Here is a 71,763-nt window from a genome sequence, read left to right as displayed (position 1 = left end):
TCTAAAGAATCCCGTCGACTACCAAATTTTTTTTCTATAAGGTGAGTTTAACGCTCCTCCGTGGACCTATTTTGAGCCTTCTTCTAGGACTCAAAGCGTGAAACTCACAAGTGTGGATCTAAAACCGACTCGTATTGACGTTCCTCCGGGATAAGAATGGCATCTCTCTGAGAGAGCAGCCCATGTGTCAATCTTGTTACACAGATTTAATGACACATCCATACTCTGATCACAAATTAACCTCTTCCAAGAGATGATCGAATGTCACCAAGTTGCTCCTCGCGGGCACTTACCCAGATCAGTCGGGAAGCACAGTACTAGAATCCATTGAGATTTTGTTCAAACCTTGGTTGTCTGAAAGCACGATGACAAGTACCGAGTATTTCCGTAATCACTCAGGCCAAATTGTGTCTTCCACAAACTCGTTCTGCAAAATCGCAATCGATTCGGGGGCTAATGTTGGGGATACACATAACAGGTAGGCCCACGAAGGGTCGAAATATCGTGAAGCATGGGGTCCACACAATATGTGGGTCTAGGTAAATTTCATAGAACAACAAGTAGCATACTATCCATTCGACCAAGCAGCATACCATCCACTCGGATGATAGTTCACCACTCGACCGTACGACTCACTCGGATATGCGAAGACCAGCAGGCAACAAAGCAGTCGGCATCATTCTCATAGTGGGGGCTTGATAGTGGGCTGGCATTGGCATTCATGCCCCACTTTGTAACATAGGATGTGAGGGGGTGGCGCACTCTATATAAGCCACCCCCACCACTAGACTAGGGGGGTTCTTTTCTTCTACTTCTCTCTCTTTTTCACTATTAGTCACAGGACTACGGGATCCGTTCTTCTCTCAGTATAATCTCTGGATACATACTAAGATAAAACAAAGCCTCTCTGGAGCACGAGATATAGGGTTGTTATCTCCACCGTGAGAGGCCCGAACTCGCTAAAATCACCGTGTCACCCATATGCATCTCGATAGATCATGCTCCTTTATCCAACCCTCTCTTATTGTCGGAATTGTTACCACGACACCAGGCAAAACGCCAGAACTCGGAGCTGCGGTGCCCCAATTCTCCTTCTTCCTCAGACGCTTGATCTCATGAGAAACTAGATCCCCAGTCTCCAGCACCACCTTAGGATATACATGCTCCTAGGCCTTCTCAATGAGCAACATGATAAATGGTCCATAGATAGGGCACTTGCGCTTAGAGATGGCGGAAACCAACTCAGACCACATGACATGAGAGATATCCAAAGAGTCTTCAGTGTTTTCTTCCTTCTCATGTTGACAGAAAAGAAGCATGTCCACAAGAAAAGAGTGTACCATATCCAAGTTGCCAATGCGAGGGAAGAGGGTCTCCCTGAAGATGCAATGGAGAATATCCAGAAATGCTGGCAGCTCATAGGTCTCCTTCTGAGTCACTGGGTTAATCTTTAAGGTACAGTATGGCCAGAGAGATTGCTTGTGAGTGGAAGTTGCATTGCGATGAGGGCGAAAGCCAACTGGGTTCTCAAGACCTTGATCCTCAACTTCAAGAAGCTCCATGAAGGCCTTCCACTTGACAGAAAGCATCCTGTCATTTTTCATCCAAGTCAGAGTCATGTCCTCATCTGTTCCAAGATGGACGGTGGCATAAAACTGAGCCACCAAATCTGCATCAAAGTCCTTGTTGAACTGCATGATCCTGAGGATGTTCAACTGAGAGCACATCTGAAGAGCCTCCCCAAAGTAGTTAGGATCCTTCTCCATAAAGGCAACGTCGATGGAGCGAACATCAACAAAAAGATTCTTCTTGGCTTTGATCACATCAAAGTAGATGGCATACTGAAAACGGTTCCAGAATGGGCGGTTGACCAAGGCGGGTTCTTGAGCGACCTCATAGGGGTTGCGCCGACGCTTCTCCCAGAATTCCTTGGCAGACATCTCTGTCACAGACTTGGTCCTTGGCTTGGTCTTGGACGCACTCATCTTCTTCATTTGAGGCAGAGGCGGGACACTTGATGAGGCCACCATTGTCTCAGAGGTGCGGTAGCGCTTGGAAGTTGCATGCCCGGGGTTGACACGGTGCGCATGCTGCTCAGAAGGACCATCACCTGGAACCAAACACACGGACACACGGAACAACCAGAAAGAACGAGCATAAGCCACCAAACACAGCAAAACAGATCAAAAAATGGCAGGAACAGAATGGAATTGGGCAAATAGTGGTAGTACCACGGTCCATAAGCGGCAGTACCGCCCTAGCGGTAGTACCGATCCACTAGGAGCGGTAGTACCGCTCAAGACGGGGAAACGGCGGTTCCGTACTGCCGTGGTCAAATCCGGCACTACTGGACTGCCAAATTCGAAAATACGCCTACCAATTATCAATCCCAAAAGTCTAGTCGCCTTCTCCAACCCACTCAAGCCTAGATTTAGCCAAAAATCGAGAGATGCAACCACTATTGTCCCTAAGACACTAGATCTGAAATCTAGACAAAAGGAGAGGAGGAACGGGGGCAATACCGGCATGCATGGCAAGAGGACGGGGTGAGGATCGACTCCACCGAAGGAAATGGAGAGGGACGGCCCGGAGACGGTGGCCCACCGGAGCCCTCCCGCGGCGAGTCGACGCTGGAGAGACGAAGAAGAACGAGGGGGGCGATGCGAATGGGTATGGGGGAGACGAAACCTCCCCCTGCCCCGACATAACCCCCTGGTCCCGCCCCTCAACGGTAGTACCGCTCGGGTGGGCGGTAGTACCGCTTATCAACATAAGCGGTAGTATCGCGCACCACCAGCGGTAGTACCGCCCAGCAAGACCCAACGACTAGACACCACATGGCTAGCTCAAAAAGAAGGGAAAAACAAAAGGCAAGAAGAGGGAACCAAAACACAGCAACGAGAACACTAGTGAGAGGACAAGAAACACACACCTCTTCAAGAGAGGGCGGTGGCTGAGGCCACCTATGTATGAGTCAAGAGGTATGGCACCGCGAAGATTTTAACCTTGGGCCCATGACCAAAACTTGTCTTTGAAGCACAAGTACCATCAAAGTGGCTAATGTTAAAGACTTGATCAATTTATGCATAATGGGGGGAGGGAGAGTTCATTGAGAGAACAACACTCCCCCTATGCCCATGCCTACACCTAAACAAGACAACAAGTTGAGTATGGTGGGGTGTGCAAGGGTTCAAGTCACATTGCTCGAATCAATGATATTTAGCTCATGCCTTAACTCGCAAAATCTTGCTTCATCTAAAGGCTTCATGAAAATATCTGCAAGGTTATCATGAGTGTTGACATAGTTGAGCTCGATCTCCCCTCGCCTAATGTGATCCCGGATGAAGGGATACCGAATCTCAATATGCTTCGTCTTGAAATGTTGAACCGGGTTGAGAGAAATCTTGATGGAACTTTCATTGTCACACCAAAGAGGCACTTTGTCACAAATGACACCGTAATCCTTTAAAGTTTGCCTCATCCAAAGAAGTTGTGCACAACAACTACCGGCGGCCACGTACTCCGCCTCGGTGGATGAGAGAGACACACAACTTTGCTTCTTGGAAGACCAACTCACCAAAGAGCAACCAAGAAATTAGCATCCTCCGGAAGTGGACTTCCTATCCACTTTGTCTCCCACCTAATCGGAGTCTGAATAACCTACAAGCTTGAAGTTTGCTCCTCTTGGGTACCATAAGCCAAAGTTTGGGGTATGAGCTAAATATCGAAAGATTCGCTTGACCGTCACAAAGTGGATTTCCTTAGGTGCGGCTTGAAACTATGCACAAATTCCCACACTCAACATGATATCCGGTCTAGATGCACAAAGGTAAAGCAAGGAGCCAATCATGGAGCGATATACCTTTTGATCCACCGCTTTACCATTGGGATCTAAATCAAGTTGGCATTTGACAAGCATTGGAGTGGAAGCCGGCTTGACATCATTGAGCTTGAATCTCTTGAGCATGTCTTGAATGTATTTGGATTGGTTGATGAAGGTTCCTTCTCTCTGTTGTTTGACTTTGAACCCGAGAAAGAACTTCAATTCTCCCATCATGGACATCTTAAACTTGGAGGTCATGAGTGCGGCAAATTCCTCATTGAAAGCTTTGTTAGGGGAACCAAATATAATATCATCAACATATAGTTGGCACACAAACAACTCCCCTTTGACCTTCTTGGTGAAAAGAGTGAGGTTGATTTTCCCAATTTCAAAACCGCGATCTTGCAACAACTCGGTAAGGTGGTCATACCACACACGTGGGGCTTGCTTAAGGCCATAGAGTGCCTTATCGAGTTGATACACATGATCGGGAAAATAGGGATCCTCGAACCCGGGGGGTTGCTTGACATACACCAACTCATTAATGGGACCATTAAGAAAAGCACTCTTCACATCCATTTGTTGCAACTTAAAGTTATGATGAGAAGCATAAGCAATCAACATGCGAATGGATTCAAGGCAAGCAACGGGAGCAAAGGTTTCACCGTAGTCGATACCCTCGACTTGGGAGTAGCCTTGTGCTACCAACCGGGCCTTGTTGCGAATGATAATTCCATGAGCGTCTTGCTTGTTCTTGAATATCCACTTGGTTCCAATGACATTGTGGTTCCCCGTTGGCCTTTGCACCAACCTCCACACCTTGTTTTACTCGAAGTTGTTGAGCTCTTCATGCATGGCATTGAGCCAATCCGGATCTTCGAGCGCCTCATAGACCTTTTGGGGTTCAACACAAGAGACAAACGTGTGATGTTTACAATAGTTTGCCAATTGTCTACGAGTGCTTACCCCCTTTTGAATGCTTCCAAGCACATTTGTCATGAGATGGCCCTTGTTTGAGAGTTTGGAAGCGATCTTGGTGGCATGACGCTCCAATTCCTCCTCAGGGGTGAGTTGAGGAGCGGTGACTTGATCATCTTGGGCACCGTCTTGAGCTTGTTCTTGATCTTGAGCTTGCTCTTGATCTTGAACTTGCTCGGAGGAAAGAACTTGAGCTTGGGCATCACTTGGTGATTCAACACCGTCTTGAGATTGATCTTGCCCTTGGTCTTGTTCATGATGTTTAGGGCCTTCACTTTGTTCTTTGGAAGCATGTGGGCCTTGGGTTGGTGATGGCTCTACTTGAGTGGAGCATTATCCTTCTCCTTCGGCCACAAAGGGTTCCTCAATGGGTAGGATAAAGCCAACTCCCATTCTTCTTATGGCTTGGGGAGGAATTTCATCACCTACATCACAAGTGCCACTTTGCTCCACTTGGGAGCCATTATTCTCATCAAACTCCATGATACACGTCTCCTCGATGAGTCCCATGGACTTATTGAGGACACAGTAAGCATGAGAGTTGGTAGCATAACCAACAAATATGCCCTCATAAGCTCTAGCCTCAAATTTGGACAAACGAGCACCTTTCTTGAGAATGAAACACTTACACCCGAACACCCAGAAGTACTTGAGGTTGGGCTTGTTACCGGTGAGTATCTCATAAGGAGTCTTGTTCAAGCCCTTGCGGAGGTAGAGCCGATTGGATGCATGACAAGCGGTGTTGATGGCTTCGGCCCAAAAGTTGTATGGAGACTTGAACTCCGCCATCATGGTCCTTGCGGCATCCATCAATGTCCGGTTCTTCCTCTCTGCTATGCCATTTTGTTGAGGGGTTTATGGTGCGGAATATTGATGCTTGATCCCCTCATCACTAAGGAACTCATCCAAGGTGTAGTTCTTGAACTCGGTGTCGTTGTTGCTTCTTATTGTCAAGATCTTTGCATTGTGTTGTCGTTGGGCTTCATTTGAAAAGTCAATGACGGTTTGTTGGGTCTCGCTCTTCCTCTTAAAGAAGTATACCCAAGTGTATCTTGAATAATCATCCACAATCACCAAGCAATACTTTCTACCCTCAAGACTATCAAAGGATGGAGGCCCAAAGAGATCCAAGTGAAGGATCTCCAAAGGCCTCTTCGAGTAGATGATAGTCGTGGGAGGGTGAGCCTTTTCATGAAGCTTTCCTTCGATACAAGCACTGCAAGCACGATCTTTAGCAAAACTAACATTTGTTAGTCCACGGACATGGTCCTCCTTGAGAAGACTTTGCAAAGATCTCATATTGACATGGGCTAAACGGCGATGCCAAAGCCATCCCACGTCAACTTTAGCCATTAGGCATGTCGCGGTCTTAGTGGGTCGCTCCAAAAAGTTAATCACATAGAGACCGTTCTCGACATTCCCAACAAAGGCTACTTTAAGAGTCTTGCTCCACAAGAGGGCCACGGTATCAACATCAAAGAAAGTGGCAAAGCCCATGAGTGCAAGTTGATGAACGGAAAGTAAATTGTATGCAAGGGACTCAACAAGCATGACCTTCTCGATCATGAGATCATGAGAAATGACAACCTTGCCAAGCCCCAATACCTTGGAGGACGAGGCATCACCCCACTCGACATTGGTGGGAATAGATGGAATCTTGTGAACATCCACCACCAAATCCTTGCTTTCGGTCATATGATTAGTGGCTCCACTATCGAACAACCATGATCCCCCACCGGAAGCAAACACCTATAAGAGATCAATGCTTGGTTTTAGGTACCCATTTAGTAATGGGTCCTTTGATGTTAGTAACAAGGGTCTTAGGAACCCAAATAGACCATTCAATGTACTCATAAGGAGAGCCAACAAATTTGGCATAAACATGTCCATCACTAGCACGACACAACACATAAGAAGGGTTAAAGTCGCCGGCTTGGTTGGGAAGGGAAGTGTTGCCCTTCTTGGCATCACCACCCTTCACGGTGTTCTTCTTCTTCTCCTTAGTAGCACCCTCTCCCTCCTTCACAAAGGTTTGGTTGAGAGGGGGAGGTCATTTGGCCTTGTCTTTCTTCTTCTTGTTCTTAGACTTGGGTGTGTACCCAATCCCTTCCTTGGCCACAACTCCCCTTTGATTTCTCAAAAGGTCGTTGAGGTTTTTCTCGCCTTGTATGCAAGAAACAAGGCCTTTCTCAAGTCGCTCCTTCAACTTAGCATTCTCCTCAACAAGATGCACATGCTCACAACATGGGTTAGTAGCATTTGCATTATCAATTAACACCATATGAGGAAATGTGGCTTTCTCCTTGGTTAGCTTTACTTGAAGTTGATCATGAGACTCTTGGAGGCTAGCATGAGTACCCTTCAAGACCTTGTGAGCCTTGTCAAGTAGGTCAAACTCCTCTTTGAGTCTAGCAAGATCAACCCCAAGCTTGGCCTTCTCGGAGTTTAGCACAGGAGAAACAACAATAGCATGATCAAGATCTTTCTTTAACTTAGCGTGATCATCATTGTGTGACTCCTCAAGAGCCAAACAAAGACCACGCTCTTTCTCAAGAGCATTGGAAAGATCCAAAATCTCATCGGCATAGTCACGACTATGCCCCTCCATCTTAGTGATGGTATCTTCGTGAGCCTCGATCATGTCATTGGCTTCACCAAGTTGTTCCAAGAGAGCAACTAAGTACTTATTGGATTTACCCTTGAGTTTGCCCATAAAGGACTCAAACTCATTCTCCTCCACACTAGATCCATCATGTTCATCAATGCAATCCGTCAAAGAAGGATTATTAATGATGGTAGTTTTGATGTTGGGGGTTACCTTGTTGGTGGCTTTAGCCATGAGGCACTTGGCGGTGATGCTCTCGTTGGGTGAGTCGAAGAGTGACACTCGTGGAGTTGTCGCAATGGAAATGGAGGCCATGGCAACCAACTCACCATCCTCCTCATCATCATCATCCTCATTGTACTCTTCTTGTACCACCAATGCCTTGGGAGGAGTCTTCTTGGTGAAGTTGCTCTTGTTTGGGAAAGACTTGGCTTTGTCTTCCCTCTTCTCATGCAGGCACTCCGCAAGAAAATGGCTCATATTGCCACAATTATAGCAATTCCTCACATGTTGCTTGCCCTTCGTGCCACTTGAGTTGTTCTTGTTGAAATTGGGCCTTGAGTTTTTCTTGCTCCAAAATTGCCTTGAAGCAAGAGCCATGTGTTCATGATAGGCATACTTTGTATCTTCGGGGTTGCTCTCCTCTTCTTCTTCTTCGTCCTCTTCTTCCACACTAACCTTGGCTTCTAATGCAAGGTTGAGCTTCTTTGCTCTTTGAGAACGTAGCACCGCATTGTCGACGGTCTTGTCAAGATGCTCATGGCCACAAACTCATCCAACACTTCACTTGAGGACAAGGTGTGGAAGTCCGGCCTTTGACGAATGATGAAGGACGTGGCCTTGTGGTAAGGCATCATTGCCTTGAGGAATTTGCGCTTGATCCAATTGTCATCCGTGTCCTTGCTCCCATGATCTCGGAGTGAGACCGTGAGTTTGGTTACTCTCCGATAAAGATCACGAGGTTCTTCATCTTCTTTCATTGCAAACTCATCGACTTCATCTTGCACCACTTCATAGTTGGAGCGTTGAATGCTTGCGCTTCCCTTGAAGAGGGAAACAACTTGATGCCATGCATCTTTGGCCATGGCGAAGGGCCGGAGATGAGGAAGATCTTCGGGTGGAATTGCATCTTGGATGATGAAGAGAGCATTCTCGTTGAATTGATTATCCGAGGCTTCTCTAGGAGTGAAGTTGCTTCGGTCATGCGGATAGAAACCTTCTTCAATGATTCTCCAAAGATTAGTATTCACATGATTTAAATGACTCTTAAAGCGATAGACCCAAGAATCAAAGTCCTCATTTTTCACAATCTTGGGGGAGGACCGACATGATTCAAATGAGTGGAAGGAATCGGTCCACCCTAAACAAGTGGAGGTTCCACATGGGCAAAGATGTCGGTGCCATTTTTACCACTAGAAGAAGGAACTTTATCACTAGTAGCTTCCCCCTTGTCGGAGTTAGCATCCGTCACCTTGTTAGTGGGATCACCCACTCTCAACGGTGCGGTGGATAGTTTAAGCCCTTATATGAATTTGTTAAACATGCTTTCAACCTCGGTCGTCATGGAGGTTTTCAATGTGTCCAAGGCCACATTGAATTCCTCACGAGAGACTGCGGTTTCCCCATCGGTCGGAGACGAGATTGGATTCACACCGGAGTGCTCCTCCGCACCGTCTACGGTGTCAACCATACTCTTTGGATGGCAAAGTCCTTAGTAAAGAGACGAGGCTCTGATACCAATTGAAAGGATCGATATAGTTGACTAGAGGGGGGTGAATAGGCAACTAACAATTTTTAACTTTTCTTTACCAATTTAAACTTTGCATCAAAGTAGGTTGTCTAGATATGCAACGAGGTGAGCAACCTATATGATGCAACAACAAAAAGTACACAAGCGAGCTAAGGATACAACACAAAAAGCTTGCACAAGTAAAGGCACGAGATAACCAAGAGTGGAGCCGGTGAAGACGAGGATGTGTTACCGAAGTTCCTTCCTTTTTGAGGGGAAGTATGCCTCCGTTGGAGCGGTGTGGAGGCACAATGCTCCCCAAGAAGCCACTAGGGCCACCGTATTCTCCTCACGTTCTCACATGATGCGAGATGCCGTGATTCCACTATTGGTGCCCTTGAAGGCGACGACCGGACCTTTACAAACAAGGTTGGGGCTCTCTCCACAACCGAATTGGAGGCTCCCAGCAAAACCATGGAGATTCACCACAATGGAATATGGCTCCGAGGTGACCTCAACCGTCTAGGGTGCTTAAACACCCAAGAGTAACAAGATCCGCAAGGGATGAGTGGGGGGAATCAAATTTCTCTTGGTGGAAGTGTAGATCTGGGCCTTCTCAACCAATCCCTAGAAAATCAACAAGTTTGATTGCGTAGGGAGAGAGATCAGGTGCAAATGAGCTTTGGAGCAACAATGGAGATTGGGAAAAGAGGTATGTCAACTTGGAGAAGAAGACCTCCTTTTATAAGGGGGGAAGACAAACCAACCATTATCCTCGCTCAGCCCCGCACAGGGCGGTACTACCGCAGGGGTGGGCGGTACTACCGCTGTGGCCAGCGGTACTACCGTTCCACCTCGCGGTACTGCCGCGTAGAAGGACGGGAGTGGGAAGCAGAGCACGACCTGGACCCAGGGTGGTACTACCGCGGTGGTAAGAACGGTACTACCGCCTAAGAGCGGTACTACCGCCCCTACTGCCGCAGCTAGTGCCGCAAAACCCGACACAAAAGGAGAAACCTTAAGTCGAGGCGGTAGGAGCATGGAGCCGCAGCGGTACTACGGCTGAGAGCTCCAAGCGGTACTACCGCTGGGGTTCGCGGTACTGCTGCTTGTAGCTCTCGAGCGGTACTACCGCTGGGGTTCGCGGTACTACCGCTGGGACCAGACCACAGGGAGAAGGCAGCAAGGGGGCCTTCAACGAAACGGAAAAGCTCAGAGGGTTCACAAGGGATGTGTACGTGTTGATTCCACCCTAGCCTCACCAATGCGGATCCCCTCTTAATAGTACGCGTTTCCTACGACTCAAAACTACCGAAAAGAAACATAGACAAACGTCGTCTTTAGTAGTCTTCGAGGGGGACAAAAACCGTCTTGTGCCTAGTGATGAAATGTCTGAAATACTCAAGGCACACGATTAGTCCGCAAAAGCATTGTCATCAATCACCAAAACACCTCAGGGATAAATATGCCCTTACAACATGTTTACTAATAAGTTTAAGTTAACCTTTACCTCTAAACATATAATCACTCAAGTGTTCAAGCATATCAACATTGCATTTCAATTGTCTACCGACATAAGCATTGAAGTTTTCTTGCTTAACCATAAAATTACCAAACTCATCTAAGCGTTGGCTAGCAAACTTAGTAAATGGGATTTCACATTTATCAAATCTATAGAGAGAATTTACCTTTACTACCTGTGTTGGGTTATCAAGACCATGTATTTCTTCAATAGGTGGTAAATTCTTAACATCTTCAGCTTTAATACCTTTTTCTTTCATAGATTTCTTTGCCTCTTGCATATCTTCAGGACTAAGAAATAGAATACCCATTTTCTTCAGAGTTAGCTTAGGAGTTTGTTCAGGAAGTGTCCAATTATTTTCATTAGTCAACATATTATCCAGTAGCAATTCAGCTTGATCAACAGTTCTTTCCCTCAAAACACAACCAGCACAACTATCCAGGTAGTCTCTGGAGGCATCGGTTAGTCCATTATAAAAGATATCAAGTATTTCATTTTTCTTGAGAGGATGACCAGGCAAAGCATTAAGTAATTGGAGAAGCCTCCCCCAAGCTTGTGGGAGACTCTCTTCTTCAAATTGCACGAAATTACATATTCCCCTTAAAGCAGCTTGTTTCTTATGAGCGGGGAAATATTTAGTAGAGAAGTAATAAATCATATCCTGGGGACTATGCACACAACTAGGATCAAGAGAATTAAACCATGTTTTAGCATCACCCTTTAATGAGAACGGAAACAACTTAAGGATAAAGTAATAGCGAGTTTTCTCATCATGAGTAAACAGGGTGGCTGTATCATTTAATTTAGTAAGATGTGCCACAACAGTTTCAGATTCATAGCCATAGAAAGGATCAGATTCAACCAAAGTAATTAAATCAGGATCGACAAAGAAATCATAATCCTTATCAGTAATAAAGATAGGTGAAGTAGCAAAAGCAGGGTCATATTTCATTCTAGCATTCAAAGACTTTTCTTTAAGCTTAACTAATAATTTCTTAAGATCAGATCTATCATTGCAAGCTAAGAAGTCTCTAGCAGTTTCTTCATCCATAACATAACCCTCAGGAACAACAGGCAATTCATATTTAGGGGGAGAATCTTCATCATCACTTTCATCAATATTATCAGTTTTAATAATTTCATTCTCTCCAGCCTTAGCAAGTTGTTCATCAAGAAATTCAGCTAGTGGCACAGTACTATCAAGCATAGAAGTAGTTTCATCATAAGTATCATGCAAAGCAGAAGTGGTATCATCAATAACATGCGACATATCAGAATGAATAGCAGGTGTAGGTGTTGCAAGTTTACTCAAAACAGAAGGTGAATCAAGTGCAGAGCTAGATGGCAGTTCCTTACCTCCCATTGTAGTTGAGGGAAAAATCTTGGTTCTTTGATCTTTCAAGTTCTTCATAGTGATAAGCAGATATAAATCCCAAGTGACTCAAAGAATAGAGCTATGCTCCCCGGCAACGGCGCGAGAACATAGTCTTGATAACCCACAAGTGTAGGGGATCGCAACAGTTTTCGAGGGTAGAGTATTCAACCCAAATTTATTGATTCGACACAAGGGGAGCCAAAGAATATTCTCAAGTATTAGCAGCTGAGTTGTCAATTCAACCACACCTAGAAACTTAATATCTGCAGCAAAGTATTTAGTAGCAAAGTAATATGATAGTAGTGGTAACGGTGGCAAAAGTAATATTTTTGGTTTTATAGTGATTGCAACAGTAGCAACGGAAAAGTAAGTAAGCGAAGAACAATATATGAAAAGCTCGTAGGCATTGGATCGATGATGGATAATTATGTCGGATGCGATCAATCATGCAACAGTTATAACATAGGGTGACACAGAACTAGCTCCAGTTCATCAATGTAATGTAGGCATGTATTCCGAATATAGTCATACATGCTTATGGAAAAGAACTTGCATGACATCTTTTGTCCTACCCTCCTGTGGTAGCGGGGTCCTATTGGAAACAAAGGGATATTAAGGCCTCCTTTTAATAGAGTACCGGACCAAAACATGAACACATAGTGAATACATGAACTCCTCAAACTACGGTCATCACTGGTAAGTATCCCGATTATTGTCACTTCGGGGTTAACGGATCATAACACATAATAGGTGACTATAGACTTGCAAGATAGGATCAAGAACTCACATATATTCATGAACACATAATAGGTTCAGATCTGAAATCATGGCACTCGGGCCCTAGTGACAAGCATTAAGCATAGCAAAGTCATAGAAACATCAATCTCAGAACATAGTGGATACTAGGGATCAAACCCTAACAAAACTAACTCGATTACATGATAAATCTCATCCCACCCATCACCGTCCAGCAAGCCTATGATGGAATTACTCATGCACGGCGGTGAACATCATGAAATTGGTGATGGAGGAAGGTTGATGATGACGATGGTGACGGATTCCCCTCTCCGGAGCCCCGAACGGACTCCAGATCAGCCCTCCCAAGAGAGTCTAGGGCTTGGCGGCGGCTCCGTATCGTAAAATGCGATGAATCCTTCTCTCTCATTTTTTTCTCCTCAAACACGATTATATGGAGTCAAGATGGACGTCGGTGGAACATCAGGGGGCCCACGAGGTAGGGGGCACGCCCAAGGGGGTAGGCGCGCCCCCACCCTTGTGGACAGGGTGTGGGCCCCCTAACGTGGATCTTTTCGCCAATATTTTTTATATATTCCAAAAATAATCTCCGTTGATTTTCAGGTCATTCCGAGAACTTTTATTTCTGCACAAAAACAACACTATGGCAATTCTGCTGAAAACAACGTCAATCCGGGTTAGTTCCATTCAAATCATGCAAGTTAGAGTCCAAAACAAGGGCAAAAGTGTTTGGAAAAGTAGATACGACGGAGACGTATCACGCCACGGTAATATTACTATCTACAAAGCTCGACTTGTTGCAAAAGGTTTTTGACAAGTTCAAGGAGTTGACTATGATGAGACCTTCTCACCCGTAGCGATGCTTAAGTCTGTCCGAATCATCTTAGCAATTGCTGCATTTTATGATTATGAAATTTGGCAAATGGATGTCAAAACTGCATTCCTTAATGGATATCTTAAAGAAGAATTGTATATGATGCAACCAGAAGGTTTTGTCGATCCAAAAGGTGCTAACAAAGTGTGCAAGCTCCAGCGATCCATTTATGGACTCGTGCAAGCCTCTCGGAGTTGGAATATATTCTTTGATAGTGTGATCAAAGCATATGATTTTATACATACTTTTTGAGAAGCCTGTATTTACAAGAAAGTGAGTGGGAGCTCTGTAGCATTTCTGATATTATATGTGGATGACATATTGTTGATCGGAAATGATACTAAATTTCTGAATAGCATAAAAGGATACTTGAATAAGAATTTTTCAATGAAAGACCTCGGTGAAGCTGCTTATATATTGGGCATCAAGATCTATAGAGATAGATCAAGACGCTTAACTGGACTTTCACAAAACACATACCTTGATAAAGTTTTGAAGAAGTTCAAAATGGATCAAGCAAAGAAAGGGTTCTTGCCTGTGTTACAAGGTGTGAAGTTGAGTCAGACTCAATGCCCGACCACTACAGAAGATAGAAAGAAAATGAAAGTCATTTCCTATGCTTCAGCCATAGGTTCTATCATGTATGCAATGCTGTATACCAGACCTGATGTGTGCCTTGCTATTAGTTTAGCAGGGAGGTACCAAAGTAATCCAGGAGTGGATCACTGGACAACGGTCAAGAACATCCTGAAATACCTGAAAAGGACTAAGGATATGTTTCTCGTTTATGGAGGTGAAAAAGAGCTCATCGTAAATGGTAACGTTGATGCAAGCTTTGACACTGATTCGTATGACTCTAAGTCACAAACTGGATACGTATTTTTATTAAATGGTGGAGCTGTCAGTTGGCGCAGTTCCAAGCAGAGCGTCGTGGCGGGATCTAGATGTGAAGCGTAGTACATAGCTGCTTCGGAAGCAACAAATGAAGGAGTTCATATCCGATCTAGGTGTCATACCTAGTGCATCGGGTCCAATGAAAATCTTTTGTGACAATACTAGTGCAATTGCCTTGGCAAAGGAATCCAGATTTCATAAGAGAACCAAGCACATCAAGAGACGTTTCAATTCCATCCGCGATCAAGTCAAGGAGGGAGACGTAGAGATTTGCAAGATACATACGGATCTGAATGTTGCAGACCCTTTGACTAAGCCTCTCTCACGAGCAAAACATGATCAACACCAAGACTCCATGGGTGTCAGAATCCTTACAATGTAATCTAGATTATTGGTTCTAGTGCAAGTGGGAGTCTGAAGGAAATATGCCCTAGAGGCAATAATAAAGTTGTTATTTATATTTCCTTATATCATGATAAATGTTTATTATTCATGCTAGAATTGTATTAACCGGAAACTTGGTACATGTGTGAATACATAGACAAACATAGTGTCACTAGTATGCCTCTACTTGACTACCTCGTTGATCAAAGATGGTTAAGTTTCCTAGCCATGGACAAAGAGTTGTCATTTGATAAACGGGATCACATCATTAGAGAATGATGTGATTGACTTGACCCATCCATTATCTTAGCACGATGATCGTTTAGTTTGTTGCTATTGCTTTCTCCATAACTTATACACGTTCCTATGACTATGAGATTATGCAACTCCCGAATACCGGAGGAACACTTAGTGTGCTGTCAAACGTCGCAACATAACTGGTGACTATAAAGATGCTCTACAGGTGTCTCCGATGGTGTTTGTTGAGTTGGCATAGATCGAGATTAGGATTTGTTACTCCGTGTATCGGAGAGGTATCTCTGGGCCCTCTGGGTAATGCACATCACTATAAGCCTTGCAAGCAATGTAACTAATGAGTTAGTTACGGGATGTAGCATTACGAAAACGAGTAAAGAGACTTGCCGGTAACGAGATTGAACTAGGTATTGAGATACCGATGATCGAATCTCGGACTAGTAACATACCGATGACAAAGGGAACAACATATGTTGTTATGCGGTTTGACCAATAAAGATCTTCGTAGAATACGTAGGAACCAATATGAGCATCCAGGTTCCACTGTTGGTTATTGACCGGAGATGAGTCGCGGTCATGTCTACATAGTTCTCGAACCCGTAGGGTCCACACGCTTAACGTTCGATGACGATCGGTATTATGAGTTTATGTGTTTTGATGTACCGAAGGTGGTTCAGAGTCCCGGATATGATCACGGACATGACGAGGAGTCTCGAAATGGTCGAGACATAAAGATTGATATATTGGACGGGTATATTCGGACACCGGAAGTGTTCCAGGTGGTTTCGAATAAAACCGGAGAGCCGGAGGGTTACCGGAAACCCCCCGGGGAACTAATGGGCCTAGATGGGCCTTAGTTGAGAGAGAGAGAAGGGCGGCCAGGGCAGGCTGCGCGCCCCCTCCCCCTTGAGTCCGAATTGGACTAGGAGGGGGGCGCCACCCCCCTTTTCCCTACCCCTCTCCCACTCCTTCCTTCCCCTTCCTAGTAGGACTAGGAAAGGATGAATCCTACTCCTACTAGGAGGAGGATTCCTCCCCTCCTTGGGCGCCCCAAGGGCCGTACAACCTTCCCCCTTGCTCCTTTATATACGGGGGCAGAGGGGCACCCTAGAACACACAAGTTGACATTGTTTAGCCGTGTGTGGTGCCCCCCTTCACCATAATCCACCTCGGTCATATCATTGCAGTGCTTAGGCGAAGCCCTGCGCCGGTAGCTTCATCATCACCGTCATCACTCCGTTGTGCTGACGAAACGCTCCCTCGACACTTAGCTGGATCTAGAGTTCGCGAGACGTCACCGAACTGAACGTGTGCAGATCGCGGAGGTGTCGTATCTTCGGTGCTAGGATCGGTCGGATCGTGAAGACATTCGACTACATCAACAGTGTGGTCATAACGCTTCCGCTTACGGTCTACAAGGGTACGTAGACTATACTCTTCCCTCTCGTTGCTATGCATCACCTAGATAGATCTTGCGTGTGCGTGGGATTTTTTTTTGAAATTACTGCGTTCCCCATCACAACAAATACTAGAAATAATAAAAATTACATCCGGATCCATAAACCATCTAGCGACGGATACAAGCACTAAAGCGAGCCGAAGGCACACCACTGTCATCGCCCCTCCCTCACTGGAGCCAGGCAAATTTTGTTGTTGTAAACAGTCGAGAAGTCGTCGTGCTAAGCTCCATAGAACCAATGCACCAGGATAGCAACCACCGCGGATGAAGAGTGGATACTCCAAGCTTCTTTCTTCGGATCGTGTAAGGCTGATCTATGAACAACTTTCTCTACAATAATCGCAGCAACACAAGCACAACCAGTCTCTTGAATAATAGAAGAGTGAAATGTTATACCTATATAGAGACCGGTAATGCAGGCTCGGAGTTCCACCTCCTCTGCGCTTTTACAACTCCCAATGCAGTCCCATGAGGAGACCATTACTTTCCCATCAGAATCCCTTGCCACCACACCCACACTTGCTGCGTTAATGCTCTTCACAAAGCTAGCGTCGACATTAATCTTTTTTTTTTGAAACAAGGCAAAAGATTTGCCATTTCATTGATTAAGAAGGAAGTCATAGACAAAAGTCGCAAAGCGGCTAAAAGAGAAAAAACAGTAAGAGGTCTACTCTCGCGGCATGACAACACTCATGTGCTTCGCTCCGGCCATCGCCCAAAGAGACACCTCCGCTTTGATCTTACTGATAAGAACCATGGAAGGGATGGCCGTGTTTCTGAAGACTCTGGCATTGCGCTCCGTCCATATCTCCCATGAGATAAGCATCATCAAGGAGGCGAGCGCCTTAGGGGATCCAAGGCGAATCTGAAGGTTGCCATTCCACCATGCTCTCACCGAAGTCATTGTCTGCCAAGCCGCCGTAGTGATGTGATGCATTCCAAGCCACGGGAGAATATTGATCCAAATGCGGGTGGTGTAGCGACATTGGAAAAGGAGGTGGGCGGCCGACTCTTGGCATTGCTGACATAGAGGGCAGAGGCCACAGTTTGGCCAGCCGCGGCGTATCAGCCGATCCGAAGTCCAAATCCTATTTTGAAGGACAAGCCAGGCAAAGAACTTGCACCTTGGGGGTGCCCAAACCTTCCAAACTGTGTGAACAAGATCCGACTTAGTGAGTCCCTCAAACTGAGCCCTGTAGGCAGAGGAAGTAGAGTACACCCCATCCTTGGTGAACTTCCAAATGATGGAATCTTCTATGTCATCAGTCAAAGAGGCCATGAAAACCTTCTCCCAAAGGTCAGCAAACTGTTGGACGTGTGCGAGCGACAGGCCATTGGAGGTGTCAATGAGAGAGATCCAGTTGTTGTTGGTGAGGGCTCGCTGGACGGACAAATTCTTGTTGCGTGAAATGGCAAAGATGCCCGGAGCTAAGTCACGGGGACACAAGCCGTTTAACCATGGCGAGTTCCAGAATCTAGCTGTGCGCCCGTTGCCCACATTAACCGTTGTAGCGGCAGCAAAAAAGATACGATCGTCGCCAGTGCATGGAGATCCCATGCCTATCCAAGGCTTGCTTTTGTCCACCCACTCAAACCATAGCCATCGAAGACGTAGGGCTTTAGCAAATTTGTCCAGATTGAGCACGCCTAGTCCGCCAAACTGTTTAGGCTTGCAAACGAGATCCCAATTAATCTTGCATTTCCCTCCCGAAACTTTGTCTGTTCCAGCCCAAAGGTATGCACGCTGAAGGCTATCAATTGCGTTTAGCACCTCCACGGGGATGTCGAGAGGCGTGAGGTGATAAATCGCGATGGCCGTGAGGACCGCTTTAACGAGAACCACGCGCCCAGCACTGGCAACGTGTCTTCCCTGCCAAGGAGGGAGCTTGCTGGCGACCTTGTCAATGAGGGGTTGAAAGTGAATATTTTTGAGGCGCTTGACTGACAGTGGAAGACCAAGGTATCACATTGGGAAAGTGGAGCGCACCGTCGGGAAGGCTTGCAGGATGTCGTCCAGATTTATGTTTTCACACTGAATGGGAGCCACCATGCTTTTAGCACAGTTAGTAACCAGGCCGGTCACTTCTCCGAAAGCGGTTAAGGAGGAAGCAAGAAATTGGACGTCCTCTCTCATGGGCCTGACAAAGATGGCAGCATCGTTTGCGTATAAAGACGTCCTGATGGTCGGTGCTCTTCCACCAATAGGGTGGAGGTGCCCTCGTGAGGTGGCCTTGTTGAGAAGGTGGTGCAGGGGGTCGATAGCCAGAACGAAGAGGAGCGGGGATAGTGAATCTCCCTGCCGGAGACCACAACCGTGCTTCAACGGGTCGCCCACCACCCCATTGATCAAAACCCTCGAGGTGGCCCTGGAGAGGAGTGCAGAAATCCAATCTCGAAATCTGGTGGGGAACCCGAGGTGTCTCAACAGGTCCATAAGGAAGTCCCATCGCACTGAGTCGAAAGCCTTCTTGATGTCAAGTTTGAATAGCAGGGTCGATGTACGGTTTCTGTGGAGCTTCCTTGCCAAATTTCTGACATACATGAAGTTGTCGTGGATACTTCTTTTCTTTATGAATGCGCTTTGAGCAGTGGATACAAGATTGTTCATATGAGGAGCTAGGCGCGTAGCCAACACCTTGGTGAGGATCTTTGCAATGGCATGAATGAGGCTGATGGGACAAAAGTCTGAGATGCTCTCCGCCCCCTCTTTCTTAGGTATGAGAGCAATGTTGGCTGAGTTGAGCCAATGAAGATTGGACGTGTGCAAGTTTGAAAAGTGGATGATAGCAGCCATGATGTCATCTTTGATGATCTCCCAACATTCCTTGAAGAAGGCACCAGAGAAGCCATCGGGGCCCGGGGCTTTATCACGGGGTAGATCAAAAATCGCCTTCCTGACCTCCTCCTCCGTGAAGGCCACCCCAAGGTCAGAAAGGTCCCTAGCAGGCACCGAAATGCAATCCCAGTTGATGTCCTTGCGTCGTGGCGGGGGACGCTTCGTGGCCTCGACAAAGTGGTTTTGGATGATGGACTTTTTGTGATCATGATCCACTACCCAACCATTATTGTGCTTCAGACGATGGATGAAGTTATTCCTTCTTCTATGATTGACTCTCAAGTGAAAGAAGCGAGTGTTTGCATCACCCTCTTTGAGATTGGTGACTCGCGAATTTTGCCTCTTTCGAGCACGCTCCATGACGGCCAGGGCGACAACCTTTCTCTTGAGCCTTGCACGAATATCACGTTCTTCCATACTAAGAGGCCTGAGCTCAAGTGCCACATCCAGGCGAAGTATGACCTCCAGAGCCATGTGTAGTTGCACCTTGGAGTGTGCAAAAATTGTCTTGCTCCATTTTCTCAGGGCTTGGCTGGTCTTTTTCAACTTGTGAAATAAGATATGATACGGGTCTACATGGTTCACATTTTGGTTCCAAGCACCTTGCACGATCTCCTTGAAGCCGGGCATTTTGATCCAAATTTTTTCAAAACGGAAACACTTAGTCTTCGGCGGCCCTTGGTCATTGGCAAGTAGGAGAGGGCAGTGGTCAGAAAGGGACGAGGAGAGGGCATGCAGCAAATGATTGCCAAAATCGATGTCCCACTCTTCATTGCAGAAAAAATAGTCTAGTTTGCTTAGCGTTGGAGCGCCTTGTTCATTACTCCAAGTGAATTTCCTGTTTTGCAAGTGTATTTCTTTGAGCTCACAAGTATTGAGGGTGTTGCGAAAGCGTGTCATGCGGCTTCGGTCACTGTTAGCTCTATTCTTGTCGCTTGCCCGATAAATCTGATTAAAATCACCGGCAAGCAGCCATCTAGTACCAGGGGATGGCTTCTCGCTGATCAGCTCCTAGAAAAAAGAGTCTTTGAGGTTACTTCGGGTTGGCCCATAGACGGTTGTGAACTTGAAAGAAGTGTTGTTACAAGCAATGGTGATTGTAGCGGACAGGAAAAAGGATCCAGAGCTAATGTCCTTAACCTCTAGGAAGTTTTCGTCCCACAGCAACAGGATGCCACCACGAGTACCAATAGCAGGACGTTGCGCAAAACTTTTGAGCCTCGGACCACCGAGAGAGGAAGCCATGGAGAGATCGACCTGTTCGAGCTTTGTCTCCTGCAAACAGACTAAATGGCAAGGCGTGGCAGTGATGGTCTCTCGAATGGTCGATCAGCGGTTGGGGCAGTTCAATCCACGAACATTCCAATTCAGGATACTCAGATTTTGATCAGTCATATTGAAACTTTGAACACATCAATTTAGCATCAGCAAGTTGGGACATAGAAAGCAGAGGCTGCCTGGGACTGATATAGCAAAATCCATAGAACATCATCAGGTTGCATAAACTGTAGCGGTTGCCATACATCAAAAAACAACAGTAGTCACTACGGTTACAAAGCACACACACGTTTGCCTTGCCAGGGCTACAAGGATGAGCTATCTTCAACGATAGCAGGAAACAGGCACACACCCACACAAACAGAAGGTAGTAGTTGGTCGACATTAATCTTGATATACTCTGAAGGTGGAGGTTTCCAAATCACCTGAGCATCTGAGCTATTAGGGACACTTCTCAGTCCACTCATCGGATTTTTTTCCTTTATTCTTTGGGTCCTCCATTGGCAACGAATGACAAGCGACAAAGGATGCCTAATAATTATCCACAAAATTAACCGAGGCAGTGACTGATTCCTTGCCCTTACCAAGAACCCGGCCGACTCGCCTAGGTCTCGAGGGCGAGCCATACGAGAGTGAGTCGAATTTCGTATCATTTCTCAAATGACATGCTCCCCAGAAAATAAATATAATTTTGTTCCGCATAGAAGATCCCAAATAACTTAGGAGAACAAGAAACCATTCTGCCCTAGTATACCTGAACACCTCCACTGGAGGTAAATCCCAAATGTACCTCATGGCTGTTCGCAGAGCAAAGGCCTTCGGGCACATGACAAGCGCATGATACATATTTTCATCCCCCACTCCACATAAGAGCACGTACTGAGAGTGGCTTGGTGATGCGTCACTCTGTTTACTTGGACCGTCAACTATTGATTGCAGCCCGCCATATAAAAATATGGATCTTTTGAGGAACATTGGCCTTCTAGATGGTATCCCAAATTTTCCTCTCCCCTGACCGGATTGCTTCTGTTTCTAAACAAAACCGATGTTCTATACATTATTCCTGGAAAAAATAACCCATACGATGTCAACTACTCCCTTCGTTCCTAAATATAAGACCTTTTTTAAAGATTTTACTATGAACTACGTATGAATGTATACAAACATATTTTAGAGTGTACATTCATTCATTTTGCTTCGTATGCAGTCTATAGTGGAATGTTTAAAAGTGTTATATTTAGGAATGGAGGGAGTAGTATCTGTAATATTATGATTATCCTCGGGAAAAACCCCCGCAAAAAAGATTGATTATCCTTGGAAAAGAAACCAACAGGCAACAGCTACGATTGTTTGGCAGAGGTCAGAACTGAAGCTCGCACCAATGCGTGTGAAGCAGATGACTCATTATTCCGTTGTTGCTCAGCTCAGCTCAGCTCAGAACGGCTTTTTCTTGCAGAGATTCCATTCGGCTTGCTTCTTTTGGAGGGGTTCGATTATAATCGAGAACCACAAGCATCGCATTACGATAGGCATCATTCATACACGCTCTATCTCCTTTTGTGCGAGGGTGCTAAAAAAAGGTGCAAAATTCAGGCAGACACCTGCGATGTTTGATTATTCGGTTAATCAGGCTAGTGCAGCCCTCACTAAACCTTTTGGCGGCCTTTGTTTTCTGGCAGCCCCTTCCCTTCTCCTTCGTACTACGGCGAAAAGAAATCGTGGCCGTGCAGCACGCAGGGACCTCCTTCTATTCTGCTTCTACTCATCATAGATGAGCCCCTGGGTACGTTTCAATGCACCTGTCATGGAGTACTAATCATGCGGTGGCACGAAGAACCGCGCGCTCCGCTCATGCATGCCTCGTGTTACTCCCTCCGTACCTGAATACAGTAGCACCTACTACCGGAGATTCTGACCACCCCTGACGTGCATCGCACGCACTGAGTTCTACAGTCAAGAATCACAACAGCAGCCACAAAACAGCAGCCCAACAGTCGTTTTCCACCGATGAGAACGTTAAACTGTATTTATACGTAGCCTCTATATAGATCCTATATATTGTACCGTATATCTTTGTGTACACTTATATATATATGAGATAGCGGAGCTGCAATCTAAGCATCCTTGTTGAATTTCACGAACGGCCACGGTTTTTTTGGTTGCAAAGGCTCCCCCCTCCGCTAGGTTTTGCATCCCCCGCCACCGCCACCAACCTAGCTTCCCCGTTGCCGCCGGCCGCCGGGCGCGCGGCTCCCGGCCCGCCCCGCTCCTCTCCCCCTCCCCCTCTCTCCTCCCCTCATGCGGCGTGCCCGCACGCGCCCGGGGGGCCTCTTGTGGCCGCGGCTCTCGGCCCCGCCTCCCTTCCCTCCCCCCGCCGTCGCCGGCGAGCTCCGTCGGGCAAAGCCCGGGGGGCGCGGCGGCGGCGGGGCCCTCCTTCCCCGTCTGCTTGTGGGCGCCGGCGCGGGGCGGCCCCTTCGAGCGATGGCGCTGGACATCCGCGGGATCCAGCGGTGCGGCGGCGGTTTCGCGGGGCAGCGGGGTGGCCTGCTGGTGGCGGCGCTCCGGCAATCCTCGTTCTGTGCGCGGCGGGGCGACTGCGGTGCTCCCGTCTCGGGAGGGGGCGCGCGACCGGTCTCTTGCCAGATCTGGCTTCGGGTGCCGGCCGGTGGCGCCTGGCTCCGGTGGTGCGAACCCGGCGGCTCCGGCGTTTGGAGCTCGCGGGCGACGCGGGTAGGGCAGCGGCCGGGTGTTAGAATAAATCCGAGGCGGTCCGTCGATCTATCGAGGACCAAGCAACCACACAAGCACGACACCGAGATTTGTTAACGAGATTCACCGATATGGCTACATCCCCGGGGCCTGACCACGGGCGCTCCTCCCCGTGACACCGTCACAATACCGCACTCCGGCCGCCCGGGCGCCGGCACACGCCGCCGGCTCCCCCGCATGCCCGTGCTATTATGTTAGCATAGGTTACATCGTGTGTCTACCCCTGATATATATGAGAGGCCTAGGATACAAGTGTCCTATTAGGACAGAACTTCTACACTGTCTACACACAGTCCAAACCAAGTCCAACTGTAACCTACCTTGTACAATAATATTCGACATAATTCTAACATCGGGCGTGGCTGCTGCTCCGGCCGTGGGCGGCGGCATGGGTAGGTCTCGGTGGTGGCCTACCGGTGTCGTGGCGGCTTCACGGTGGCTCGATGGATCTGCCCGCGGCAACGGCCGGCTTCTCCGGCGCCGTTTTTTCTGCGTTCGGGCCGTCTCGACCTTCACCCCGTCTCCTCGTCGCCCGGGCGCTTCTTCCATCAAAGGGCTGGTCCTCTCCCAGTTGCGGTCCACCGCTCGTCTCGTGCCCGATGCCGCAAGACAGAGCTCGTCTCGCGCATGATGCAACAAGACCGAGCTCGTCTCGCGCACGGTGCGGTAGGACTGACCTCGTCCCCCTTTCGTTGCTGTAGGACCGAGCTTGTCTCGCGCTTGGGGCAGCAGGATGGGTTGGTGGATGCCAGTTCTGGCCGACCTATTGGGTCTCGACGCTGGGGGTTGCCCAGGGGCGAGAAAGGTGGGACCTTTCCGCTCGTCTCTTTCGTTGGGGTGCGGTGGGTCTCGGGTGAGGTGGTGTCGAGGTCTTGGATGCTGGGGCGGCGGCCCTGGTGGTGGTTGCACGGTGCTCTTGGGCAGAGCCCGTGCATTGGTGCTGCTTGGAAACCATGGTCGTGTGGGAGGCGTGGTTGCCGGGGTGTGGCGTTCGGTGGCGGTGAATGTTGGCCGAGGTGAAAATCTGCTCTATCTTCGGACGGACCGGCGGCGGCGAAGATCGTTCCCTTCTTGAAGGCTTCGTCGCGGCTCTCGTTGCCCGTCATGCGGCTCCGGGGGAAACTCTGATCCTTGGATCGGGCGGTGGCGGCGCTCCCGCGTCGTATCCTTTCTGAAGGCGCCGCCTTGGAGCGCATGGTTCGTCATATGTAGCTTCATCTCTTCGGGGCGGTAGTGCTAGGAGTGGTGTTGCTGCGCTCAGCGCCTATGTATCCTGTCCTGGGTGTGTGTATGTGTGTGTGTGTGTGTTGCAGTGGCGTGGCATGTGGTTGTACTGGATGCTTATGGTTTGGTGCTTTATATATAAAGCGGGGCGAAAGCCTTTTTCGGTATATGAGATAGCCACACTCATTATGGGTGTCGTGCAGTTTCTCCAAACCCTAAGTCTTACATGGTATCAACCCTAACCGGTCCTATGTCTTCCGCTGCCGCCGCCGCGATCGCACCGAGCCACCGACCTCCGTCGTCGCCGTCACGCCGGTCTCTACCACGGCGCCTGCATCGCCGTTCCTCTCCTCGCACCCCTGGTCTCGATCTACATCGGCCAGTCCTCGATGATGGGTGCCTCCTCAGATCAGCCGCCGCTGCCGTCACCGACCGCGCCTCCGCCTGCTTGGGAGGGTCCTTCGTATGCTGGTCCCTGGATGGGATCGGCGCCCTACGGGCCCTACGGGGCTACTCCTCCGCCGCCAACAACCCCTATTGGGTGTCCTGTTGCTGCCGGATCGGCGCCCTATGGGCCCTACGGGGCTGCTCCTCCGCCGCTGTCAGCAGGCCCCTATGGGGCGGCTCCTGTCGCTATCTCCGTGTACAACACCGTGTATGGTGCCTCACCCTACTCGGCCGCTGCGGCTACACCACACGGCGTCGTGCCCGCGACGTCCTACACTGCCGGGTCTGGCAGGGCACCGGTTGTGCCCTACGGCACCCCGCCACCGCCGTTGCCCTACGGTGGCTACTACTCGCCAGCAATGGCCGCGCCCTATCCTGGAGCTCCTACACCGGCTGCTACTTCCTCCACAATGATGGGTCCTGGTGCATCTGGTGGTTCGTCCCACATGAGCTACTACACGTCGCCTCCTGCCGCTGATCATGCCGTGGCCAGTGCGCCGTTTTACTTCGCGCATCTCATCCCAGTGAAAATGACGACGGATAATTATCTGTCGTGGCATGCACAGGTGTTGCCGCTTCTCCACAGTCGCTACCTGGAGGGCTACGTCGACGGTTCTTTGCCGTGTCCTCCACCACATCACCCGGCGTATCATGCATGGGTGGCTCAGGATCAGGCCATCCTTTCTGCGATCCAATCGTCACTCACCGAGGCGGTGTCCTCCTTGGTCCTCTTCACTGCCACGTCCCAGGAGGCATGGTCGGCCCTTCACACAAGCTTCGCATCTCAGCAGCAGGCCCGTGCTCACACTCTTCATACGGAGCTGGGAGAGACCAAGCTTCTTGACCTCAGCATTACCGACTACTTCGGCAAGATGACGCGTCTCGCAGACACCTTGGCCTCCATTGGTCAACCACTTCGCAAAGAGGACTTCACCACCTTCGTCACGAACGGCCTGGACGACGACTATGATAACCTTGCTGAGAACATCAATGGTCGTGATACTCCGCTTGAACCTCATGAGCTCTACGCCCGCCTCCTCGCCACGGAACAGCGCATCAAGTCCCGCCGTCCCAACCCGAGTTTTATTGCTGACAATGTTGCCACTCGTGGTAAAGGGAAGCTCTTCAAGTCACCTGCAGGTGGCAAATCAGTACCACTGACTCCACAGGCTCAGCGGTCGCCCGTCGCCGCCCCCTTGCCCATGACCGGGGGTGGTCGCCCGTGTGCCTGCTGCCCCTCATGCGGCATTCAGCTCCCCTGTCAACTGTGCAGCCTTCCAGGTCACATCACTTCCCGCTGTCATCGCCGCTTCTATTGGGGAACGTAGTAATTTCAAAAAAATTCCTACGCACACGCAAGATCATGGTGATGCATAGCAACGAGAGGGGAGAGTGTTGTGCACGTACCCTCGTAGACCGAAAGCGGAAGCGTTAGCACAACGCGGTTGATGTAGTCGTACGTCTTCACGGTCCGACTGATCAAGTACCAAATGCACGGCACCTCCGAGTTCAGCACACGTTCAGCCCGATGACGTCCCTCGAACTCCGATCCAGCCGAGTGTTGAGGGAGAGTTTCGTTAGCACAACGGCGTGGTGACGATGATGATATTCTACCGACGCAGGGCTTCGCCTAAGCACCGCTACAGTATTATCGAGGTGGACTATGGTGGAGGGGGGCACCGCACACGGCTAAAAGATCAAATCAATTGTTGTGTCTCTAGGGTGCCCCCTTGCCCCCGTATATAAAGGAGCAAGGGGGGAGGTGCGGCCGGCTAGGAGGAGGCGCGCTAGGAGGAGTCCTACTCCCGGTACCGGGAGTAGGACTCCCTCCCTTCCTTGTTGGATTAGGAGAAGAGGAAAGAGGAAAGAGAGAGGAAGGAAAGGGGGGCGCCGCCCCCTCTCCTTGTCCTATTCGGACTAGGGGGGAGGGGCGTGCGGCCCTGCCCTGTCCGCCTCTCCTCTTCTCCACTAAGGCCCACTATGGCCCATTAATCCCCCGGGGGGTTCCGGTAACCCCTTGGTACTCCGGTAAAATCCCGATTTCACCCGGAACACTTCCGATATCCAAATATAGGCTTCCAATATATCAATCTTCATGTCTCGACCATTTCGAGACTCCTCATCATGTCCGTGATCACATCCGGGACTCCAAACAACCTTCGGTACATCAAAACTCATAAACTCATAATATAACCGTCATCGAAACTTTAAGCATGCGGACCCTACGGGTTCGAGAACTATGTAGACATGACCGAGACACGTGTCCGGTCAATAACCAATAGCGGAACCTGGATGCTCATATTGGCTCCCACATATTCTACGAAGATCTTTATCGGTCAGACCGCATAACAACATATGTTGTTCCCTTTGTCATCGGTATGTTACTTGCCCGAGATCCGATCGTCGGTATCTCAATACCTAGTTCAATCTCGTTACCGGCAAGTCTCTTTACTCGTTTCGTAATACATCATCCCGCAACTAACTCATTAGTTGCAATGCTTGCAAGGCTTAAGTGATGTGCATTACCGAGTGGGCCCAGAGATACCTCTCCGACAATCGGAGTGACAAATCCTAATCTCGAAATACGCCAACCCAACAAGTACCTTTGGAGACACCTGTAGAGCACCTTTATAATCACCCAGTTACGTTGTGACGTTTGGTAGCACACAAAGTGTTCCTCCGGTAAACGGGAGTTGCATAATCTCATAGTCATAGGAACATGTATAAGTTATGAAGAAAGCAATAGCAACGAACTAAACGATCAAGTGCTAAGCTAACGGAATGGGTCATGTCAATCACATCATTCTCCTAATGATGTGATCCCTTTAATCAAATGACAACTCATGTCTATGGTTAGGAAACATAACCATCTTTGATCAACGAGCTAGTCAAGTAGAGGCATACTAGTGACACTCTGTTTGTTTAAGTATTCACACATGTATCATGTTTCCGGTTAATATAATTCTAGCATGAATAATAAACATTTATCATGATATAAGGAAATAAATAATAACTTTATTATTGCCTCTAGGGCATATTTTCTTTAGCTTCAAGCAAGACTTTCTCGGCATCGGCAACAATGGCAAAGGCAATGAGAAACATGCTGCCTTGGCCACTCACGAGCCTGCTCGTCAAAGCAGGCCACACTCCATCATATCCCATCGATCCAACTTGGTATATGGACACGGGCGCTACGAATCATCTGACGGGCGAGATGGGCAAACTCTCCATCCAGGAGCCATACCGTGGACATGATCAGGTTCACACCGCCAGCGGAGTAGGTATGCACATATCACATGTTGGTTAGGCCTCTTTCTTAACTCATAAACAAAAATCTCTCCATCTTCGTAATGTCCTTAGAGTTCCTTCTGCTACTCGTAGCTTATTGTTTGTTCCTCAACTTACTCGTGATAACAATGTTTTCACTGAGTTTCATCCTTTTTATTTTTTTATCAAGGATCGGGCCACGAGGGACGTTCTGCTTAGAGGTCGCCTACGCGATGGACTATATGCACCTGATCTGCCTTCTGCTCCTCGGGTGCTCAGTGGTGTCCGTGTGTCGCCTACTCATTGACATGCACGGCTTGGTCATCTTGCCACTCCCATAGTTCGTAGTGTTCTTCATCGTCATAGTCTTCCCGTTGTGTCCAATAAAGATGCTGCCACAGTTTGTGATGCCTGTCAGCAATGTAAGAGTCATCAGCTTTCGTTTTTAGATTCGAGTCGTGTCGTCAAAACTCCACTTGAGCTTGTTTTTTCTGATGTATGGGGGCATTGCCCAAACTTCTGTGAGCGGTCATAATTATTATGTCAGTTTTATTGATGCTTATAGTCGGTTTACTTGGCTTTATCTTATCAAGCGCAAATCTGATGTGTTCGATGTGTTTCTACAATTTCAAGCTCGTGTTGAGCGTCTTCTTAAGCATAAGATTATCCATGTCCAGTCAGATTGGGGGGGTGAGTATCACAACCTCAATTCTTTTTTAATAAGCTTGGGATTTCGCACCGGGTGTCTTGTCCTCATACACATCAGCAGAATGGCACGGCTGAACGTAAGCATCATCATATTGTTGAAACTGGCCTCACTTTACTTGCTCATGCATGGTCACCTTTTCGGTTTTGGAGTGATGCGTTTTCCACTGCCTGTTTTCTCATAAATAGGCTTCCTACACGACTCCTTGGGATGAAAACACCACTTGAACTGTTGCTTAATGAGGTTCCAGATTATACCTTTCTCAAAGTTTTTGGTTGTGCATGCTGGCCTCATCTTCGTCCTTACAATAAGCGTAAGCTTGAGTTTCGGTTAAAACTTTGTGTTTTTCTTGAGTATAGCTCTCTTCACAAATGGTACAAGTGTCTTCATATTCCATCCAACTGTGTCTGCATCTCGCGTGATGTTGTGTTTGACGAAAATGTTTTCCCGTTCTCGTCGTTGTCCACAACTCCCGCACCTCCGGTCTCATCCTCGCATTCCACCTCTCCACTGCCTGCTCAATTTGTTGATATTGCACACTCTCCTGCGTTGTTGCCTAACCATGTTGCAGGAACGAGTCGTGGAGCTCGCCTTGAGTTGCTGGAGGAGCCGGAGCTGTCGCCTGCACTTGACGTGGGGAGCGGTCTCATGCATGAGCCATGCACGTCTCGCCATGCACCTGCCATTGGACCGGGCTCTTCAGCGTCGGCCTTGCCCGTGCCAGCCTCCCCTGGGCCAGTCTTTCCTGGGCCGGTCTCGCCTGGGCCGGCCTCCCCTGAGCCGTCGCTTGGGCCGGCCTCCCCTGAGCCGGCCTCCCGAGACTTGGTCGGCCTCGAGCCGACTGGCTGACCTGCCCGGTCGACCGCTGCCTCGCCTGGCTCTGCCTCGTCCTCGCCCGGCGCAGATGCTCCATCACCAGCCGACTCACCGGTTGCTTCTTCATGGCTGGTGCCGTCGCCACCTGCTGCACCACCTACTTCTGTTGCTCATCGACCACATACACGCAGCCGATCCGGTATTGTGTGTCCCAAGCAACGCAAAGATGGGACGGTGGCCTGGCTTGCGGCCTGTGTTGCTCACATCAAGGAAGATCCCTCGGCTGAACCGCGTCACTTCCAGGTTGCTCTCGGGATTCCTCATTGATGTCAAGCTATGGAGCAAGAGTATCAGGCATTGTTGACAAATGGTACTTGACAGCTCGTTCCCCCGGTCTCTGGTGTCAATGTTATTGATTCCAAGTGGGTCTTCAAAGTTAAGAAGCATGCCGATGGTTCTATTGAATGCTATAAGGCACGGTTAGTGGCGAAAGGGTTCAAGCAAAGGTATGGTCTTGACTACGAGGATACGTTCAGTCGGGTGATCAAACCGACAACTATACGGCTTCTGTTGTCCTTGGCTGTTACTCGGGGCTGGTTTCTTCGTCAGCTGGATGTTCAGAATGCTTTTCCTCCATGGTGTTCTGGTGAGGAGGTTTACATGCGTCAGCCCCCGGAGTTCGTTGATCCTGCTCGCCCTCATCATATGTGTCTCCTGGTCAAGGCGCTCTATGGGCTGAAGCAGGCTCCTCGTGCTTGGCATGCCAGATTGGGCTTTGTTCTTCAGTCCTCCACTGCTGACACCTCGCTCTTCCTTCTGCATCGGCCTGAGGTGACGATGTATCTTCTGGTATATGTTGATGACATTATCCTCATTAGCTCCTCTGATGTTGCTGCTGATCGGCTGATCTCTTCCTTGAGTGGTGATTTTGCGGTGAAGGATTTAGGAACGTTGCATTACTTCCTTGGCCTGGAAGTTTATCGTTCTCCTGTCGGTTTGACACTCACGCAGCATAAGTACTCAATGGACTTGTTGCGACGAGCAGGTATGTTGAAGTGCAAACATGCCATGACTCCTATGTCTGGTACTGATCGTCTGTCTGCTTTTGATGGAGATCCTCTCATCTCTAATGATGCCACCGAGTATCATAGTATTGTTGGTGGTCTGCAGTACCTGACTATCACTCGGCTCGATATCTCATATGCAGTCAATCGTGTCTGTTAGTTTTTTCATGCTCCTCAGACTTCTCATTGGACAGCGGTGAAGCGCATTCTTCGCTATGTTTGCTTTACTGCCTCATATGGTTCACTCCTTCAGCCAGCATCGTCTCCTACACTTTCTACTTTTTCAGATGCAGACTGGGCTGGTGATCCAAATGACAGGCGATCCACGGGGGGACATGCCTTCTTTGGTCCTAATTTGATCGCCTGGGCTGCTCGTAAACAAGCTACAGTGTCCAGGAGTAGCACTGAAGCTGAATACAAAGCAATTGCAAATGCTACAGCTGAGATCATATGAGTACAGTCCTTGTTGAGAGAATTGGGAGTTTCTCAAACTCAGCCGCCTGTTCTTTGGTGTGACAACATTGGTGCTACATATCTGTCATCTAATCTAGTGTTTCATGCTCGGACAAAACACATTGAAGTTGACTATCACTTTGTGCGGGAACGTGTTGCATAGAAGCTACTCCACATCAAGTTCATCTCTTCAAAAGATCAACTTGCTGACATCTTCACGAAGCCTCTACCACAACCTCAGTTTGTAGGCTGCAGACGCAATCTTAACGTACTTTGTACTTCATGGCATAGTTAAGATTGAGGAAAGGTGTTAAACTGTATTTATACGTAACCTCTGTATAGGTCTTGTATATTGTACCGTACATCTTTATGTACCCTTATATATATAAGATAGCCACATCCATTATGGGTGTCGTGCAGTTTCCCCAAACCCTAAGTCTTACGGAGAACAACGAAATGCTGGCGGCAGCAGGGCGAAGGTCCGCCTTACAACATCGCGGCAACATACACCGTCCAGGCGACCAGTCAATCCCGGCGCTGTGCTCGGTACAGTAACTGAAGCCGACGACCCGAAATATTTGGCCGGCACCTACCGCGGCACCGGAGCGGGAGCGGGCCAAGGGGCCGTCTCCCCGTGCACCGCACCGCACCGCCGCTCGGCAGCCCCCATCCCGGCGCGGTCAACCGCGTCGACCCCACCCGAGTAGAAGCCCGGCTCGCCCCCACCAACCCACAAAGACGACCACCACATGTCTCACACGGCGACGCACCACCTCGCCCCGTCCCGGTCCCCGTAGTCGCAAAAGCTGAACAAAAGGCAACGCGAGAGAGAAATCGCGGGAAATCACCGGCGCCAACCCCACGCGCGCCCGCGTATAAGTGCCGCGCACCACCACGCCTGCCATTCCCCAGCCCGCCAGCCCACTCACCCCTCCCCCTCTCTTTTCCAGCTCCTGCTCTCATCATCGCGGCCCGAGGCTAGGCGCCCCGCGCGCATGGCAGTGGCACTCGCCGCGCGCCACCAACTGCCGCACTGACGCCGCCGCGCAAGCGCAGGGCTCGTTCGACCGCGCGGAGTAAACCTAGGTGAGCGATCGGGCTTGGGGCGCGATGGAGAAGGTGTGGGACTCGGGGCGGCGGATGAGCCGGAGCATCGGGCGGGGGATGGGGGTGGAGACGTGGGGCGTCGACGAGGCCTTCCTGCAGGGCGGCGGCGGCGGCGGGAGCAGGCGCGGCAGCCGGGGCCGCGCCGACGACGACGAGGAGGCGCTGCGGTGGGCGGCCATCGAGCGCCTCCCCACCTACAGCCGCATGAGGACGTCCATCCTCCAGGCCGAGGCGGCCGCCGCGGCCGCCGCCTCGCCAACTGACGGGGCGGCAGAAGGCAAGCAGCAGTACAAGGAGGTGGACGTGCGGAAGCTGGCGGTGGGCGAGCGGCAGGAGTTCATCGAGCGCGTCTTCCGCGTCGCCGAGGAGGACAACCAGCGCTTCCTCCGCAAGCTGCGCGACCGCATCGACAGGTACGTACGTTAATTACCACCTGCTTCCCCCCCGTCAATAATCAACTCCAAACATACGTAATCCACTTCAGCTACCACAGCTTGCCGTTACTCATTTTGGTTTTTATACTCGCGTGCGACCCCGACCAACAAAATAAGTACAAAGCTGATTAAGCATGCGATTTCCACTGGCTTGAAACTTTGGCCGTAGCAGCGGACTACGTGCAGGCGCACGCCATTGCATGTCACGGTTGTTGCATAATCTTAATCATTACTAGCTCCTTGCTTAATATAAACACCACAAGAACAACAACTTGTCGATCATGACCACAACAGACATGTTTCAATTCAAAACACTCGGAAAGGTACCTCTCAACTGCGCAATGCGCACTCAATCAGGCAAAAGGACGCTAAAAAACCCGGCCGATCTCTCGTATCAGATATCGCTCCCAAAACGAGTATAATCCTCCATCCATACTTTCTCGCAGAATTATTCGTTCCATACTCCGGAAATTAAGACTTTTAACCCACCCGGTGCGGTAGGCTCCCGGCCATCCTTACCTGTGGGAGGCTTCAGTTTTCACACGTGCTGTGATGTGTTGATTGAAAAGTAGTCTGTGGTCTTCTTGGTGTGGCTGAAGCTGTACGCACGAAGAAAGTGATTGATGGCAATGTGGCACTAGATATTGGCGTTCACTTCTCTCCCTATCCCTGTTTGCAATATGTTTCCAGGAACTAATTAGTGGGCCGGATGCACCTGTCGAAACGTCGCTGCATGCAGGTGAACCGATCCAAATCAATGTACCGACCGAGCTGAAACTAACCACAAGGGCCTGCGTAATTACGTCAGCAGGCATGCGCATGACATCAGCACACCAACTGTTCTTTTTTTAATTTTTTTTTGCAGATTAACCTGTGGAGTTAGTTAAATTTTGACATCCACACAATTTGAGTGCAGTCTCCTTCTGCATAACTTAATTCGAGTTGTGGATTAGGATCAACCGTAATACTGCAGTATAGTTAGTAGCAGTTGACTGAACAATCCATGGAGTTGTGCACCAGTAGCACTAGCCGTGTACTACGCCTTAGTTCAGATCAACCTTTGCAAAAGGAGAAATGGAATATGTGTTAGTTCAAGTTTCTTCGCGGTTTGCTTTTGGGACTACAAGTTTGCAGTATTTTAGGAGTGCTCTTTCTACTTTCTTGATAGAAAATGATGCACTTTGTGTGAGATTCGAAATGGAAACATTCTGCCTGTCTCTGGCCCCAAAGGTCGCCTAAAGTTGACAGCCAAACCCACACCGTAGCTGGCTTGCTCCCAACGTGGATGAATGATGGCGCCAACAGTAACATAGATCATTTCCTTTTATGGCGTGAAGACACATAAAAATCAACCGCTGACCCATCGAACATTCTAAAATAGTTTATTTGTGTCCCATACCTTACTAATAAGTAACTAATGAAGTACTCCCTCCGGTTCTTTTTATTCTGCATATAAGAATTGTCTGAAGTCAAACTTCATAAAGTTTGAAGTCATGACACATCTACTGATATTGATTTTACATTATGAATAGTGACATTTTTTTCTATAAAGTCGGTCAAACTTTATGAGGCTTGATTTCAGACAAATCTTATATATAATTAAATGGATAATGTTTGTGGGAAGAAAATAATATCGAAATGAAAATCGCATGCATGCATGCAGGGTGGGCATCGAGCTCCCGACGGTGGAGGTGCGGTTCGAGCGGCTGACGGTGCAGGCGCGGTGCCACGTGGGCAGCCGCGCGCTGCCGACGCTGCTCAACGCGGCGCGCAACATCGCGGAGGGCGCCCTGGGGCTCCTCGGGATGCGGCTGGGCCGGCAGGCGACACTCACCATCCTCAAGGACATCTCGGGCGCCGTCCGGCCCTCGAGGATGACGCTGCTGCTGGGCCCGCCGTCGTCGGGGAAGACGACCCTGCTGCTGGCCCTGGCCGGCAAGCTGGACCCGTCTCTGGCGCGCGGCGGCGAGGTGGCCTACAACGGGTTCCCGCTGGACGAGTTCGTGCCGCAGAAGACGGCGGCGTACATCAGCCAGACGGACGTGCACGTCGGCGAGATGACCGTCAAGGAGACGCTCGACTTCTCGGCCAGGTGCCAGGGCGTCGGCACCAAGTACGGTAAGTACACCAACCCTTCACCTAGCTACCTAGCTACCTACCTGTGCATGGATTGCGTGGAAGAACTTTAATCCACGGCCTTGCTGGCTTTGGCTTTCGGACAAGTGGTGGATGATTGAGGATTTTGAATGATGGGGGGACAAATATATTCTGTTGCAGATCTCCTGACCGAGCTGGCGAGGAGGGAGAAGGAGGCCGGCATCCGGCCGGAGCCGGAGGTTGACCTTTTTATGAAGGTAGGCTAACATCTTGGCATGCACGCTCTTTTCGCCGCAGTTGTGGGTACAATATTCGGAGGAGATTGGTTCCTATAGAAACATACAATCACAATTCCAAACTTAGATTCACTTAGGAGTAGTAAAAGAAGAAAAAAAATTCAACAATGATCAGTGTTGTTTTAACTTGTGTTTTGTCCTTGAAACTTCACATTCTATTAATAGACCATCACCTTCTTAACATGCCCCCCAAAAGATAGGGGCTCCATTTTTCTAAAACGAAATGACACTCGTGTGAAACATGTACGAACGATACGACTGGCAGGTGAGCCGGCCGACGTGTTCTCAGATGGTTCACAAAAGAGGAAGCGTCTTATGAAACGGACATGCTTTGTTTCCAAGCTTTTTTATTTACTTTCTCTGTACTATGCACATCAATGACGCATTCCCTGTCTGTCTCCAGGCCACTTCGATGGAGGGAGTGGAGAGCAGCCTCCAGACGGACTACACCCTCAGGGTACGTACGCGCGCGCGCACGCCTGTCTGAATGTCCTTTTCTGACGTCGCATGAGGCTGCAGTTTTCTTGGTTTCGCTTCTTTTTTGCCTGGCCGAAATCGCACCGTGGCGAGGTTGGCGAGATGTTACAGCGACCACACATTGACAAATCTGCACCCATCTAGAAAATGTTCCCCCTTTCTTGATCATGGCCAGTGTGCAGTGTACTCAAGCAAGGAACAATCCCAGTCAGTCATGGACAGCACGGCACAGCACGAAGCAGAGGTGCGGTGGTGGTAGCAGTCATGGTGGCGGGGGTGGCGGCACACGGTCCACACGAACCAAGAACACCAACCCACGCCGTCGTCGCAGCGAGTAGTGGTTGAGGCTGAGCCAGCATAGCCAGAAGGATAAGCACTCCGACTCGACTCGAGTGGCAGCGGGAGTCGGTAGCAAGTAGGCAGTGCGTTGGTCTGCAGCTCGCTCACCCCTTCTCCCTCTTTTGACTTGCTTGGAAAGCGCAGAAGCTCTGCTCCATTTTCCACCGTCGGTGGGGCCTCGCTGCGCCTAGCTTTGGGGGACGGGGGGTTGGTGGACGGACGCACGCTCCGGCTCGCCGTGATGATGGCGTCACCGGATCGCGATGACAGGCGCAGCGCATCGCATCGCATCGCACCGGCGGCCGGCCGGCCGCGAGATGCCCGTGACCTGTTTGCCGTTATGCCCGGCCGGGGCCGCGGCCTTTTCTTTGTCCCGCATGGCGGGTAGCGGTTCCTTTCGGGCCATCAACCCCCGGTTTGACGAGTGGCCCTAACGAAATGGAAATCTCGCCGTGATTACCTTGACCGCGACGGACGTGGACGTGATGACGGAGTGCTTGTTTTTGACCAAGTTTGTTTGTGCCTTTTTTTTCCATGGGGACAGATACTGGGGCTGGACATATGCGCGGACACCATCGTCGGCGACCAGATGCAGAGGGGCATATCCGGCGGCCAGAAGAAGCGCGTCACCACCGGTAACCTAATCTCTCGCCATCACCCCGTCATGCTTACCTCACCATTCTGTCACATCATATTATATTTAATAAATGGCTGTGTAGGGTAATTCTCCTTTTCAAAGAAATAAAAAATGGCATGTCGTATTAGGCCTTGTACAATGGGAGGTGCTTAGGAGAGGTGCTTAGAGAAATAAACCAGGATTTCCTTAAGCACCGGTGCTTATTTGTACAGGGTAGACGCTTAACTAAGCGTCTCTCCTATAGAAATAGGCACCGGTGCTTCAGAAAAATCCGGTTTATTTTTCTAAGCACCTGCCTAAGCATCTCCCATTGTACAAGGCCTTAGAGGCTCCTCCTGAGAGGAATTTGCTGAACATGTTGGCCTTTCTAGAAGGCTGGTGAGGTTTAGGTGTCCATGCATACATACATACAGTTGCTGTGTCACATCCTGTGGTTCCTACGGTTGAAGGGTGTCTGTGCCATTGAGATGTGTTTCAGGTCCACACATTAGGGGCCTGAGCGTTTGGTTGGGAGTTTGGGAGGGCACGAGGCCATTAGCGTGCTGCCATTGCACAGTTGTTGGAGGGTCGTTGCCACTCTTTCGATGTTTCCTCTAAGAACGTACGAACGAACGCTACGATCCAACCTCTAGAGGAACTAATCGTGATCCTGACATGCTAGAGCTTCATACCTCTTCTTTTGGCCTTTAGCAGCAGCCTATGCCGTGGCAGATTACCGAGTGGTGACACTTTACAGAGTCAGCGGCAATTTGCAGAGTTGCTGAAAATAATGGACCATAAATATATATATGGCCGAAAACTGCTGGCGGGGATATCGCATTATGGACGGGTTGCAGTTTACATGTGTTGCTACATTGCTTACTGACCCGTTCCTGCACGAGCAGTTTCCTTAGCTTGTTTCTGCTTTGCGAAGAACAAGACCGCTGCATTATATAATTGTTTTCACGTTGAATGTTGTATTTCTTCTTCATGAAAGGGCAGTGCTTCCGCCAATTTTTTGCAGAAATAAAATGCATTCCACATAATTGAAGCCGGGCCGAAAGTGCAATCGGGAAAGCAGCTTGATTTTTAGCTTAGAAATGTATACCAATGCTAAAGCAACAAGTTCAAACCATTTCACACGGATTTTGTGTTGAGGGGTCAATGGTTGGTGTCAGCATGATATTGCTTGTTACCAAACTGTATCGATTTCTTCTTAATTGAAAAGACAGAGCTCCTGCCAGGTTCATAATGATAATAATAAATAATAATATAAATTGATGAATCCGAGGAATTTTCAGAACATTACCAGGATGCAGGTCTTTGAAATGATTTGGCTCATCTGACTTGCAGGAGAGATGATTGTCGGTCCGACAAAGGTGCTATTCATGGATGAGATATCGACTGGGTTAGACAGCTCCACCACCTTTCAGATTGTCAAATGTCTGCAGCAGATTGTGCACTTGGGCGAGGCCACCATCCTCATGTCCCTCCTCCAGCCAGCCCCTGAGACCTTTGAACTCTTTGATGACATCATCCTACTGTCAGAAGGCCAGATTGTTTATCAGGGACCCCGTGATTGTGTCCTTGAATTCTTTGAGTCCTGTGGCTTTCGCTGCCCAGAGCGCAAGGGCACTGCAGACTTTCTTCAAGAGGTAACATCAAGCACTAGCCTAGTTATCAGTTACCGTCTTCCTGAGCGTTCCATGTTAATTATTATTTTTGAAGGGATGAAAGCTCCATGTTATGATATAAATGAAAGCCTTGTATTTAATTTTCTCAGGTGACATCAAAGAAGGATCAGGAGCAGTACTGGGCTGACAAGCAGAGACCGTACCGATATGTTTCAGTCTCAGAATTTGCGCAGACGTTTAAACGGTTTCATGTTGGACTACAACTCGAGAACCATCTCTCAGTGCCATTTGACAAGAGCCGCAGCCATCAGGCTGCCCTGGTATTCTCCAAGCACTCGGTATCAACTCGAGAGCTCCTCAAGGCATCCTTTGACAAGGAGTGGCTCCTCATAAAGCGCAACTCATTTGTATACATCTTCAAGACCATACAGGTGGGCATAATTTTCCTGTCCATATCGCCACTTCTTAAAATCCACAATGCGAAGAACCTGACATTATTTCTCGGTGAACTCCGAAGCTCATTATTGTAGCCCTTATCGCGTCAACAGTCTTTCTAAGGACTCAGATGCACACAAGGAATCTGGATGATGGTTTTGTCTACGTGGGAGCACTGCTTTTTACTCTGATTGTGAACATGTTCAATGGTTTTGCCGAGCTCCCTTTGACCATCACAAGGTTGCCGGTGTTCTTCAAGCACCGGGACCTCCTCTTCTACCCTGCTTGGATATTCACACTACCGAATGTCGTTCTCAGAATCCCATTTTCAATGATCGAATCCATAGTATGGGTGGTTGTCACATACTACACTATGGGATTTGCCCCAGAAGCTGACAGGTACATATGGAGTAGAGTACATGTTGTTACGTGAATCAGGACCTATAACTTTTGTGACTGCTAAATTGCCATCTTTGTGCGCAGATTCTTCAAGCAGTTGCTCCTTGTGTTCTTGATCCAGCAGATGGCTGGTGGGCTTTTCAGAGCAATTGCTGGCCTTTGTAGATCCATGATCATTGCTCAAACCGGAGGAGCCCTGTTCCTTCTCATCTTCTTTGTCCTTGGAGGATTTCTTCTGCCAAAAGGTCGATTACTTATCTTGTTCATTTTCACTTCACATTCTTCTGCAGCTTTGCTGACTAGTCCTTTGCTCTCCACTATCAACAGACTTCATCCCAAAATGGTGGATCTGGGGCTATTGGATTTCACCGCTGGTGTATGGATATAATGCTCTAGCAGTGAATGAATTCTATTCTCCTCGGTGGATGGACAAGTTTGTAATGGTTAGCTCATTGCAGCACTCATCTTTCACTGATTGACGTGTATGCTTTTCTAACAAGCTGTGTTCATGTTGATAGGACAAGAATGGTGTTCCTAAAAGACTAGGTATGGCTATGCTTGAAGGCGCCAACATTTTTACTGACAAAAACTGGTTCTGGATTGGAGCAGCAGGGCTGTTAGGTTTCACAATCTTCTTCAATGTGCTCTTTACTTTGTGCCTCACGTATCTGGATCGTAAGTATTGGAAAATTAATCTTATTGCCTTCCGAGTTCTGATAATAAATTTTGGATCAGTATGTAACCCACTTACTCTTTACTCGTTAGCCTTGGGCAAACCACAAGCTGTTATATCTGAAGAAACTGCAAAGGAAGCAGAAGACAATGGGCTTCCGAGAGAGACAGTAAGCAATGGCAGCACAAGAAGAAATGGCAGCATGAAATCGAAGGATGGGTCCAATAACAGTAAGCTATTCTGACTGAATTCATATGTAAATAGGACAGCATAAGTAAAAGTTTCTAAACTGAAAGCTAAAATTATTTCAGAGGAAATGAGAGAGATGAGACTGAGTGCTCGTTTGAGCAATAGTTCATCAAATGGAATTTCTAATGGGATTTCACGAGTCATGTCCGTTGGCAGCAATGAAGCTGCTCCAAGAAGAGGAATGGTTCTTCCATTCTCCCCTCTATCTATGTGTTTTGATGATGTGAACTACTATGTCGACATGCCTGCAGTGAGTTCACTATGCACAATTTTCTCATCATTGTTTTCCTCAAACAAGCATCAAAATGAGTCCTCATGACTTTTTTCCACAGCATTTTGTCATGTTCTTATCGTACCTTCCTCCTCAATTAGAAATCTGGAAAATTTATGAGGTCTTCCTATCTATGTAGGAAATGAAACAGCAAGGAGTGACTGATGATAGGCTCCAATTGTTACGTGATGTTACTGGATCATTTAGACCTGGAGTGCTAACAGCACTCATGGGAGTCAGTGGAGCAGGAAAGACCACTCTTATGGATGTTTTAGCTGGAAGAAAGACTGGTGGTTACATTGAAGGAGATATCAGAATTTCTGGTTATCCGAAGAACCAAGCAACATTTGCAAGGATTTCTGGCTATTGTGAGCAAAATGATATCCATTCACCTCAGGTCACGATTAGGGAATCTCTGATATACTCCGCCTTCCTGCGTCTTCCTGAAAAGATCGGAGATCAAGATATCACTGATGAAATCAAGATTGTAAGTCATGTCTTTTTGCCTTTTGGAATACTATATCTTTAGTTGCTTACTAACTTATATTGGAATATCGAATCATTTTGCTACTTTGACAAGGTGAATTAAGCATTTTCACTTGATTTTTACAATTAGTGTATACCTCTTGGATCTTGGTACAAGTTAATTGGATGCTTGAGATTTGATAAATATATGTCAAGAAATGTTCATACAACTTGGAATTTTTTGTTTGCTTTATCAAGCTCTTATCTGACATTGTTTCAATGGTTTCAGCAATTTGTTGATGAAGTTATGGAGTTAGTGGAGCTCGACAATCTGAAGGATGCTTTAGTTGGACTGCCAGGAATTTCAGGTCTTTCAACAGAGCAAAGAAAGAGGTTAACAATAGCTGTGGAGCTTGTCGCAAATCCATCGATCATCTTCATGGATGAACCGACATCAGGTCTTGATGCAAGAGCAGCAGCAATTGTCATGAGAACAGTGAGGAACACTGTTGACACTGGACGGACAGTGGTTTGCACAATCCACCAGCCAAGCATTGACATCTTTGAAGCTTTTGATGAGGTGACCACTGAACATAGACAAATCAGTTTAAGTGTTAGTTCAACCTTTTCAGCAACTAAACTATAACTCGAGCTCTTTCCTGCAGTTACTATTACTGAAAAGAGGAGGCCAGGTAATATACTCTGGGAAACTGGGTCGCAACTCACAGAAAATGACTGAATACTTCGAGGTACGGATAGAATTACACGATTATGGTTTTTTTAAGTGGGAGATATCATTTAAATAACTAAAATAATTTTTTTATGTCTAATATTATGTTCAATGCTACCAGGCGATTCCTGGAGTGCCTAAAATCAAAGATAAGTACAACCCTGCAACGTGGATGCTTGAGGTCAGTTCAGTTGCTGCAGAAGTACGCCTGAGTATGGATTTTGCTGACTACTACAGGACTTCAGATCTGTACAAGTAAGGAAAACATGTTTTTCATCATATGGACCTCTAATGTTTTTCTCAAAGTGCATAATCATGGCACAACTTTAAGGAACAAAATTCTCATGCAATACACTGTCTGTATTTCCAGGCAAAACAAGGTATTGGTGAGCCAGCTAAGTCGACCAGAACCAGGAACATCAGATCTGTATTTTCCTACAGAATACTCGCAATCCATTATAGGGCAGTTCAAAGCCTGCCTCTGGAAGCATTGGCTGACCTATTGGCGCAGCCCAGATTACAACCTTGTCAGATTTTCCTTCACTTTGTTCACAGCCTTGCTGCTGGGCTCCATCTTTTGGAAGATTGGCACCAATATGTAATTACTGTACTTATCTTCATCTTTGACTCCTTAATCCTAATGTACCAGCATCTGAATTTTTGGTGCCTTGTGATGCAGGGGGGATGCCAATACTCTTAGAATGGTCATTGGAGCAATGTACACAGCAGTGATGTTTGTCGGCATCAACAACTGTGCAACCGTTCAACCAATTGTTTCAATCGAGAGAACAGTTTTCTACCGAGAGAGGGCTGCTGGGATGTACTCTGCACTGCCATATGCCATTGCTCAGGTAAGAATAGAGTAAAATAAAAGAGCTATAACTAAACAGAGTGGTAGATAAAGTATTAAGGTTGTCATTGGCTTCTTCGGGTATCTCAAGCCTTTGTGTGTTGCTTCAGGTTGTCATGGAGATACCTTATGTCTTCGTCCAAACCTCGTATTACACCCTCATCGTATACGCCATGATGAGCTTCCAGTGGACAGCTGTCAAGTTCTTCTGGTTCTTCTTCGTCTCCTACTTTTCCTTCCTCTACTTCACCTACTACGGGATGATGACTGTATCAATCTCACCAAACCATGAGGTTGCAGGCATCTTCGCCGCAGCTTTCTATTCCCTATTCAACCTTTTCTCTGGCTTCTTCATCCCAAGACCGGTAAGTTGTGTTCCTACATTAGATGATTGTTGCAGTTCTTGCTTTTTCGTAAGATCAATTACTTATTCTGTTCTTGCTTTGTCCAGAAAATCCCCAAATGGTGGATCTGGTACTACTGGATTTGCCCATTGGCATGGACAGTGTATGGGCTCATAGTGACACAATACGGAGACATGGAAGACATCATCACCGTCCCAGGCCAATCTAACCAGACAATCAGCTACTACATAACACATCATTTTGGATACCACAGGAGCTTCATGGCGGTCGTTGCACCGGTGCTTGTGCTCTTTGCAGTGTTCTTCGCTTTCATGTATGCTCTCTGCCTCAAGAAGTTGAACTTTCAAACACGGTAGGAGCGGAAAGCCAACAGACAAGATCTCACAGGCAATATGGTCGATTTTTCTTGATCCAACTCTTCTTTTGTCCTTCCATTTTTGGGTCTATTTATGTGCCAGTGTAAATACAGGTGTAGTTTTTTGGATTCCTTACATAGTCAAATACGATGAGGGTGCACCAGCCTTTCAGGCTTGGAAGTGTATTGCATTGCAAATTTGCAAGACTGCGATGAGCAGAATTTGTTCATGGCCTATAAATACATTGGAGTTTTTTCTTTCACAAGTTCACAACCGATTTTGTCTAGCAGTAAGGATAGCAGCCTTTGGGCTTTCTAAATGGTGAATATTTTCTTCTTTTTTCTGTTACCACAATGGAAGTTTAAATTTTGACCACATGAGATCAGATTTCGAATAGATTGTATAATTGCATTTTTCAGTGATGTTAAGGGACATGCTATAGTGGTGAAAATATAAGAATGCTCAACATCTGATGTACATAACGAAAACATCCAATTTTCTGAGAAGTACAATTTCTTATTCTCAATTGCTCATATCGTTGGAACAGGGAGATGCTATCTTACATTAGAAAAAGGGAAGAAGCTAAAACAACAAGAATGACAACCTTTCTTCTATTTAACACTCAACAATGTTTTGTCGAAGCAGTGTCGTATGTACAGTGTCATTTACATTCTCACTTAAACAAAGGGCAGCATCACTAAGCAGCCATCAACTTAAAAAATACTTTCTGAATTTTCTGTACATAAAGGAACAAGAATATTGAAAGAAGTTCATCGACTTTGAGCTAATTCCATCGCTTCGGAGTATTCGAGGTTCTTGGTGAGGATGTTGCTTGTGTAATTGTGCTTCTTCGTGTGCTTGCTGACGCTGTAACAAAATAGTTGGTAAACACTTCAGAGTACTGTATGTGTGTCTGGACCTAGTGAAGCTTATGTCTGCTGTATTGTATCAAATGTATAATTTAAGCTCAGTTAATTTAAATTGTACCCGAAATGTTTGGTTAGGGAGCTTAGTTCATGAATGGGTAAATACTGCACAAGAGTAACTGGGGACGGCGCGGATCAAAGCAGATACTGTATAATACTAGAGTCGGGAGAAATAGACCATAGGTGCAGGAGGAGACCTTTAATGAACAGATATGATGTACTCCCTCCATCCCAAAATGCTCGACTTTATACTAACTTTAGTACAAAGTTATACTAAGGTTGAGACACTTATTTTGGGACAGAGGGAGTATAAGCCTTTTTAGATATTCCAATATGGACTACTACGGAGCAAAATGAGTGAATCTACACTCTAAAATACATCTATATACATCCGTATGTAGTCCGTATTGAAATCTCTAATAAAAAGGCTTATATTTAGAAACGGAAGAAGTATATTCTTTTATAGCGCTCACTTGAGCAGTGCCTTAAGACTCAAATTATCTCCTAATCTTCCAGCCAAACTAACAGAACTAAATCTGCTGCAGTTCATGAGCCACAGTAACTATAGTCCATGAGCTATAATAACTTGAAGTGGGCCCAGACTCATGACATGCTCCCTGTAGATTTCTAAATTGTCTTATCATGTTATTTCGTGGGTACTGGTTTAATTTTTCCAAGCATTAAATCTGCACTTGTTTACGCGGTCAATGGAATATTCTGAAATATAATAGGAGTACTACTATACTTATCTTTAGATAATAGTACTAGCGTACATTCTGAAGCATTATAAGGACATTGCAATAATCTTTACTCAGATATTTAGATCCTAAGCCACGAACAGTTGATTTAATTGCACCCCAAAGCAGTAACCATATCTGCTATGGTGGCGCACAATTTCAATGAGATACAAGTGAGCTTACCTGAAGATCTAGGAGTAGAATCTCTTGATTTGGGCCACACACTAGAAGATGGGGCTGTTTTTGGTGTTGTTGCCTTTTGTACTCGAGTAGTCACCTTAGGTCTGCATGAGGAAGAATGAGTGCTTACAAGTAAAAATAGGTAAGCCAAAAGGCTAAGGGCCAAGTAAGCATATAGAGATATTCATCTAAGATTTTTGACATCATAGTGCCTAATTACCTTAGTTACCTACTCCAGTCACATGGATTGCTTTTACTTGTATTAATTAATAGTGCATTTTTACATGGTAGAGAATACTAAAGGGAATTTCTCCCCTCCTATGAACAGAAAGATGGTACAGTACTAAATTGAAAATGGAACCATGAGTTCATGATGCTACCAAGACAACCGGAAGTACTTACAGTCGATCTTTTGGTGTGTTGGGTGCAGTTTCTTGTTCTTTCCATGTGCTAGCTATTTTTTCCTGCTCCGGGAAGAGAGCAAAGTCAACCATGCTACTTATTGAGCCGTCGGTTTCTGTACCCATGGATATGCCACTATCTGATATATCGCTTAACCTCCCCTCTGAATCAGCGTAACCAAAGCTGGCAAGCTCAGGGTCAGCTGAATTCGGACCCATATCATCTTCAGGGAGCTTGGAAAGTACCATAATCTCCCTCTGCTGCTGAATATCATCAATCGACTGCATGGAGCTAGTTTCAGAATGCCTGTCACTGATCTCAGAGAAGTTATCAGCATCGGAGCCTGCCCTACTGATAAGGCCCATTGCCTTTCCGCCAGATGCCGTTCTTCGATGTTGCATTTTGCTTCCCAGGGAGTATATTCCTGGGGAGGAGGACGAATGTTTCAGCAAGGAATCAGCACGTTTGCCTGTCTTTACCCTTGGACTGTGAGTCTGTAGCTGGTTGATCTCCTCATCCTTCTTTGCAATTTTATCTTTGAGCAGTGAGAGCTGCAGGGTGAAAAACAATATTATAGTAATCAAATGATACATGGAAGTATCATGTGGTAAACTGTTAATATTATAGTATTTTTTCTCAAAAAAAATATTGTATGTTTTTTCCATGGGAAGTATCATGTAGTTGCATTTCATGCCAGAGGTAAGTTCCACGCTTACACCATCTATTATGTTTTCCAGGTGCATAGAACACATTGAGGATACTAGAATAGTACTAGTTATATGTAATCAAGAGAAGTTGGTTATACATTTCTGTTGCCAGTGTTTCAATAATAAATTAGTTAGCAAAATATAAAACATGCAAAATTCTTCACCTGTTCCTTAAATTCTTTGATATCTTTGCCCTCTTTATTTGCCTTTGCAGCACCTAGTTCCACTCCTGAAACTCTTTCAGCAAACCTCAAAGTACTTAAACTCTCTGCATAAGATGAGACATCTGGATTGATCTGCACAAACATCAGGGTCTTCGCATGGCCACCTACAAATGAATCTTTTCAAGTTATAAAAAATATAAAACATGTAAAACAGTGTTAGATAGCCAATGAGGAAAGATAGGCACCCAAAGAACTTTGCAGGACTTGTGTAAGTTTGCTGTTTCGGTATGGCACATGAGAAGTCTTCTGTGATAAAGAAAATATAACATCTCCAAGAGCAGACAGAGATTTATTGATGTGTTGTGCTTCTTTGAGTCTATCGCCTGTAACAGCAGAACGGTCCACCCTTTCGCTTCCAGCAAGATCAACAAGATGGAGGGCCCCGCGCAAAGTAGCTCCAGTTTTCAAATCTTCACCTTGAACATGTACAGTGACAACACTGAAAAATACTCGAAATGAGCCTGGTTTTCAATAGAATCAGCAGGAAACCTCGACTGAAATCATGGAGCGGTAAGATTAACCTGTGAGATCTGCTGCTTCGCTCGTTCAGTGCTGTTGCACCCACAGATCGGTTCCCAAGTCCTGTTCTCATTAACTCAATAACATGGGTCGTAGAGTTGACGGGATGCAATGTTGCATCAGGAACAGCAAGCCCATTGGGATGGCTGGAATTCAAAATCCCTAGAGTGTGCAAGTTAAAGGAAACAACAGTATGTTCTTTACGTACTTGCATTTGTAACCTTCCAGAGGTTTAAGGGGGTGTGCTATGACAAGATGAAACAGATACGTGGCATTCCATTAAGGACAGTAAAGGGATGTTCAACCAAGTTCCAAGTTTCTACACGTTCATTTGAAGCGAATCAACTGACCAGTCAAGTTTACAACTAGACCTTAGGTTAAGTATTTCAGTTGCATTAATCCTTCTTTTTAATCTAGACACACTAACAATGGATTTGTTAACTAAATCAACACATCATAGTGTATGTATGTTGACCACATCAAAACAGATCAATATGCATAATAAACATAGGTGACTATACAATGTAAGCGACAAAAGGATATTTCTTCTCTGAACCATTGCTTCCTAAGAGATCATGGATTTGTTCGTTGTATATCTCAATCATTTGAACACTGACTTCATAATTGAGTGTATCTCCTCGATTGCGTGATATAAGGAACAGGTCGTTCAGAGCTCTGAAATTGACACCCAATTCCTCCTCCGTAGCATCTTCAGGTCCAGTCTGAGATATTAATTAGAAAAGGCACAATAAACACATCGTATCTGTCAATAAATAGTGGTTATAATTCTCAAAAAAGAAATTTAAGACTGTTATATTGAGATCTTCATACCATTGTGTAGGTTTTTCCTGATCCAGTTTGTCCATACGCAAAAATGCAAACATTATAGCCATCAAGGACTGATCTAACTAGTGGTTGAATGTCCCTGAATACCTCATCTAGAAAAAAACATAAATTAAAAAAATCAAACCACATCGTATACTACCACGGAATAGGCCACATATTCATCAGTACCTTGAGAAGTAGTGGGGCCAAGAACTTTGTTAAATTTAAACAACTTATTCCCCTCTTTTCCAATTTTTGTAGGGTTTGCTAAAATGAGTTCACCGTTATCACCAGTAATTTCAGTTGTACTAGACTTATGATCCTCGTTAGGAAGAAAAGGTCTTATCCGGCAAAAGACTCTGATATTTCCTGATAAAAAATTAGAACTCTTAGAAAGTTGACACAGTTATAATATCAGCATGTGTAAATTGACGTTGCTCACATAGCCACCTTTTAGCTCCTGAACCTCGTTGAACAATTTTCTGTTTTCTTCAAGAGCAGCGTGATACTTCTCTGAAGCATTTGCTAATACTTTAAGGCTTTGTCCTGCGGAATCAAATAAGATTTAAGTTATAAAGTGCCAACAACAAGAAGTCAATTAATTACTCACTCATTTGTTCATACCAAGGCCACTAAGTTCTTCAGACCATCTCTTCTGGCAGTTTTGGATTTCATGCCTAATGGAAATAGAAGATAACCTCAAATCCTGATAGGGAGAAGTTTTAACTTAAATTGATGACTTCATCAATTCTTAAAAGAAATATAGAGGAAATATAAAGATTGTTTTAACCAACCTATACCTGAATATTCTGCATTTGTACACCTACAAATTGGTTCAGCATGATTTCCTTCTGCTCCCAGGTTTGGATTCTTGCTTCCAACAATTCTTCAAGATATCTTTCTCTCTTAGTAGAATCTTCTAGTTTTAGCTCCACTTCCTTTATTCTCTGTTCAAAATTCCTATTTTCCTGTAAAGCCGTAGTCTTCAAATCTTGAATATATGTCTCATGTGATCTTCTTGCCATGGCAAGCTCTTGCCTGAGTTGTGATATTACATTGCCACTGTTCTCTTTATCCTTTAGAAGATTAACTACATCTTTGTTCTTAGTTTCCAACAGGCTGTGGCTCTTTTCACATGATGATTTCATGGCTTCTAATTCTAACTTTAATTTCATAATTGTAACTTTATAGTTTTCTTTCTCCTTCATCAAACTGATGAGTTCATCTTTATACATAATTGGCTTAGCTATATGTTCATCTGCTGATTGATTTCTATCCCCATCCTTGCCTTTCTTCAAGATAACCGTGCCTTCCTTCTCCTTTATTAACCTAGCCATTTCTTCCTTCTCTTTCATCAATCTAATTATGTCTTCCTTGTCATTCAACAATCTAGTCATATCTTCCTTATCCTTTGTCAGTGTAGTTACATTTTCCTTGTCCTTCGTCAGCTTTGTCTGATCTTCCTCAAGTAATTGCCTTTTCTCTTCAAATTTGTCTTTCTCCATCTGCAAATAAATTGAATTACTTTTGAAAAATAGAAAAAAATGTGTTCATTTTCTTATTTTTATTAGCAGTAATAAGTCTATTATTCTTGGTATGGATAAATTCAAACTCTTGGTTTTTCATCCTTCCTAAAGCAAAGACAGGCAAAGCTTCTGTGTGCAAAGTGTTTCTCTTGTAAAGATTGAAAGAGCAGACGTAGAAGTGGCATCAAATGAAAGATATGAGGGGAAAACATAGCAGGATTTCATAATTTGAATATAATATAGGAAAATGATGGTAATATGAAGATGTCACCAATGTTATATGAGAAACAAACCTTCATCCGGTGCACAGGCTCTGCAGCAACCTGGAAAACAATTAAGGAAAGAAAATAAGGAAAGAAGCCAACCATTTGCACTTATATTGAGGTCATCATCACCGAAACTTACATGTGCTTTTCCATTTGCTGCATTTGAGCTTACATGTATTTGCCCACTTGTCCCACTGGCCAATGCCTCTAAAACTCTAATCCTCGATTTGTATTTCTCTTCGCGTGCTTTCATAAGGTTATTTTGCTGCATGGAGGTTAAATTTACAACAAGAACAAACTGAAAAATTAAGTGTGAATAAGTATTCCTTACATTTCTTATGTGCTCAGCCTGCGTAGAAATTCGTCGTTCAACCTCCAATATGATCTTTCTCAACAAGAAAGCGAGATGCTGTGCAAAGAATACTATTTTCATATTCAAGAGGATGAAAAGAGTCTACAGCAAAATATATCGGAGTTTCAATGTATGAAAGGAATAAACTAACTGCATTGCTTTTGAGTAGCCTACATAAGGAATTTCTCCATTCTTCCTCTCAATAATCTCATCAAGGATGCCATTCACAACACTCAAAAGTGACTGAGTAGGGGCATTCTGCAACAAGAATATTGTGACGCAGAGAATGAAAATCAAATCTGATGTCTAAATAATTCCAACAGGTATATTTTAGTACACAGTACTTACATCCAAGCTGGTGGATTTCATCATATCTGAAATTTTAGAACTAGGCAGATCAGAATAACCTCCTTGCCTCAGTTGGAAGACTTCATGAAAATTGCGTCCGGCATGCCGTGCTGTAGAAGATAGTTCAGGTCGTGATATAACAGAAGGTGGTTCTACAGAAGAAGAAAAAATGATTTAGTTGATAACGGAACCTGTTTCGTATAAAAACATCTCTAATTGAAACGGTCAATAATGTATAAATCTACATACATGCAATTTAGTAGTACAACTTGACTGTTAAAATTACGATTTCTTCTATATTCTCAATCCTCAGGAATAATGTAAAGCACCACCCTCAGTATACCCTCACTGGATAACTCCTAGAGTTAATCCCCTACCCAAATCTTTGAACACATAAATAGGATCTCACCTGACATGGCTGGACTTTTGGAGACCTTCTGTAGCGTTGTTTCCATTTGTTTGACATCTTCTCTTACTTCAGAATTTTGTGTGACCTGGCCATTCTCCCTTCTGGGGAATCCCACGGTGTGCATCCTCCCATTTTGTGGAAGGCCGCAGGTCCAGCCTTCCCCAGCATGGGAGACAAACCGATCCCTTAGTGCAAGAAGACAGGCAACCACAGCTGACATCGGGCCCTAAATTAGTGGCAATAATGCCGCAACAAAACCCAATAAGGCCTCGAAGATGAAACTTTGTATTGCAGAAAACAGCTGGAACTGCAAACATGCTCCTTGGCAGCATTGCAAAACTGACAACTATTGCGAAAACACATGTGCATAGTACTACTGCAGCACATAATATCACATTAAAAAATTGTGGCACTCCAATATTTTATTAACTTCAATATTTTAGGCAGTTTAAACCTGTATTATGTTCAATGATAAAGAGGAATTCTCCATAATTTTGCCATTTGTACATGGCATCGGACTAGCCAACGCAATCGGTGTGTTACATGGGTTCTGGACTAGAACACACTATAGTTACAGACAGCAATTAACCATTTGTTTACTTAAAAAAACATTTTACCTGCAATTGGTACGTGTTCTAGTAAAGAACCCACGGCTGCATAGTTATATTTGTCATTTTTTACTTCAGAAAACAATTTACCACCGTCGCCGTAAAAAGACAATTTACCACTGTTTTACAATTAAACTGAACTTGAAACTGATCACCAACTATACTGGCCGATCAGATATTCAGATATCCTACCAGCTCGATAACTGGAGGTATTATTTGTTCAACTGTTTGAGAGTTGATGGTTATCGCAAACCACATGCGACATCCACTAGCAGTTAGATTCGGCAAGCACAGACTGACAGAGATTAATGTGTCACTTGCCCACACAACAAACCGTTCAATGACAACCGGCAACACAGAACCTAGAGCGAAAACGAGCTCCTAACTTGTTCGACGCGAAGCTCCAGCTACCTCACACTCACAGCAATCACATCATCCGATTCCCCGTCGGCAGGTGGCGACGGGTCAACGGGTAATCCAAAATATGAGCGCTGGTGATCACTATCACGCCGATTGCTGGATGAAGAACACAAACAAACAAACGACACGCGTACCGTCTCGAGGTCCGAGGGCGCGAAGCTGGGAAGGCCCATCCGCTCCACGGCCGCGAGGAACCGCCCGACATCGCGCTCCGCCGCCGCTGCGCCCTGCGGCACACGCAGTGTCAACGGCGATCACGACCAGACAAGCCGTAGCGGGAGAGAAGCGGGTGGGCGGGTGGCGGCGTACCTCGTAGCGCGGTGAGGCGGGGCGGGCGAGCTTGTCGAGCGCGGCGCGGAGCAGCGCGCCGTCCGCGAGCGCGGCCCTGAGCTCGTCGTCGGAGGCGCGCGGCGGCGGGAGCGGCAGCGGCAGCGCCGACTCCCGGAGCAGCGCGCGCAGCCACGCGACGGCCTCCGATCGCCGCCGCTCCGCTACGGGGGAAAATCAAAATGGTGGAACGAGTCAATAATTAACCATCATCGGCGTGGGGGCGACCATACTTTGAATGAAGCCCGAGAGGGTTTTACGTACGGGACTCGGCGGCGGTGGCGGCGGACATGGAAACCGAGTGCGGCCGGCGGACGGGCGCGGGCAGAGGGAGGAGAGGGTCGGGGGATTGGAGCCGAGAGCCGTTTGACCAGAAGAGGGAGGGAGGGCGAGCGCGCGCCGGGGAGAAGAGAGGCGTGGGCGAGTGGGCGACGTGCGGGGGCGATCGATGTGCTTGTGCTGTCTGCTGCGCGCTAGATTTTGGGGGTGATTTTGGTTCCCGTCGTGGATTGGGATTCTTCTCACTGAACTTGCCCAGGGAAGGTACAAGGTCAGATCAGCAGACTGTTTTCTTACGCGGGAGGTGGAGGGAAAGGTAAGGGAGGGGCCTCACCGGTCACCACAACTCTGGTTATCATGCCTTTCAAACTTTGGGAGGGTATCTCGTGCTCCCGACACTTAAATGCTATCGTGATACGGGCATCTGAGCCGTCGGATTTTTAGACCGGACGGCATTCAGGAGATGTTGGATCTGTTGGACCTATGCGTCATTTTTGGACTTTTCGGAGGCTTTTCTGCAAGTGTTGCAAAGTAATTGCGAGCCATTCTATCTGAGAATCCGACAGCCCAGAACCCCGTATCATGGTAGCACCTACGGCTTGGTAGCACTAGATATTTTCCCTTCAAACTTTAGTACTTATCTTTGCTACTACCTCTATTGTTGATCCCTAAATGCAAGTCTCACTTGTCCAAGTTTTAGGATGGAGGGGATAGTGCTTATTTCAAACGAAAGAAGAATAAATACCCCCAACTGTCGTATTTTGACCACATCCACCCCCAACTGCAAAACCAGGATCGTTACTCCGGCTTTGCCTACGTGGCGAATGTTTTTCCAGGTAGGATTGACTGAGGCGCCTCCTTCACGCGTGAATCGGCTGAGAAGGTTCTTGCTTTGCGCGGGAGGAATTGGCTGAGAAGATTCCTGCTTAGGATGTCCATATGGATTTTGTGGAGTGATGATAATCTTGGAAGAAGATGTCACAAGTGCATGCTTTGGCAGGTATTTTCTAGCACTGTTCTGATTCCATTTGATTGGTGCACAGTTTTGGTGTATAATTTTGGATCTTTTGTGAAATTTCACAAGATTGGAGGAATTGGGGCTGTGAGTTCTACTCCTGGGTGGACAATCCGACGACGTCATTTCGGAGTTGCCTGGTTGTGGACCTGTGCCTGACTGTATGGGAGAAGAGAGAGGAAAAGATGAGGTTGATGGAAGATCCGTCGAAAGAGATATGTGAGAAGATGGAGATCTATAAACCGCAGGAGAAGGTTGAAATTCAAGCTGCTGAAATCAAGACACCGAAGATGGAGATGCTCAGATGCAGGGGTGTTTAGAAAGCTCCTCTGGGTTTTTCTGTTGCATTTGCTATATATCTAGGCAGTGCTATGTCTAGACAGTGAGATGTCCATGTGTTGAAGATGTGGTTTTCTTATGTTGCCTCTGCAATGTATTCATGCAGATTGATGCTAGTGTGTTTTTGAGCACTTTATCTGAACAATGAATAAATTCAATTATATCAATTTTAGAAGCACTCTTGTCTGAATTTTATCTAAAAATGAGTATTATTATATTCACTTTGAACATAGCAGTTTGTCAGAATTTTGTATAAAAGTGAACAATGTCAAATCAACAATTTCAGTTTGTGTATTAGTTCTGTCAGGATTTTTTCCGAATTTATGTATGAAATTAACGACAATAGCACTATGAAAGCAACAAATTCAGTTTCATCACTTTGATCATAACACTGTGAAAGCAATAGTTCAACTTGAGGTATATATCCTGTATATGAGAGAGCAAAAATCTAATGAAACAATTAATCGATGAATTACATGCAACCAATGATGTGGCAGCGCTCTGTTGATATGCTAATGCAAAAATGTAACGTATAATCCACATGCATGTCCTATTGATGTAGCATAGTTGCATGGCTAGGAAAATATAGGTAATGAGTTGTAGTGCATGTCATAACTAAATGTAATTTGATTTAAAATCCACTTAGAATGCACTAATGCATGAAGCATGGCAGAGGATTCTCATGCATAGATCAGAAGGATGCTAGTGGATCACGATAGTAAATCTAATGTCTACAACAATTTTGATGATGTAGAAGCGCGCGTGTTGAGATAATAAGAAATAGTGGGGATCACCAAGGACGACATGCAAATCGTTCCACACTTGAGAAGAGGAAAAATGAAAAGGTAGAACGCGACGGCAGAGGAAGAGAACGCTGGCTAACGATGCTGGGAGGGGATCGAGCAGGAAGTTAATGCTCCACGCCTAAAGGTTTTGGGAAAACCTGATTTTCATAAGGTGACTTATACTCACCTAAACGGAGGGAGTATTCCTTAACCACAGAATGTTGTGTGTCCCACTCACGCGCTCAAAAAAAACTACGACACAGTTTTTATCTGTTTGCATAGGTCCCACATATTAGGAAGGATGGGCACGTATACGAACAGGTACGACTCATCAGTCTACCCGCATAGCCTTTTCGTTAAGTCTACCTAGCCGTCTAATCAACTGCCTGCACGCTACTTCTCCCATTTACTTCTCCATCGGGAACCGATTCTCCTCGGCTTCTTCACCTCCCCTTCGTCTTCATTTGCATCCAAACCCCACTGCGTTCACATTGTTTTAACCTCTTCAAATAATCATCTACTACTTCAGTTAGACTAGCCATCTAATCCTAATTCTCCAAACCATAGCCCTCCGTTCCAGGGGTTCCAAATGGCGGAAGAGATCGAGATGCAGGTTTTTAGCGTCCAACATGTCCTCGTCGAAGGCTCGATGCGCATAGTTGCCACCGTCACCGTCCACCCAAGGGTTGTTCGGCAGTGGATCAACAATGTATCCAACTCCCTCTAAAAGGTAGAGACGAGGGTCATCGGTCTTGACGCAGAGTACACGGAGCGTGCCCCTGGGAAGATCCAGCGCGCCACCGTCCTTCAGCTGTGCCACGAAGATGATGTTTTGGTGTACCACATCATACACTCGCCCTCCATACCACATGAGCTTCACGATTTCTTGTCTCGGGAGGACGTATACTTCTGTGGGGCAGCCATCGAAGGGGAAAAACAGAAGCTGGAGCCGTACAACCTTGATTTGAAAAGCATCGCTGACCTACAAACCAGAATCAAAATTCCTGTAGAATATTGTGATAAACAGACACCATCCCTATTCGACGTAGCAAATTTTGTGCTCGGTACAAATCTTTAGAAGGGTGACGAGATGGTGGCATTAAGGTCATCTGGATGGGAGAATTATCCCTTGACGTACGAGCGGATAAAATATGATGCCCTCGATGCCCGTGTGAGTTTCGAGATAGCTGCAAGGTCCAAAGAGCTTGTTGCGAAGCCGTCTCCCACAGAGAATGAGAGCAAGAAGAAGAAGAAGAAGAAGAAGAAGAAGAAGAAGAAGAAGAAGAAGAAGAAGAAGAAGAAAAGGCTGCACCAACAGGAGGGCATTATGGATGGATGAACTATTTCCTCTCTTGTAAAAAATTATTCCCTCTCGGTGTATATTGATATAGATGGACTATTTCGATGGTGTGCATGTCTTTGGAATAGAGTAGTAGCGTGGGTCCGCTTGACTATAAGGAACTATTTATCCGCATATATAGCTTTCTCTGCTACTCCTTCCAGTGATCGGTATGCAGTGCATGTGTCCGTAGACATGACAGCTTGTCCATGGAAGTTCAACTACGGCGACCATCACGTTTCATCTCGCGATTCCCACGACGCCTCTCCAACCCATGACACCACGCCCCCCCGACGTGCGCCTCACCCCTCTCGGCCGCACCACCCCTCTACCTTTGTGTGCATGACATGTGGGCCACCTAAAATGCGGCGAGCATCAAGTTTCTACCACAGCCACCCGCGATTCCCACGACGCCGCTCGAACCCATGAAACCACATGTCCCCCGACCTGCGGCTCACCCCTCTTGGCCCCACTGCCCCTCTGCCTACGGGAGCATTACATGTGGACCAGTCACCTATCAGGTCCACATGTTATTGACTCAAAGGTAGGTGTAGTAAGGCGCTGAAGCTCAGTCCCGACGGCCCTGAGAGGGAAATGTAACTCCCGCGCCAGGGCTTGTGGTGCTCCCGCAGCACGATCTTGTGCCAAACTCGAGATTTGTTTCTTTACTATACATGCACGCAGCGAATTAATGGACATTGTAATCTCAACATGTGATGGGAAGCTCTAAATTTGAATTTGAAACTTATAAAACGAAAAGATCCAAAACAAATAAACTGGCAGAGAGGGAGTATATCGTAGGATGTGTCCCATACAAAATTGGTTTGTCATTGCGAAGATGCGGTTAGAAAGGAGCACAATGTCTTCCTACTCGTACGGCAACAAATCGGCCACAGACAACATGGTCCGCCTTTGACCGCCATGTGCAAGGTTCGTGCTATCTTATTCAATCTCACCGTGGTTCCATCATACCAATTCATGCGGTGGCCCGTTGCATGGCTGATCCCAATGTTGGACAAAGGTTCTACGGGAACGGTGTCACCGTTGTAAATGTTGTGCAAATTGATGTTGGTACCCTCCCGTACATATGCAAGCCAATCTCCACTCGCACCGAGTCTAACCTGTGAAACAGTGGGCAGGGGGAGAATTAGGAAATGGACATGGAAGTAGTCTTTAGAATGCATTTACTACGTGATCAAACTCATCTTACCTGCTCGTCGAAGGAAATCCGAGTGCCCCTCAACGTCGGCATCTCAAGGGGCGTCAACTTGCAACTACGGCCACACTGTGCTGGAGAGACCCCCAAGGAAACATCCTCGTGCGTTCCACGGAACATCATGATGCATTTGTATGAGTAGTTTATCTTGTGAGAGAAAATGATGAAGGAGGGAAGGCCTCTAGAGATAGAGATGAACACTACTACTACCAATGTGCTGGCCCGTGCGTTGCAATGGATCCAATGTAGTACAATAATACTTGTTCACGTGCTTGAAATATAAACACTCTAGTTTTGATATACATGTGTCAGCAGACATGACAGCTTGTCCATGGAAGTTGAACCACGACGACCATCACGTTTCTTGTTTCTACCACTGCCACACCCACACGTGATTCCCACGACGCCGCTCCAACCCACGGCACGACGTCCCCCGACGTGGACATGGATCCTCTGACATGGCTATCACTGCCTTGCCCTGCCTTTCCTTCGCTGACAGGTGGGACCCACACTTATGGGTCCCACATGCCAGTGACAGAATGGTAGGATTGTTCGCGTCAGGGGATCCTCATCCCCCCGACGTGCCCCTCATCCCTCTCGGCCCCACCGCTCCTCTGACTTTGTGTGCATGACATGCGGGCCAGCTGAACTGCGGCGACCATCAACTTTCTACCACAGACACAGCCGATTGGACGCGGTTTGCCTGCTCCGCTGCTGTGCTTTGATTCGTACTCCCGCACCATCAAATTTTCATCCAGCGGCTGTGACACATTTTGTCCCGAGCATCAATCCTCAGCTGGAGTACTTATGTACTATAGGTAGTACCCACCGGTGTGGCCATCTACGCCTCGTAACGCCCCGACGCCCAGCTGTGGCACCCTCGCCACGGCCACGCCACCACCGGCCGGTTCATCTCGAACGAGTGAGTCATGAACCAGGCCACCACCATGAGAATGACATGTGGGCCAGCCGCATTTAAGGTCCGCATGTCATTGACTCATAGGCCGGGCACTAAGCCACTGAAGTTCGGTCCCGTGGGCCCCGAGAGGGAAATGTAACTCCCGCGGCAGGCCTTGTGGTGCTCCCGCAGTACGAGCTCGTGCCCAAACTGGAATTTGTTTCTTACTACTACCAACTAGTACAAGTAAGGTACACGTGCATTGCACGCATGAGATTCTGGTGGTTTGTGCATTATGCTTCTACATGTGGAGCTTTTTGGATTCTAACATGTGGCAAAATCTGGTGGAATGTAAGGTTAGGCAAGTTTGATTAACTTAGGTGAGTGTTTGGTTCAAGCCACACCTTAGGCAAGCCACACTAAGGCCCCACATGACATACACACAAAAAATGTGGCAAGATTCCCTTAGGCTTGCCAACTTGTGGCTCTCATTTTGAAGAACTAATAACTTTGCCTAAGCTTAGTTGTGGCAAAGTTAGTCATGAATTAAGTTCAACCATGGAGTCTTCTAGATTATACATGTGGCAGAATCTGGTGGATGATATCCAACGGCCAGTAGTGCTCAGATTTGCCATCTTTGTACCGTCGGATTGGCTTCATCCAATGACCAACTTTCAAAGTTTTTCACACACTATATAGGGGGTATAGATATAGATGTATTGGTCCATTGCAATGGATCCAAAGTATATCTATTTAGTGGAGTGCACTCTAAACACATTATCTATTTATTTTTCTCTAACCTTCCGTAGCCATGCAACCAAGCCACATAAGCTTCATGGGTGCCCCCCACATCATATTATTCATACTACGTTGATTAAAAAAAAAGATAAATAACCCAAAACAAGATCTTCCCGTTTTTTGTTCCTACGATGTTGTGCCGTGCACGTACCTACTAGTTGTATAGTAGTAGTACTAGTAATATAGTATTAGGAGTACAAACTTGGTACTAGTAGGAGTAGTACTAGTACAGAATGCTCCTACTCTATCAACGAGCCCCGTCTGACACCAAATTTCTTGGCTTCCGTGCTACAGCTAGATCTTCCCCTCGTTTCTGTTTTCCAACCCGGCGGCGGGCGGGGTGTCGGTTTGCTCAATGGCGGTCCCACATGAAAGTGAAAATGCTAGGCAACATGCCTTCCCTAAGCTATGTGTCGTGTCGGACGGGCCGTGTTGTACTCCCGATTCCCGGGCGTGGGGGGGGGGGGTGCGACGCGAACGCGACATGCCTTTTCCTTTTACCAGCAATGTGCCCGTGCGTTGCGACGGATCCAAAATAGTAGAATAGTAGTATTTGTTCACAAACTTGAAATAAATCACTATTGTTTTGATATACTTCTAATATATTACTCCCTCCGTACCTAAATATTTGTCTTTTTTGAGATTTCAAATGGACTATCACATACGGATTATATAGACATATTCTAGTGTTTCTAGCAAGATGCCCGCGCGTTGCACGAAGTTGATGGAAAAGATAAGCACAACTTATAAATTGACGGATGGAGTACTAGTTACAGTGATGCATATAATTAAGCAAAGGGATCGCACATGTCGGTATTGACTAGAACGAGAATGCAACAACATAATAAGAATTAAGGCCACAATGATGAGATCACAGTGGTGGTTACAGAAGACAAGAATAAAGATGGATCCACGAACATACAACTTCCTCCTCCTCAACTTAGTGCGCCGGGCCATCGATCGCGGCTAAGGAGCGGCGACTTTTGTGGCGAGGTCGAGGTGCTTCTCAGCAAAGGCATCCAAGGCTTCCAGCCGGTTGAGGAAGGCCAACGTCGTAGTGTCCTCACTGGCCTTGTAGATACCTATGTACATGATTTCCTCGTACACGTGGATGTGTAGGTCGACGAATTCTTGCAGGGCGAGGCACCTCGCGGCGAGCGCGACCTCCAGGTGGACATTCTTCGTGGTGTCAACGGGCAGTCGCAGGGCCACTAGTGCTTGAAAGAGGTTCCGGCCATGGAGGCCGATTAGGGTGGCAGGCAATGAGGAGCCCGGGCGCGCGGGCTGGAGGAGTACAGCGATGTCGTCCGCGAGCTTCTTGAGGACGGTGAACTTGTTGCTGGTGGCAACGATCATCTGGTCCAACTGAGAGTCGTAGTTGGCGTCGACGGCGGCCATCCACCAGCCGGTCTCCAACACCGTCTGGAGACGATCCTCGGCGCCATGCTGCAGGCCGGCGTCGTGGACCATCTGGCGCAGCCGCTGGCCGCTCACGGGCATCGCCGCCATGGGTCTGGAGTGAGCTCTTTTGCGCTTAGTGTAGGTGCTTAGGCAAATGCTTAGGTGCGTACGATGTGGTAGATGCATTGGAATGAAGGGGCGCCTTTATATGAAGGCAATGAGGGCAAACTGCGTTGCATTCACATCATGCAGCCTCTTTTCCCGGGCCTCCTCCCATTAGTTCCCTCATGCATTAATTGAAGGAGGATGCATTGGCCGTTCAACATATCGGGAACCGCTACTCCCTCCCTTGTCTGCATTAAAGCCGTATCGGGAACTGCTCCGCCCGCTGTCAAATCGAATACTCCCTCTCTATATGTACCACCTTTTTTTTAATTTCAAGTTTTGCTCCATGGCGCAATCCATCGATACTACTACTGTACAAAAGTGGAGTATATACATTTTTTAAAAGGCTAGATGGCAGGGCAGTCTAGCTCGGTCAGTTTCACGAGAGGCGAGGGCCTTTGTGATTTGACGACTCATTACTGCTATCAAATCAAATAGTACTACGCCGCCCGCTGCACACCCGACGCCTCCATTAAACCCCTACGTTAAATCCGCATGCAAACCGAGAATCCTACTCCGGCCACACATCCGTTCATGAGTAGTCCGAAATTAAACGCAACACCGACTGAGCTCCTCCCGTCCGCCCTCAGTTTAAATGAGGCCAAACGCCGGCCAAACTCCTACTGTCCGCCCTCTATTTACACAAGGCCAGACAGACAGCGGGCAAGAATCGCACCCCTCCGCCGCTCCCCCATCTCCTCCTTCACCATTTTCTCCACTCTTCCGATGGCTTCCGATGAGTCGTTCTCCGGCATATTACCCGGCTGGGTGGCCCGCTGAGCCCTCCGGATACGGGCGAGGCCGCTCGATGCTTCACCAACCTCGCTTGGCCCGACGGAGCCAGTTGCCGCCCCAAGCAGGTGCGTGGTTCAGCAACTCGCCGCTCCAGTTCAACTCGATGAGGAGTGGCGAGTTGCTCCACGCCGGCACGGCGGCGAGCATGCCGGTACGGGCGCCGTCGCTGCCGCGTCGTACCGCGCCACCAGTGTCTGCGGTGGCCGCGCCTCCCGTGTTTGTGGGCGCCTCCCGTGCTTGCGGCAGCGCCATGCAGGCAGAGACAGAAGCCGGGTGCGTGGAGAGCGACCAGTCGGTGGCCAGCTTCTCCGTGTCCGCCGACATCATCGACGAGAAGTAGAACACGGGAGGCCGCCGCCACTTGGGACCCATGAAGGCCACCGCCGAGGCGACGACCATGGATTCAGGTGGTTTCTTTGCTGCTTCGTCTCTTCCGAGGACCTTCATCGACCCCGCAAGTGTCTGACGGACATGAGGAAGACAAAGGGATCCGCGGACGGCCATTTAGAACTAAAATAAGTCTAGATACATCCATTTCTAGGACAAGTATTTCCGGACGGAGGGAGTATTAATTATACAAGAGAGCCGGATTGGCACCTCTTAGTTCATGTAAATGTAATGAAATCCATCATGTTTATATGAAGATCCGGCTTTTTTATACGAAATCCTCCATGCTTATATGAAATCAGTCCGTGTTTGCACGAATTTCATCAGGTTGGTTAGAGTTGTAAAAATGTATGCCACCGGCGTTTGATGTCGTCCTCCGCTTAAGGAAGTGGGAGGAAATTTGCCGGCTATCGTTGGAGATGCTCTTTATGCTGGAAATAATAGAGTGACATCCAATCCATTTGAGTTAATTGCCTGTATGATTGTCCCTCTATAAAAAAGTTAATTGCATGTACAGTGTACACGTGACTTGCAGGGTGGCTACAGCTTTGTACAGAAAGTTAAAAAGAAACAAGTCCATCCTTAATCTTGTATTCTAAGTACTCTGTGGGTTCCAATGTCAGTACAGTAGCGAAAGAAGTATATATTAAATAATTAGTGTAATATATAATATAAAAATATAAAGTTAAAAGACAGAATTCGAACTCATGTCATCGCGTTGTGAGCATCCGGCGCTAACCAGCCCAGCACATTTTTGTTGTAGACCATGCTGGAGATATATCTCCATGTATACTCTTATATATACTCCATTCGTTCCTAAATATTTGTCTTTGTCAGATTTCAAATGGACTACCACATACGAATGCGTATGTAGACATATTTTAGAGTGTATATTCACTCATTTTGCTCCGTATGTCTTTTCAGGAAGGGGTCAGATTTGTCCTTGATTTATTTATGAGGTATCCAGATGGCACTGCACCGCCAAGAAAAGAGGGTAACATCAAAATTATGGACTACTTTTTTGAGTATGTTGGTAAGGTCCGGTCATAGTCACTTGTTGAAATCTCTAAAAAGACAAATACTCCCTCCGTCCGGAAATACTTGTCATCAAAATGGATAAAAGGAAATGTATCTAGACGTATTTTATTTTTAGATACATCTCTTTTTATCCATTTTGATGACAAGTATTTTCGGACGGCGGGAGTAGAAAACAGAGTTGGTGATGATGGTGTGCGTGCCATCCTATAATATAGGCCGTCAGATTTATATCTAACGGATAGGAAAGAAACTATGGCAATTTTGCAAAAATATACCCACACGTCTCTCCATGTTCGCAAATAAGGCCTTCCCTCGTTCAACCTTTTCTCTCACAAGATAAACTACTCATACAAATGCATCTTGATGTTTCGTGCAACGCACGGGCAACTAGCTAATTTCTTTTAAAATAGTTGCTGCGATAATTGGGTTGAAGTGATATATTTTATGTCTGCCCTGAATGATTTCAGATTCACTAGTAGTAACAAAGAAAAGGTTGCCTTGTTAATTAACAGAAAACAGGGTGAAAACTATCACATGAGGCCGGTAAAAACAAGGCACACTGGGTTCAGCGTCATCGTCACTACAGCTGTGCGCACGCAAGAAGTCTACATATCGAGGGGGCTAGTGAGCGAGGCACCGAGACACAATGTTTGAGAGAGAAACCAATTGACAGATTATGATCAGATCGAGTTGTCACCCTTCTGTTGTCATTATTGGGGGGGGGGAGAGAAAGACGTATCGAGAGTGTACGCGGTAGGCACAGAGGCACAACTAGCGAGTGTGTGTGTGTTTGAAAGAGGAGTAGATAGATTATTATCAAGATCGATGTGCCACCCTACTCCTTCGGTGCCGGGTAGTGTGTGTGTGTATGTTTGAGAGAGAAGCCAGTCGATAGATTAGTATCAAGATCAAGGTGTCACCCTACTCCTTCGGTGTTGGGAAGTGGGGGGGTGTGGGGGGGGGCAGTGACCCTCACATATCTCTACTCTTATAAAAAACAGAGTTGGTGATGATGGTGTTCCTGCCATCCTGCAATATAGGCCATCCGATTTATATCCGACGGACAGGAAGGAAACTATGGCAATTTTGCAAAAAGATACCCACACCCCTCTCCGCATTTGCAAATAAGGCATTCCCTTGTTCATCCTTTTCTCCCACAAGATAAACTTCTCATACAAATGCATCTTGATGTTCCGTGCAACGCATGGGCATCTTGCTAGTAGGGAGAAGGAGTTTGTGTGACACATGTCTAGCTATATTAAGGGATAGGTAGATAGCATATGTGTGAGAGATATTATTATACTTTGAGACATTAGTGGCTGTGGGTGGGCGGAATTAAAGGGGTGGGCATGTTAGACATAGAAAGCGTGTATGTTTCTGTGTGAGAGACTTGTAGGACGGGGTAGAAAGACAAATTTAACCCTGACAGAGGGAGAGAAATACACGAAGTGCGCGTGTGTGATTCCGATGCCCATAGGGAAATGAGATATGTATGCGTGTGAGAGAGATTGCACAATTCATTCACGTATCACTATCTAGCGATCGTGGACATGCATCGCTTGAACATAAGTCAATATCTACTTCATATTGTGGCCAAAGGTACAATATCGATTCAATGCTATAAAGATTGGACACTCACATATCACATTTTTTCTATTTAAATAAACCTTTTCAGTTGTGCATGCCAAAGTTACAGTGATGTTTCTTCAAACAACCAATGTAGCTATCATGTACATGCACCATTGTTACTCTTGCATTCAAATTCATTAGTCTTGGATGATTTAAGTTTCTATTGTGAAGTAATATATGTAATATTCATATATGAATTCAACAGGTACGCAATTTATGAAATGGAGGCTATGTAATCATATGAGGTAACACTTTTAAGTAGCTGACTACAATATTCTTTTCTTTTTGTGCGCCTCTACACTAACACGTCAATGCATTATGTTTAAAGTAAATAACCAATGCCACTAAATTATCTATTTACACGAGAAATACATAGGCTGAGCGTTTGATCCCTTTTTTGTGAACGCGCCACTACACCCGTACGATTGGCCGCGCCCGTGTGAACGTCTAAGTTATCGGCGCATCATCCTGAGTTATTGTCTTTTTTTTCTAGGGTGGACTTCACACCAGTTATTAACTGCTGACGCGTGCCCCGTGTACACAGTCTAGCATGACCATCCCGCTAGCATGGTCCAAAATTAGTTGAAACTGGATACGAACGATCCCGCGGGCGGCAAAATCTCCCGCCTCCTTCTAAAATTTCCGCCACCTTAGTCTTTAGCATGCGAAATCCTCCTTTTTTCCTTGGTGCACGGAGACCAACAGTTACAATACCGCCCTCATCTACATGATAGGTCGGGGCTTCTTTGGTAACTTCCGGTTCCCCCACTACACGGCACCCCCATTTCCTCTCCCCCTCCCGCAAAAATGACTAACTCCACAGCACCAGAGCATCTTACATCACGCCGTCCGTACTTCATCGCCCTTTCTCCCCTCCCCTCTCGAAACCCTAGACTGCTCATCCACCGGCGTACCATAGCCCATTCACTGCCAGCGGCGTCCACCTCGCCGGATCTGCTTCCGAGGCCGCATCTACCCCTCCCACCTCCCCTAGAAACAAGTAGACCGCTCATCCACCACTGTACCACAGCCCATTCAGTGCCGACCTTGTCCACGGCGCCGGATCTGCTTCGCCGGTACTCTCGTCAAACGCCGCGCATCTGCAGCGGCTCATTCGTACTCCCCATCGGAGACGCTTCGTCCACACCCCCCGAAGCCGCCCCACCGATGCCCCCGTCGACGGCCTCTGATCCTCTTCGCCGACACCTTCCTCAACCCTACCGGAGCCGCTTCACCGACACCTTCCTCAACCCTACCGGAGCCGCTTCGCCGACACCATCGTCAACCCTACCGGAGTAGCTTCGCCTATACCATTCTCAACCCTACCGGGGCCGCTTTGCCAACTCACAAGTCCACGGCCTCAGATCCGCTTCCTCGCACCCTCATCCAACCTACCGGAGCAGCTTCTGACGCCTCGTCCATGGCTGTAGATCTGCATCATCGACACCACCCTTAACCAAACCACCGGAGCAGCTTCTGACGCCCCGTCCATGTCCGCAGATCCACATCGTCGACACCATCCTTAACCCAACCACCGGAGCAGCTTCTGACGCCCCATCCACGGCCGCAGATCCACGTCGTCGACACCATCCTTAACCCAACCACTGGAGCAGCTTCACCTACGCCCTCGTCCACGGCCATAGATCCACTTCGCCCACACCGTAGTCCACCCTACCGAAGCCGCTCCACACATACCCTACTCGACGGTTCTAGATCTACTTACCGGACCCCGACAGCCAGCGCAGCGTCATCACCCTCAACGTTTCTAACCTGATTCCCACCGTCTGGAGAGATGCCAAGCACCTGCCACGGCCTAGGTACTTGTCACCTTTAAACCCGTCCAGCATCACCTGCCCGATGTACTTCAAAAATACTAACCGGTCGCTGTTACCTGTTATGCAGCTGGCAAAAACTACAAGAACGATGTTTCTTCTGGATCTAACAGCTTGGCCAACCAAGATCCTGGACTGAGGCATTGCTATGATCTTGTAAGCACGTCTCTTTCTCTTGTATTGTTCTGTGCCTGCCAGCGTGCTTTGCTAGGATTTTCGACCAGTAATCCCTTTGTGCAGACAATGATTTCCACTACTGGCTGCTAAATTAGATATGTAGATGTCATACATGATACTACCTCGTACCTCCATTCCTAAATATAAGTCTTTCTAGAGATTCCACTATAGGCTACATACGGAGCAAAATGAGTGAATCTACACTCGAAAATGCATCTATATACATCTGTATGTGGTCCATACTGGAATCTCTACAAAGACATATATTTAGGAACAAGGGCAGTACATTACACAAAATCGTAGGTGGCATGTAGGAATTCCAGTGCACTACATTAGGCTCCCTTAGAGTGCCTGCTAGTCCAGCATACAGAGTCATGGCTAGTTTATGGTACGCACACAATCGTTAATTGGTGGTTTAAATATGCGCAAGGGATATGCAATGTAGTATCATGTAGAGATGTCTGAAATTAGCCGTGTCAACTTGCAGATAGGGTTAAACAATGAATACAAGATGTATGTGGCAATTTCATGGAACATCGCAAAAAAAGGAGAGGCAGCGGTGAGCCTATATAGTGTGCTATGGTACATCACTCCTCCATTGCAATCATCGTGACATGTTATTTGTATGCCAGTTCTATTAGCCAAGTTTCTTAGGGACAATTATTACGAGTTATCCTAAGAAAATAAGCACCTGTGAATATAAGCTCCATGTAATAAGCCAACCAGTTCTTTTCATTGTGTTTTCAGCTTATCTTTGGTATGATCAGTGGAAAGTCTAGATTACATTATATTTTTTTCATTTTGCTGCCCATATGGAAATTAATTTGACTTGCAAACATCACAAATTGAACCCAGTGCAGTAATTAATATGATAGGAAAACAAACCATCACTATTTGCTCAAAATGCAAATACAAAGATACCATCTACTTGGCACAATCTACTTTGGTCAATGTTTTCCATAGAGATCCCATTGCCTAATTTAAACAAAGAACGCATGACCCACATTTAAATGAAGAACAATTATTTATTGAAATTCGATGGTCCAAGTGGCCGGTTATTATCGTATAGCAGCACCACCTGAAAGCATCATATAGTAGCAGCAGCTCATAGCAACTCATCATACTGCAGCGACAGTCTGCAATTCATCATATACCAGCAGCAGCTCATAGCAATTCATCATATAGCAGCAGCAGGAGCAGCTCATAGCAATTCATCATATAGCAGCAGTAGGAGCAGCTCATAGCAATTCATCATATAGCAGCAGCAGGAGCAGCTTGTAGCAACTCATAATATAACAACAGCAGCTCATAGCAATTCATCATATAGCAGCAGCAGATCATAGCAACTCATCATACAGCAGCAGCAGCTCATAGCAATTCATCATATAGCAGCAATAGGAGCAACTCATAGCAATGCATCATATAGCAGCAGCAGAAGCAGCTCATAGCAATTCATCGTATAGTGGATCAGAATGAAAATTTGGCAAAAAATCAGAGGAGATCCTCACCTTGTTGGATGAGCTCATCCTTCAACAGCACCTCAAGGCCATGGCTTGGGAGGAGGGGAGGGGGAATAAGGTGCCTTCTTCCGCAGTGTGGCATCAACCGTAGTTGTGCAGCGCCCGCCGGAGTAGTGCGTTGGACGAACCACAGTGGTGCAGCTGCTGGAGACCATGAGAATGAGGGGCGGCGCCAGTGGGAGGAGCAGCCAGGGAGATTTGCCCCTACCCACCGGCCATGTAGCCTAGCTGGACATAGCATCATCGAGGACCAGGCCAGATGGGACCAGTGGCGATGGCTCGCTGGAGGAACCCTAGTGCTGCAGGCAGGGGATCGAGGTAGAGGGAAAGGGGAGAGGAGATGCAAGCGGGCAGGGCAATGAATGCTTGTGTGTTTGTTTTTACTTGAGGGTCAGGTGTGACACAGGTGTCAGCAGTTGCATTTTGAGTGTAATATAGGTAGACAACAAAGTCATTTCACTATTCCCCTTCCCTTCAATTTTTAGTGAGGTTCTACCCGAAACACCCCCTCTAAAGAGAAATTAGTTAAGCCCAAGCCCATAACTCAAAAATGACTTCTTTACTTATTTTATGGCTTATTTTGACAATATGCCTTGAAAAGGTGGAATCGAACTGGCCCTTAACCTGCAATTCAATTGTGCGTGCAATGATGAATCACTCCTTCCTGCTATCTGTACATTTAGGCACCATCATACATGGCATAACCTAATACATGTGCATTCCATTGTAGAATCTGGAATATGCAATGTTTATGTTAGTTCATACGTTGCACATGATGTTTAAATGCCCCTTAAATCTGGTCAGTCAGGTGATGGTCTTTAAGCCTCCTTCTTTGCTTCTTTTCTTGATATGTAAGATTTTCTCACACATCTGTTTAATTGCTTGTTTGCATCAGCCAGCCATACTAGGACTGTTTGCTTTGATTACTTGCTGTTCTTGACCTAACACTCTAACAAAGCTTGTCAACGATTTAAACACTAAGGGCTGCTGTAGTGGGGCCTTGTCTAACTCATAGGTGACATAAAGGTTTGGCTGTACACTACAGTAGGCTCTCCAAGAGTACCTGGAGATCCAGTTCAAAGGTATGCCTAGTTTTTACATAGTGCAGACATAGTAAGTGCTCATTTCATTGTGTGCAAGTGCAAGAGATGCGGCATGTTTTATTATGTGGTGTTGTTTTGTTATAATCTCATCCTTTTGTGTTCACAGACTGGAAAATATGCATATTTATCTTCCAAGGAGACGAGTAACTAGTTTGTGTCACCTTGCAGAGGGGGTGCAATGAAGATAAGATTGAGGATTTCCAGGTACAAGATGTTAGGAAGGAGCCTTGCAAGAGAAGTAGGAGCTACGCTGAGCCTCTTCAACCTGCTAAGGTAAGTCACTGTATGCAACTCAACAGTTCAATTCCTTGTTTGTTTCAGGCATAGTTAATTTTCTCTTTTCAATTGCTTTATTTGTCCTTAGTTAATGAGATGCCCAAATAATCATGCCTGATGTTCGGTACTTGTATCACTATTAGTTGACATAATTAAAGGCCTTACCATTTAATTACTCTGCCGAAGTGTGCCTGAAGCTTTGAAGTCTATTAACCAACTATTATTGCATGAGGCTCACAATCTAGTTTATACTACGCTAATGATTGCATAGTTTTGCCTGCTGTAGTATGTTTGTATGAAACCCTCTGTTGTTCATTATGCTCCCTAAGACTTTAATTGAGGCACATAATGGCCAACTGCTTGCTTACTTATACGCAACATGTTGTCTAAATTTGTAACTTGTATGTGTTTTCGATTGGGCCCCAACATCATGCTCCTCTGGTGAGCTAAGAGGGATTTCTGTATGCAGGCTGCACAGGCTATCTTTTTTATAATTTTTAAAATATCACCTGCTTATGCTTCATGACGTGTAACATTTTTTTGAAAGTCACGAGTAACATTATTATTAGTCCTGTTTTGCCATGTAGTACAAAATAGTGTCTTGTTCGCTTCACTGTTGTAACTATATTTTTGCCCTAGTCATGTGTACTTACAGAAACATTTCAGGATGAAGTGACATCAACACAAAGATCTGCGAGCAGTGCGGCATGGCCGTTACTGAATGATTATGGATTGGAATTGGAATGTGCTGATGTTCTCGAGCATCAACTAGAGGTGGCAAGACAACATGTACATGATTGTCAACATATAATCAACAAGTTGAGACTGGACATGCAGGTATTAGATGCAGGAGTCAAAAAAATGAAACAAGACACTGAGGTAACCATGAAGAAATTGGAGATTTTGCAGACTAAAATTTGTGCTATCTGAATCCGGCCAATCCTATTTTCTGAAGAGATTATAGTTCAAATGGAGCTAACTTGATGCGCGTCCATGATGTATGAGCTGTATTTGCCCAGTGTATGTAATTTGCTGTTTGTGTATGCTTTATTATCACCTGTGCCGAACCATAATGCCCAGTGGGTATAATCGGCTGTAATTTCTTTATTGTATAGTGTAGGATTATTCTACCTTCCTATGCCTTGATCTCTTTGTTGTATAGTGTATGCTTTTTAGAGGTGATAGTATTGAGTAGGATAATTCTTTGAATATGCTATATCGTTCAAACGGGGGCCAACTCGCCCGACCATGGCCCTTCACAGGCCGTCGGATCCATGGGCCTTCTACGTCTCGTAGGATCCATGGGCCTTGTACGTCTCGTAGGATCCATGGGCCTTGTACGTCTCGTAGGATCCATGGGCCTTCTACGTCTCGTAGGATCCATGGGCCTTCTACGTATCGTAGGATCCATGGGCCGCCGACTCATTTATGGGTCTTGTATGGGCCTTTAATGGGCCATAGACGGGCCTCTAATGGAAATCGTACATTTTATGGGCTGACCATAATGGGCCGTTAATAGGCCGTATTTGGTGATGCTATGAAAATGGCCCAATAGTCTAACGGTCCACAAACGGACCGACTGTAACGACGGGCTGAATTTGGCCCACAAGCAGAAAATGACAGTAACGGGCCGTAAGTAACCGAATGCTGCAAATGAGCCCAAGAATAAATGGGCCCTCAGAAGGCCGAAAGTTAACTTGGGCTGGAAATGGCCCAACGGAATAACGGGCCGTTAATGGGTATAAAGTGATACACTGTTCATTATGGGCCAGTTTCACCACGGGCCGTTAATGGGTGTAAAGAAATACATTGTTCATTACGGGCCAGTTTCAGCACGGGCTGCTAATGGGCCAAGAGTTACAAAGGGCCTCATATGGGCCGAAAGACGTCATGGGCTATACATGGGCCAGAAGTGAAAACGGGCTGGAATCATATTGGATGGCCCAGATGACACTATTGGGCCTAATTCGGATAGGGCATAGCGGGCCTTGGGTTAGCAGGCTGTAAATGGGCTATATGCGAACATGCCGTTAACATGCTTTCCATGGGCCAGCCCGCCAGCTTTTGACCAAGTCAAACGGGCCGGCCTTTTCACAGGAATGGGCCACTGTTGGGCCGTGCCACATGTTGACGTATCATAGGCGCCTTCTGTCTAGTGAGTGGATGACATCTGTCCCAACGATGAGCCGACACGTGTTTCCTCTAGCCAATGATGATTTTACACGTGGAAAATCCCCATTGATCGGGCTGTTAACGGGTTATCGGATCCAAAACCTGACCCGATAGCTTAACGGCGTTCCGTTACGGTGGATGCCACATGTCGGTCACCCTTAACGAAAGCACTTCTGTGACGCGCGATTTATCGTCATGGAAGTGGACACGTCCGTGATGATAATTTTGGTAATGTCATGGAACACTTCTACGACAGCACAAGTATGACTATCTTGATTCTGTCATAAATTTTTCATGGATGTACATGCATGACAAAAAACGCGACCTACTGTGACAAAAACGTATCATCACGGAAGTGTATTTTTTTGTAGTGTTAACCATCTTTGATCAACGAGCTAGTCTAGTAGAGGCTTACTAGGGACACGGTGTTTTGTCTATGTATCCACACATGTATCAAGTTTCTGGATAATACAATTCTAGCATGAATAATAAACATTTATCATGATATAAGGAAAT

The 71,763-nt window shown here is 46.7% G+C and overlaps 2 protein-coding genes across 3 annotated transcripts; one reads left to right on the top strand and one right to left on the bottom strand.

Annotated features, from left to right (window-relative positions):
• The first annotated feature begins 32,417 nt into the window (after nt 1–32,417).
• On the top strand, nt 32,418–43,580 carry LOC119328865 (ABC transporter G family member 42). Its single transcript, XM_037601857.1, has 21 exons — nt 32,418–33,034; nt 34,719–35,173; nt 35,333–35,409; nt 35,852–35,905; nt 36,809–36,899; nt 38,234–38,535; nt 38,664–38,945; nt 39,032–39,348; nt 39,433–39,593; nt 39,676–39,791; nt 39,867–40,023; nt 40,114–40,251; nt 40,333–40,520; nt 40,681–41,028; nt 41,296–41,586; nt 41,672–41,755; nt 41,858–41,991; nt 42,107–42,334; nt 42,416–42,587; nt 42,697–42,951; nt 43,038–43,580. Exons 1-21 carry the CDS (start codon nt 32,625–32,627, stop codon nt 43,305–43,307), a joined length of 4,530 nt encoding a protein of 1,509 aa, XP_037457754.1. The 5' UTR covers nt 32,418–32,624; the 3' UTR covers nt 43,308–43,580.
• Nucleotides 43,581–43,904: 324 nt separating this feature from the next.
• LOC119328866 (kinesin-like protein KIN-14M) lies at nt 43,905–52,125 on the bottom strand. 2 transcript variants are annotated; one of them, XM_037601858.1, is made up of 20 exons: nt 52,066–52,125; nt 51,891–51,983; nt 50,729–50,954; nt 50,320–50,471; nt 50,146–50,229; nt 49,951–50,028; nt 49,759–49,884; nt 49,647–49,676; nt 48,628–49,332; nt 48,452–48,533; nt 48,278–48,373; nt 48,017–48,196; nt 47,834–47,940; nt 47,546–47,724; nt 47,005–47,169; nt 46,669–46,922; nt 46,424–46,587; nt 45,553–46,103; nt 45,154–45,254; nt 43,905–44,174 (listed from the first exon to the last, which is right to left on the bottom strand). In XM_037601858.1, the coding sequence occupies exons 2-20, from the start codon at nt 51,927–51,929 to the stop codon at nt 44,092–44,094; spliced, it is 3,402 nt and encodes a 1,133-aa protein (XP_037457755.1). In that variant the 5' UTR covers nt 51,930–51,983; nt 52,066–52,125; the 3' UTR covers nt 43,905–44,091. The 2 variants fall into 2 exon arrangements, with proteins under 2 accessions (XP_037457755.1, XP_037457756.1); XM_037601859.1 differs by lacking the exons at nt 50,320–50,471; nt 50,729–50,954; nt 51,891–51,983; nt 52,066–52,125 and having other exon boundaries at nt 50,123–50,169.
• Between the last annotated feature and the right edge of the window lie 19,638 nt (nt 52,126–71,763).

This window comes from Triticum dicoccoides, chromosome 7A, assembly GCF_002162155.2.
Source record: "Triticum dicoccoides isolate Atlit2015 ecotype Zavitan chromosome 7A, WEW_v2.0, whole genome shotgun sequence".
In the NCBI taxonomy this organism is placed as follows: Eukaryota; Viridiplantae; Streptophyta; class Magnoliopsida; order Poales; family Poaceae; genus Triticum; species Triticum dicoccoides.
This window is presented reverse-complemented; position numbering and strand designations above follow the sequence as displayed.

Bases quoted from the DNA above. Each gene is read 5' to 3' on its own strand.
- LOC119328865 (XM_037601857.1), top strand. From the start codon at position 32,625: ATGGAGAAGGTGTGGGACTCGGGGCGGCGGATGAGCCGGAGCATCGGG. The intron at 38,946-39,031 runs GTGGGCATAATT...TGAACTCCGAAG, and splicing joins ACATCTTCAAGACCATACAG to CTCATTATTGTAGCCCTTAT. The intron at 41,756-41,857 runs GTACGGATAGAA...CAATGCTACCAG, and splicing joins AAATGACTGAATACTTCGAG to GCGATTCCTGGAGTGCCTAA.
- LOC119328866 (XM_037601858.1), bottom strand. From the start codon at position 51,929: ATGGGCCTTCCCAGCTTCGCGCCCTCGGACCTCGAGACG. The intron at 48,534-48,627 runs GTATAGGTTGGT...TCTCCCTATCAG, and splicing joins TACAAATGCAGAATATTCAG to GATTTGAGGTTATCTTCTAT. The intron at 47,725-47,833 runs GTATGAAGATCT...TTAATATCTCAG, and splicing joins CAGGAAAAACCTACACAATG to ACTGGACCTGAAGATGCTAC.